Here is a 72089-nt window from a genome sequence, read left to right as displayed (position 1 = left end):
AAGAAGCATGGACAGCTCTGGGAGTATTCGAGAGAAAGGTTCTTCGAAAGATTAACGGACTTCTACGCGTTGGATCGCCGTACCGAAGAGGATTTAATGATGACCTTTGCGAGCTTTACGCAGACATCAACATAGTCCAGTGAAATAAAACGGAGCGGCTACCCCGGCTAGGTCATGTTATACGAATGAAGGATGATGCACCGACTAAGAAAGTATTTTTATCGGAACTATCTTATGGAAGAAGAAGAAGAGGGCGGCCCGTACTCCACTGGAAGGACCAGGTAGAAAACGGTGTAAAGCCCCTTGGTATGACCAATTGGCTCCAGTTAATCGAGCGAAGAAGCGACTGGCGCGCCTTGTTGTACGGCCATAGCCGTTTAAACGGTTAAGCGACAATTAAGTGTATAAAATATCCTTGCAAAATAAATCAAAAATTGATCAAATAAACTAAGACTTATTAAATAAGTGCAAATTTTTTGTTGGGAGCTAAATAAGTAAGTAAATATGAAAGGTTGAGTAATTTAAACGAGTACCTTCATTGGAACAATTTTGCGCTCCACTGGAGGTATACTCAAAGTGTGCTGAAATTCCAATGGGAACGTACTCAATTCGAAGGCATTTCCATTCTCTCAGCAAATATTATAATTGGAAATACTGAAGGATTTATTCTTTCTTCATCTGAAACGTCTCGAAATTCACTGGAATAGGGAACGAGACGAAAGTTTAAATCGCCGCCATATTGGATGTGTTGTAAGAGCGAATGCAAAAGAGTTCAGAGTGAAAATGGAAGTGTTGTGCTGTAACGGAACATAGCGTTTGAAATGATTGTGTGTGAGTGAGGATATGTGCGCAAGCAAGGCGGAGTCTACGAAACACTTTCAAATAGGTTAAAAGTTTGTATGTCAAATTAAATAGAATAAAATGAATTAATGTAAAATAAATTAGTCATAATAAAACAAAATTAATTGAAATACAATAAAGAAGAATTTAGATTAAATATAAAACCAATACAAGTCGCGACATACTTCCGAGAAGATTTGGGCCAACATTCTCTCCGGCTCGCATCATGATACTTTTTAATTTTTTCCACAATCCGGCGGGACGACACCTACGTGTTTTCTGTTGAGTTCAAATGGCCGCTGCAAATAGATAAATTTTCACTGAGAAGCTTTTCATAGCAGAAATACACTCGGAGTGTTTGCCGAGCCATTACCGAGGGGGGAACACGCTAAGAAAGTTCTAACTGGAAACCCTTTTTTCTAAGATTTTGATTTTGATTTTCTGGGGGTTGAAGGGTAGGCGAATTGAGATAAAAAAGATGAGAACGGGAACTCAATTAAAATAAAATAGAAGAGCTGAGTACAAAGCGGTCTTCAACTATGTCGAAGATTTTCAGTCCTACCCCTTTTATGAAATGGAAAGCGTTCGTCTAAAAATCAGTTAATTACAGGCTTTGTCAACTTTTTTGGACAGTGTCAATAGAAGATGAGATGTCCCCTGGAGTGTTTTAGAGAAAAGATCTCCGAAAGAATTACCTGCAAAAACTGCGATTAGTCTAGTATGAATCCGGGATGAGTGGATGAGTCGCAAAGCAATATGCGACTATAGCCAGTTTTGATCTCTTTATATGGATTCGAGTGATCCATTTCATTTGCGTATGCCTTATGCAGAGACGAATTGTACATGCTTATGTCTGAACGGTTAGTGTAGAACTAGTCCCTTATTGGTATTGTCGGACAAAACGTCTTTATACCCGTACGGGCAATTTTCACCGATTTTACAATTTTAATAAACTCTAATACAATATTTTAAATCTTTTTTCGTAGGTACTGCTTTTGTACAAAAATTAAACAAAAATAAATTCGTCCTATTGATTTGCAAAATCATGGGTTCGAGTCCAGCTGTTGAAGGAGTTTAGCAACTACAGAAAGGGATCTCTACAACGAGCTATGACAGTTGTCTTAAACATTTGTGTTTCTTCTAAGCTCGATTCGAACCCATGATCTCAAACACAAATTCGACAAGAATGGAACATAGCGTACTAATTTTTTAGGCTCGGCATGTGGCACCGCATTTTTCTTAAATAATTCATTTCAATTTCATTTAATTGTTATTTTACTATAACCATTTCGTTGCCTATTTTTTATTGTTTCTTAAAATTGCGTAAACAAATTTTTCGGATTGACTAATTTCAACTCTACCAAAAAGGGGCTAGAGGGGATCGATTATACCTCACTGTAGACAAAAAAAAGCTAAGCGAACAAGATCTCAAACGCTTCGTTGGCCAAGACAAGTTATAAGTTTGTATAAAAGAGTTCCGGCCCAAATACTAAGGTAAAGGACCTTCGTTTCGGTTTGAGGGGGACGTAGGGGCGATCGCCCCCCTCCAGACTAAATTTTTTTTTTCCAAAATTTATTCGGAACAAAATTTTTTTGACGAAGTCCCAGAAACCCACTATTTTTATGCAGTATTTGTATGAATATAATGATGGATATTTAAATTTAATTTAATTGAGTATCAATTTTCAAATAATATTAGCGCTCAACAGTAAGAATGTTCATGCAAATCAGTCCAATGCTCAGAAATATTTGCGCTGTTGATAACATACTGAATCTAACCTTACTTTATTGAATAAAGTTTATTTAGAATCTTATATGATGGCAATATAAGAGAAGATTTTGTAACTTTCCTTGATGCGTACTATTCGATCCGAGAAGAGGATGGTATAAAGGAGAAAAAAATTGACAGGTGTAGCCTTGGCACACATAGTGATTTAATAATTTAGGACTACCCTTCAAAGATTGCGTTGGAATTGGAACGGATGGATGTTCTGTAATGACATCAAAAGTTAAGGGAGCTGTGCAGGAACTTCTTAAAATATGTACCAATGCTAATCATTGTTCGTGTTTCAACCATTGTTTTAATAACTCGCTTGCGAAAACGTCGAAATTTCTCCAAATTGATGAAAAAAATTATCAGTTTTCCAAATCAGTCTCCGAAACGTGCCATAGTTTTCAAAAAACATCTGCAGGAATCATTAAGTGGACTATGTGAAACGCGCTGGTCTGAAAAACATGATGGTATAATACAGTTTGAAGAAAGCATCACAAAAATTGTTGCTTCGTTTCAAGAAATTTCTACTAGGCAAGATTCAGCAACAAGTTCTGAGGCCCGTTCTATGTTGAAATATATTTGCGAGACAGAGTTCGTGATTTCAATGATTGGTTTGAGCAATGTACTTTCTGTTACACGACCACTAAGCTTACTTTTGCACCATCAATAGATTTGAATCAATCTTCTGAAGCATTGAGTGACACTTTGCGAACATTAAAAAACCATAGACTTGAAGCAGGAAGTCGTTTTTCGGGACTTTACAAAAAAATAGTCGCTTTAGCAGATGGGTTGAAGTTTGTCCTCCCACGAATTGCTAAAAAACAAATACATCGAGCGAATTACACTTCATCAGACGCTGAAGAGTATTATCGAAAAGCAATTTATATACCTCTTCTTGACCATATTATTATTGGTTTACAAGGTAGATTACCTGAAGATACATTGCAAGTTTTTAATCTTAATTTGCTACTCCCATCGCGAATCATCAAAGATAATACACTGCAAAAAAAATATTTGCCTAAAGAGCTTGTCCAAGATCTTGGTAAACGATACGCATCTCTTATTGGAGGAAATAAAATTAATATAGATGGAGAGTACGAAGTGTGGTCAGAACGTTGGTCTGATAAGCACACAAAAAATCAATTCCACTATTAGCTGAAAAAGTTTCAAATGATTGCAATGAATATGCGTTTCCATCAATAAATGCTTTTATCAAAATTCTGGCCACGCTTCCAGCTAGCAATGCTTGTGCTGAAAGGAGTTTTTCGACACTTCGCCGGTTGAAAACGTGGTTACGATCCACAATGGCCGAGAACAGACTCACTGGTCTTTCACTTTTAAATACCCATTTCGATATTGAGATTGATATTGATCATATAATTGAAAGATATTTAAAAAAAGGGAAGCATCGAATTAAATTTACTGTGTGAATATGAATTATGCAGAAGATAAAAATGATGTCAAAAAATTGGATGTACTATTGTTAAATTGAATAACTAAATGAAACCAAATATGTGTATGAAATTATTAAACGGTTCAAAAAAATACTAATAAATTTACCCCTAAAAAATAACGGTCTGGATCCGCCACTGTCTACAAGTAAGTTAATCACCAGTCCTGACAACATAAGATGATGAGGTTCTAAGGATAGTCAAAAGAAAAGTTCCATGAAAAATTAATGGATCGAAGCGCGATGGCGAAAAAGACTTAAGTGTGACCTTTACGCAGATATCAACATAGTCCCGGCGACCTTTGATGTAGTATTTTCTAAATAACGCGACCGCTACAACCGAAATATTCAGTCCCCACGATTTAATACCTCCCAAATCAAGGAGGTTAGTTGCCTTTATTGCACCTCTAACTATTTGCATAAGTAATTTCAGGTACCAGTTAAAAAAAACACCAACCTATTTCTTTATCTTCTCACCAAAAAGCCCGGTACCAAATTTATGACTGTGTGAACAATCTATGAGTACATGACCGATGTCAGGGATAACTGCAGAGACTCAAGCAGTTCCAAATAAAGACTGGGACCATCATCTTAACCATCAAGAACTCAAAAACAACTTTTCGCAAATGGGACTGATTTTTGACCTTAGACAAGCATGGTTTTTCTTCGAAACAGACAGCTGGGATCCAGTTGCTCCATACAATTGTTCTCTGAGAGAAATTTTCGTTAGAAATTTTCTTCCGCCTCAGAAAGAAGGAAAAGCATAGAAGAGAGAGAGTAAGGAGCTTGATTTAGAGGCTTAGCGGAATTATTTTCCCGAAAAATAATTTTTCCCAAAATATTTAATAAAGAAAACATAAACGTTGACTCTAATTATTATTATAAAATATTTGTATTTTCGATTGTTAAATATTATGACAATTATTTTCAGGAAGTGAAAACCGGCGGCAGAAAGGCGTGAGTTCGACGAACTTGAAATGAAAGCCACCAGGAATAAAGCCCGATGATGAACCCGAGCCCGCAAACGATGATGATGATAAATGGTCCACAGATTAAAAAAAAAAAACGAGGAAGCGTTCACTGATGGATTGCCTGCGTAGCTATTCAAACAAGGCGTCGAGGAGTTGGTAAAGCGCATCTACGACGAACGGGGAATAAGTGGTCCTTCCCAGTCCATAAGATGAGGAATCCTGCAATCAGCCTTCTTAGCATCTGATATATGTTCATAGGATCGCCAATCAGTCATTTTAGTATCGCATATAAGGTCCTGTTAAGCGTATTGTATGCAGCCTGAAGCCCACCGTTAATCGGCTGATTGGATCTTATAGGTGAAGTTTCAGAACTGATAAACCTAACGTCAACCAGATTTTTAGTATTCACAAATCTTGCAAAATCTTCGTGAATTTTAAGGCCGCCTTCGTCATTAGGAAGAGGAGTTGCCTATATGACTTAATTTATTTTCCCAGCAAAACTTATACGGCTGATCAAAACTACGTTGAGTAACACCATCAGCTTACTCAGAATAGGGAAAGACAAAGATTTGGAGAAATCTATACTAGCTGTAGAACTTAACTGCTCTGATGGCTTTAGCATCATCGGCCTGAACACCCGGCGAAAACGAAGCGGAAAAGATGGAGTTCACGGTAAATGAGGCCAAAAAGATGTAACTGCTGCCGTCTAGCAAAGTGTCAGCGCACTTGCATGTTGACAACCATGCCTCTATTGGCAGCCATAGTTTCGAAATAATTAAGGACTTCGTTTATTTGGGAACCTGTAATAATATAAACAACGATATTAGCCTTGTAATCCAGCGAAGAGTCATTCGTGTCAATAAATTCTACTTTGAACTGAGTAGGCGACAAAAAGTGAAGTCCTCTTTAAACAAACGAAAATCATGCTCAAAAGTCACTTATCGTACCCGTCCTGATGTATGGTGCAACCGCTGACAACATCTGATAAAGCGGGTCTGGAAGTGTTCGAGAGAAAAGTTTTTCGAAAGGTTTACGGGCCTTTACGCTATGAAGACGGCGAGTACCGAACATATTTAATGATGAAATGTACGAGCTTTATGCAGACATCAACATAGTCCAGCAAATTAAAACGCGGCGGCTACGCTGGCTATGCCATGTTATGCAAATGAAAGATGATGCTCTGACCAAGAAAGTATTTTTATCCGAACCCGCCTATGGAAGCAGGGAAAGGGCCGGCCTCCACTTCGATGGAAGGAACAGGTAAAAAAAGATTTGTCTCGTAACAACAGTGAAATGCTCTATTATAGGTTTATCTGTATTCGTTAAAGCATTATCCCCCCGCCGCCGTGGTCCGCCTACCACACCGAAGATCCTGGGCTCACTTCCCGGGCAAAGCAACATCAAAATTTTGGAAACAAGTTTTTTCAATTAGAAGAAAATGTCTCTAAGCGGGGTCGCCCCTCGGCAGTGTTTGGCACAGGCATGCTTAACCAACGAACCGATATCATTTCGTTACGATAATTAACGTTAATAAACGAAACAAAGTCATATCGTCTCGTTTATTAACGTTAAGAACGTCAAATTAACGAAATGATTTTGTTTCATTTTCTGCCATATAAAAACGAAATCAAATCGTTTATGTTGATTATTAATTTCAAACTATGCTGGCAAAGCTGATTGATGGCGGAGTCATTAAAGGTGAAAGCATTAGTCAAGCTGATTGCAACTTTTCTCATGAATTTTGACAGTACGAACATTTCTCAGAGTATTTTTGACATTACCATCAACGAATTACAAAAACAAATTACATGGAGTTTGTGTGTATGTCCGCTCGCTGTTACCACCTTACGGCTTCACCATGGCTATAGCATTGCCAGCACAATTCAAACATAAAGTATCACGTTTTTGTTAACGTTTTTAACGTTAACGAAAGATATTCCCCGTCCCGCCTATTTGTAGGGAAAAATTAAAGGGAGCACAACGCAAATTGGAAGAGAAGCTCGGCCTAAAATATCTTAGGATGTTATCGCGCCTTACATTTATTTATTTTTTTTTATTATCCCCCTTTTTTCACTTTTCGAGATCAAAAAATGGGTGTGGTTCTTATCCCGGTTTTCGCATTTTCAATACCAAACTATTCTAGGAGCAAACAAACCCATCTATAAAATTTGATATAATACCGAAATTTTTGCTCAAGTTATTGTGTTAGCGGACGGACAGACGCCAGACTATATCTTTCTCGATTCCTTTAGAACATTACAAATTGCAGCTATGTGCACATAACTACAGCTGGGTATAATTAACAATGTGCTAATAATTTCGGGTTTTAAATAGCATTTTGTATTTGATTCGGTTGTTTATGTACTTCTAATTAGCTGAATTTCTTAATTGCTTACTTGTGTAACATATGTAAGTATGTAATTATGTATGTATGTACTAAGAAAATTATATTTAATACGTAGGTGCTTTGCTTTGTGAGTAACCGGAGCGGGACAAAGTTTCTCAGATTTTGAGGGTCGTTTAAGAAAAAACTTCGGCAAGGGCATACCGAATTTTAGTGTGGGAACCGTTAATGTGAAGTATGAAATTTTTTAATTAATGGGAGTTTTTGTTTCTACACTTTTACTTATATAAATTATTTTTCAAAATTGAGCTATTAAAACGCTTAAGCATTTTTGTTGAAATTGAATGCCGACTTAAAAAAATGTTTTTATAATAAAACTTTATGACAAAATCACTTCTGGGTCTGCGTATTGGACGAAACCAAAAAGAAGTTTCCACCTTTATCGCAGTTAACCTTCAAAATAGAGACAGAGCCCTTCAAAGTCAGAAATGGGACGCATCCCAATATATATTATATTTTGTAAAAGCCTGAAAAGAAATAAATATATAAATTTTTTAAAACTCAAATAAGATAATTAACAAATAAACAGAATATATACTTTGTAGCGAAATATGTTCTTCCTGAGAGGTATGTGCCGAGTTTCTGTTCTAACTTTTGGTGTGCTAATTTTAAAATGTTTCCTTGCAAGGTGAGAAATCTTAGGAAAAGATGAGGTAGCCAACCGTTAAAACGCCATCCAATAAGCAATCGCTCCCACTAAGGATAAGCAGGAAGAAAACGAAGAGATAGTGTTAGATTTCTGGTGGGAAAGCGACTGTCACGTCTAATACTGCCTTCAGGAATAAGGACTGACATCTCACCGGAATAGACATTAAAGCGAGTATCTTCAACATTTACCAAGGCTTAAGCTTAAAAAATTGGGACGGACGACGTGGAATAAAATTCCTGCCATTATGGCTTAGAATAGACCAAGATTCGTTACAACCGCTATGTCGTCGATAATTGCCATAAAGAGACTGCTGTCCCACAGTCACAAAAATTTCAATTGCAACAGCTCCCTATTTAAATTAAATTCATATACTCAAAATGTGCAGTAGCATGTTACAGCACATTATACGATGTCCTAACCAGTGCACGGACTTTACGACTTTATTGGTAGATCTACCAACTTTTTAGCCCATTTTCATTTTCTACCACTTCTACCACCAAAGCCCAAAAATCAATCAACATTTCAATATATTCGCATTGTCAAATAACATTAAGAGATGGCACTAACCAAACCAACCAGTTTTGAAAAATTTGTTTGTTTATGAAATAAATGTAGTAAATGAGCTCGCAAATATTTTCCTCGCCTTCTCGCGAGATTCTCGAATCTCGAGTTACTCGTAAGGCTCGCGAGCTTCTTGACATTCAACTTAACCGATTCGAGAATCTCACGAGCCTTACGAGTAATTCGACATTCGAGAACCTCGCGAGAAGCGATGTCTCGTTGAAAAATAAAATATTGTGAACAAAATTATATGTATAATAAATATGCTTTGTGTTAAAAAGCAATATAATCAACAAAAAAGTCACAAGTAAAAAAAACCAAGTGTATAAATACTGTCCATACAGCGATTAAGAATGTCTAAAAGCTCGCGAGATTTACGAGTACTTCGAGACACGAGAATCGCACGGGAAGCCGAGTTCTCGATTTCTCGGGTCTCGAAAATATCGCTTGTGTTCGAGAAGAAATCGTAAGCTCTACTCGAAATACAGGAAAAAAAGCAAGTATCATATAGGATGAGCTATGTATATACAAATTTACATTTGTTTTCTTATTTTGTTTACATGTTTTTTTAAATTGTTATTTCCATGAAATGTACTTTATTTGTTTTATAATAAATTATGAATTGTTTTGTACAAATATAAACTCTAGCTATTGTTTTCTTGGAAAGAAATCTACCAACTCCTACCACTATTTTAATTTTTCGTCTACCAACATTCTCTTTTTAAAAGTCCGTGCAATGGTCCTAACAGCAAAATGATTCAAGATGGGAACGACCTCCTTCAGACCCCAGCAGATTAGGAGACTTAGAATATATTCGCGGCAGGTATGCCTGTTGTAAGAAACGACTTAAAAGCCCAAGAGATTCAAGGGGTTGCCAGCGCAATTTATAGCTTCTCAAACTCAATTGTCAACCTCACCTACCAGTGGCGTATTCTGTTTCTTTAGCAGCCGGGGCTCTGGCGACCCCAACTTCTTCATGGAAGTAGGGAGTTGGGATGGCCTAGAAGGTTCAATGTGGTCACATTAAATCGTTCTCCAGATGATCGGGCTTGTACACTATTGGTGCATGTTACCAGAACGTACTGGATCTATATCCGGCAAGGCACCATCAACATCGACAACACTCCCCAAAATCTTCGAAGAGTGCTTTTATCACTACAACAACAACAAATAGGATGTTGTTCAGAAAAAATAATGGCAACTTGGTGACCCCGTCAAAGAGACTGCATTTAAATTATTATGTAGACCTATTGTTAGCTAGCGGGGCACATCACGTACCGATGACGAAATGTACCCGCCAAGCTGTTCAAAGGTGAAGAGTAAGTTATATACTGACCTAGAGTTAAGATCTTAATTGTGTTCTGCCGAGTCCATGAGAAACGCTACGATTACCACAAAAACTGTCTTCATAACACGATAATCCGAATCTTAATAACGTTTGGTGCAAAAATCTGAAGCCCAGAGTCGACGAACTCCTTACACGTAAATATAGGGGCTTCTTCCTGAAACTTAAAAATCCTGAATACGACCCATGCCATATTAATTGAGTTCCACCACCTCTTTGCCAGTTTCAAATCAGCTTTTGTCAGCGCTAAAATGTTAACCAACATGCTGCTACGTCTGAATTTCCTTTACTTTACTGATATGTAAAATGATGTTGAGAAACAACAGCGGCTCCGTCAGTATTGGAAAAGTCCTTGCCGAGCCATTCAAAACCAATAGAAGGTTGAGACAATACGACACCGCGTCTTGAGAGATCTATAAGTCTTTCTTCCATGGCAGTCGAAGTAATGGAAGAAGGTAGATCCTACAAGCTGCCAGACCACTGTAGGATTTTTTATGCGGAAGAAGTTGCCGTGACCGAAGCAGTAGAAACAATGGAGGAAAATAGCTTAAACTGCAGCACATACATACCTCGAAATCTCTACCGCAGACGTCCCAATCAGGATGGGCGAGATTAATAGAAGGCGGGAGATGCGCATAATCGACCATGATCGAAAGGAGCGCAGCCAAGCGTTATGCTGCAAAGTACCGAAGATCATGTACAGGTGTTACAACCATAGACTAAAAAAGTTACTCTTATCATTGAAACCGCACATGATGGGTATTCTGAATGGACACTGCCTTCTGGCGTAACTTTTAAATTAGGCTTAAATTGTGATAGTAGATGTAGGAAGTTCGGGTTGGAGGAGGAAACGATCGAGCACGTTTTGTGCTCGTGGCTGCGCTCAGGCTAAGACTTAAGCTATAAAAAGTGCCCAGCTATCAAATCTAGAAGCAGCAAGTAGCATAGGTCATACAATGCTTCTACATAGTATTTTCGAAGAGAACGGAATTATTTTATAACATAGGTCCTAGCTTTTGATAGCAGCTCTCGATTTTGTCGTTGACATTATGGGCTCATTATAATTTATATGACATCCTAACGAACTGGCCACGTCAACCTAACCTAAGTCTCTTATAATATTTGTACTGACGTACGGCTCGTATTTACGGACGCTGCCAATAAAAGATCCGATGACCCCTGGAGTTTTCGAAAGAAAAGTTCTGCAGAAAGGTTTATGGTTTTTCACGTGCTGCCAACAGCGTATATTTAAGGATGTTTATGAATAAGGTGTATGTCCTTTATGCAGACGTGAACATAGTGCAACAAATCAAAGCCCAATGGCATCGCTGGCTTGCTTGATCATGTTATGCGAACGGATGACGACGTTCCGGTCTCGACAATATTCCTATCGACACCCGTATATGAAAGCAGAGGAAAGAGAAGACCTCTACTAAGTTGGAATCGCGAGTGAAACTTTCATTCTCTTGGTCTGACTACCTATTACCTTTTTGGATTAAATATTCTTGATTTTCCAGTAACTGTTCGATTGTAAATAATGCCGTTTGATGTGGAGCTCTTCAAATATCGTTTCACGCCAAGTTATGATGCTTAAAAGCTTCGGAAAAGATTTAAGCCGAAGTTGTATAAGCTTTAATTGAACATCAATTCAATTTCTAATGTGACTAATTTTGAAAGCAAACCAAAAAGTTTCAAAAGTTCAATAAGTTTACAAGCAAAGGTCAAGTTCTCTAGCCAATGCACAAGCGTTGATATTTGACGAACGATTTAAGGAAAATAATAACAATAAAATTATACATGATAAACTTTACAGCATCGCCTCAATGGAGCCACAATTTTCAATGTCAAAATAAACAAAAAAATGTTTATATAAAATAAGTTATATAATAGCGCAGAGACCCGATGAACGGAAAATGACGGAAACAACAACTAACAATTGACAATTTACGACAACAATACTACCGGCAAATGCATTTGCAATTGTTGTAATATTCGTACTCTGTGTTTGTTTTTGTTTTTTTTTTTGTAGTTATGCTTTTATTGCATATTACTATAATAAGCTATTGTCAAAATTGCAGTTTATTGCGTTAACCTTCACATAGAAAATCTCTCATCGGGAAAATTACAAGTTTTGTTGTAACTGTGGAAGTCTCAGTAAACGGAAAATTTATATATTTAACATTTGAAGGGTATTTAGAGGTATTTACTTCAATTATTTATTGACAGTATGCATCTGATTGTCAAGCTGCATCCATTTTAAGTGTAGACGTGCTTATTAGTGTTGGGAACTATCGAATGAATTCTACTATGGATATTTAGTTACTGAATGATATTAACTATCGAATGAATTTTTTCATTCATTCATTCATTCATTTGATTTGCTCTTTAGATAGCCCGAGGCCAGTACCGCTGTTTTTATACTCAGCTGAGCAGAGCTCACAGAGTATATTAACTTTGTTCGCATAACGGTAATCCTTAACGGCATAAACTAATCGAGAAAGATATAGACTTCTATATATCAAAATGATCTGGGTGAAAAAAAAAAATTCATTTAGCCATGTCCGTCTGTCCGTCCGTCTGTAAACACGATAACTTGAGTAAATTTTGAGGTATATTGATGAAATTTGGTATGTATGTTCCTGGGCGCTTATCTCAGATTGCTATTTAAAATGAACGAAATCGGACTACAACCACGCGCACTTTTTCGATATCGAAAATTTCGAAAAACGGAAAAAGTGGGATAATTCATTACCAAAGACGGATAAAGCGATGAAACTTGGTAGGTGCGTTGACCTTATGACGCAAAATAGAAAATTAGAAAAATTTTGGACAATGGGCGTGGCACCGCCCACTTTTAAAAGAAGGTAATTTAAAAGTTTTGCAAGCTGTAATTTGGCAGTCGTTGAAGATATCATGATGAAATTTGGCAGAAACGTTACTCATATTACTACTTATGTGCTAAATAAAAATTAGCAAAATCGGAGAAGGACCACACCCACTTTTAGAAAAAAAAAATGTTTTTAAAGTCAAATTTTAACAAAAAATTTAATATCTTTAAAGTATATAAGTAAATTATGTCAACATTCAGCAACAAAATACAAAAATAAAAGAAAATTTCAAAATGGGCGTGGCTCCGCCCTTTTTCATTTAATTTGTCTAGAATACTTTTAATGCCATAAGTCGAACAAAAATTTGCCAATCCTTGTGAAATTTGGTAAGGATATAGATTCTATGACGATAACTGTTTTCTGTGAAAACGGGTGAAATCGGTTGAAGCCACGCCCAGTTTTTATACACAGTCGACCGTCTGTCCTTCCGCTCGGCCCTTAACACGATAACTTGAACAAAAACCGATATATCTTAACTAAACTTAGTTCACGTACTTATCTGAACTCACTTTGTATTGGTGTAAAAAATGGCCGAAATCCGACTATGGCCACGCCCACTTTTCCGATATCGAAAATTACGAAAAATGAAAAAAATGCCATAATTCTGTACCAAATATGAAAAAAGAGATGAAAAATGGTAATTGGATTGGTTTATTAACGCAAAATATAACTTTAGAAACAACTTTGTAAAATGGGTGTGACACCTACCATATTGCCAAAGTCACGAATGTGCCATTTTTGTTTTAACGAAATATTATATATGTCAAATTTTGAAAAGCCAAAACAACAAATGTGCATTTTTTTTTTTTTTTAAATTTTAAATTAACATATTTCAATTAACATTACGGTAAAAGTCTAGGTAGGGGTCGACTGCTAATACGCGTCAAAAAATAGCGAGAGAAGTGTCAAAAGACGCGTATTAATCTCGAGAACAATAATCTGAAGGCGGAAAAGAAAAATTGTATCTCTGTTCGGAGATATTTGCAGTTGAAGTTGGCGATTTCCATGTGGTTGTTGTTGTGTTTTACCCCCAAAAAAAATTGTGCACCGTGGCGTCAGCCACGGTTATACCACACACCCAGACTTGGCATGGCGTAGCCCAGGGTAATTTTTAATAAGCGCGGCCGAAGGCCGCCAACGCAGAAACGTGTTCTGCGCAAAAATACTATGGATCCCACCCCCGGTTTCGGAGGTACCCGCTGGTCTTTTTTCGGTTTTTCGTTAATATCTTTTGAACGAGTTAAAATTTTTATTTTCCGCCTTCGGATTATTAATACTGATGTCACCTCTCTCGATATTTTTGGTAGCGTATTAGCAGTCGACTCAACTTGACTATTACCAACATTACTTAGTGGTTTACAAAAGTAAACCTTCCAATAGTGATTGAAAATACCAAATTAAATCTCTATTAATTAAATCTCTATTTTTACCAATGCGTTCAAGGTTTGAAACGCGTTTTTCTCAAAACATCAAATATGCACATTCGTGACTTTGGCATTGGACCGACGATATGCAAAAGGGTTTGGTTCGCAACCCGCTGAGTTTTTTGGTCTTGCCAATTCATATGGCCAATATGTCAGTACTCCTACAAACCTTTGGGGAGATTTTTATCGCTACAACAACAACAGGACAGAAGATTAGTGCAAATGAATTTGTATCTGTATTGTTCAACAACATATTTTGTTTTGAACAGTCCTTCTCAAACATCCACTATTGGAAATGTCTTCGACAAGTGCTGTTAAGAAACGGCTCGCCGTACTTGCTAAGGTAAGAGAAGAAGAACTACGTTCCTCTTTAGAAATTACAGGCGCTATTACTCCTGAAGCTATATTCGTTTGTTCTGAGGAAGCGGATGCTTACGGCGTAGACGGTCATTCAAATTTAATGTGTTTCCAGAAAATTTTATTTTTTTTTTGTATATAGGTATGGCATTTAACTTCATTGCCATTTTTGGTGAAAAACTCACAAACGGAAGATCTCCTCAATCCAGGCCGATTATAAATATCTCTACACAATTTAAATAGTTAAAAGTACTTCCTCAGATAAAAATTTGAAATAATTACCACAATTTAAATTTTATTTTAATGCCTTTTTAATTGAGATCACTGATATATGCAAAGTAAAAATTTAAATAGAACGAATGATTCGAAAAAATAGTAATTAACGAATCTTTCGTACAAAAAACTAGTAATTCGAAAAATTAGTAATGTACGAATTTCAAATGACTATCGAATGTATCGAATACTCGATAGTTTTCATTCGATAGTTCCCAAGACTAGTGCTTATGTACTTAATCATATTGACATAGAAACCCGATGCGAAATTCTACAAAATAAAATTGCAGAACGATATCATAGAAAAATATAATTTCAAAACCCAATTTTGTAAATAGTAAGAAAACGAATAGATGCCTTGTATCACAATTTTCCAAAACCGCTTATGTGATCCATAGAATTTTTTTGCAGAACACTTCTCATTGGCTGACTTCGGCCGCGCTTTGAAACAATTACTCTGGGTGGGATCAACGCCGATTTGAAGGTCAAGTCATATACGCGCAAAACACATTTCGACATAATATTTTTCGGTGTACAACAAATTCATCAAAATTACAACAACCATATGTTAATTTTAAACTTTTCTTGCTAATATCTCTTGATAGTTTTAACATTTATCTTTTCCGCCTTCGTGTTATTGTTACCGAGGGGAAGACGCGTCTATTGACACCCCTCCCGATCTGAGCTGTGATGTAACATGAAGAGTTATTTACTTTGTATCTGCAGTATTTACCGCCAGAAAATGATTACCGGAAAGAAACGGAAGCCTCAACCGAAAAAAATTTTAACTAACACTACTCTTCCTTTCGTCCGTCTATCCGTCAGCCGTTGCCTTCGAACGCTCATCGTCATATTTTTTTGCAATGACTTTCATTTAAACAGTGGTGTTCCTTTACCAGGTAGTAGATCCCACAACTAAAGTTTCAGAACGCATATTACTGCTTGAACGTTTGAAATATCCGTGGACTCATTTTATTCATTTAAAAACCATTGAGCAATTCACAAGAGTCGTATTTATGTAAACCTTTAAAATTTGAGTTGTTTCCATGGTTTCCAATATAAAATCTGATTCCAGCATAACACATACGACGAAAAGGATACCTTGTGAATTGTCTGCATTTGTTACATGTAATTTTGTTGATTTTTAAAGAATTCTGCGCCAAACGGTCGGCGGTCGTAATTGGTCCGCGAGTTTATTGCTCAAACTTTCCTAATCTCTCAACAATTATTCATATCCCGGAGTTCTTTTCGATTAGAGAACTGCTTCGAGTATATACATTTCATACATACGAATAAATTTTTGTTTTAATTACATACGTTCATTCAGAAAAGTGTATTTTTACAAACATTCGATCATTGATACAGCATGCATATTTCATGCATGCATATAACTTTTTCCACATGAGTATGGATTGTTCGCACTTTTTCACTTATACAGCACGCATGCTTTTTGTATGAATTAATATTTTTTCAATTCAAAAAATATGAATCTCACATTCTTTTTCATTTTTAAATCAATAAACATTTCTATAATAAAGTGCGGCTGCAGGTATTACATATTTTTCCTTAGAATGAAATACCCTTTTTTCTAGCACCTGTAAGGCTTTTACTTAAAATGGACGGAAGCGGAATATTCCCTATAAATAAAATTTTTCAATGCTTAATTCACTATTATTATTTTCACGATGTTTGCGCAAAAATTTAAATAAAAATGGGAGTGGCAACGCCTACTTATTAAAAGAGGTAGCGATACCTTCAGAAATGTTTAAGGTAAAGTAGCGTAATTGGGCGTGCATCTTCTCTTATCAAAGAGGACCTGCTCCAGTAAAATAATAAAATTCAGTAGATAACCACGCATACATTTTATGTAACAACTAGAAGACCCGGCAGACGTTGTTCTGCCCTAAATGTGGCCTATCTGCATACATTTTAATAAGCTTTTTCCGTCTGACTCTGCCCTCCCCCCTTCACTTTTTCCTAATCCTTTTATTCACTCCTCCCTTCGTCTTTTTCGCTTCATCTATCTCCATCTTCGTCTCATCCTATCTCTTTCTCAATCTCCTTCTCCTTATCTCTTTTCTCTTCTCTCAATTTCTTCTCATTCTTCTGCATCCCTTATTGCCTGTCCCAGAGGGTGGTATGTATTTTATGCCAGTCCCAGTCCCACTCCGAGTCTCAGTCCCAGTCCTAGTCCTAATCCCAGTCCCAGTCCGTCTCTGGATAATATATTACTCTGTACTAAAGCACTCATCAACAGCTTTAGTTTGTTATCCATATTCTATGAACACATTCTAGGGGTACTCGGGTCCACGATTTGGCCTATATCTCGAGACCATGTACCTGTAGTAACCAACGCGTGAGGCTTACGCAATTGTGTGAAAGTTTGAACAAAATCGACCGACGCATCTCTTCAAACACCGGCGACCAACTAACACACATTTTAGCCTTTCCTTTTATATATATAGATTTTTATTTTTCACACTTCACTATAATATTAAAACGAAATGCAGATTTTCGTTGCTTTTGAAGTTCGGCTTAAAAATTGCACATGGAACAACTAAAGACTCTCCAGAATTAAAAAACATGTTATAGTACCTCTAAATCGCGGACCCCCTCAGAAACCCCGTGCCGGGGCTAATCCCCGCCCCCACACCTTCTCGGCGGGCCCGGTGATGTGCTATACTGGATATCATTCGCTTTAATATTTTTTTTTTGATAAGCACGTTGTTTAATTAAACCCAATTACACGGAAGTATATCCGCACCACCTGAAAATGTGAGTGCCGGTGCGTATACGTAACATTTTATTATTACGTATAAACAAATAAAAAAATTTGCAATAAAATAATATATATATACTATAAACTGAGATATAACCTATTCTATATTTCAAGTTAGATCCAACTACATACGGGATGCAAAACAAATTCAAAATCGGTTCAGTAGTTTAGGAGTCCATCGGGAACAAACATAGTGACACTTGATTTTATATATTAAGATTGTAACTTATGAAGGTATCATGCTTATAAGTGTTCAAGCGGAACAATCTCAATTCACAAAAATGGGCTTGGCAAACCCTTACTTAGGCCTCTCATACATTTCGTAAAAGCATTGAACCGACTTTTGGTATTGATGTATCGATAAAAGAACCCCCCTAGCATGTGAGGGCGATGATTCTGTCGGATAGGCTGACGGATGGATGGATGAGCATAACTAACTTTTAATGTTCTTTCTTTAATGGGTGTCGATTTTAAAATTGTTAAGTCAACACTTTACTTTGAGAGAAAAAAGGTATTAAATATATATTTAAAGATCAAATTAAATATTTTTAGGTTGATTTAAGGTTTTTGACAATATAAGTATTCACAATGTCTCCAGTTTTATAAGAAAAATTATCTGCGCACCAAGGTTCACTTTCGCGTGGAACCTTCCATATTTACATTCATATACAATACACTTTTTTCAGTGCATATTTTCTTATTAAATTCTATTTTAAGGCCATTCAATATTTTGATTGACACCTTAATTTAAGGTTTGCTTACAATAATTTCTTCTTTAGATTTACCGCTGACCGGATGTGAAGATCAACTGAAAGCCAAAATCAGCCTCAAATTTTTAAATACACAATAAATACGAACAAATTAATTGGTTTTATTTAACGGTTATTAATATAAACAGCTTTGATAATTTGTCGATGTTGTAGTTTGTGAATATTACGAAAAATGAATACCCTGCAGAAATCAGAAAAAAGAATTGTATTTAAAAATATATATTTACACTGGAACATTGTTTCAGCAAAGAGATTTTCCGTCTAACCAGCTTATGATGGCCATTGTTACAATTTGACCAAAAGTGTTGTTGTGAAGTTTTCCGCATCATCTGAAAAAAGTTTCCCTTGAAATATATTCATTTCTAATTTTTTTCTAACAATGTTAATGAAGTAATAGTATATTGAATCACTCTACCCACTTAATCAAAGTTTGTTAAGGTAAACAGTGGTAATTTTAGAAATTAAATAATTACATATGAGTAGAAAAGTACGTTTTTGCCTACATACAAATGTACATATGCATCTAAATATATACTACGCATACTAAATATTACATTGAGGTAAAACTACATTCATACTTACATATGTAAATATCAATTCAACATTATTCATCACAAATTGTCCTCAATTTATTTTGTATTGTTTAAGTAAAAATTAAATTATGGTGTTCATGTGAAGATCCCACACTTTTTTTGTTTTGTACTTTGTGTTTATTTATTTTTTTTTTTATTTTGATTATAAGTACACATATACAATTTACATACATATGTGTGTGTCAATGTTCTTGCCCTGTCGGAAAAAGCAGATTGTGTCAAACATTTACTTACTTAATTGGCGCCTAACCGTTTAAACGGTTATCCAACAAAGCGCGCCAGTCGCTTATTCGTTTGGCTTACTGGCGCCAATTGGTCACACCAAGGGAATTTTAATCATTTTCTACCTGGTCCTTCCAGCGGAGTGCGGGCCGCCCTCTTCATTTGCTTCCATAGGCAGCTTCCGATTAATATACTGGTGTCAAACATTTACCTATTGTAAAGTAGCTGAATATCAACCAGCGAAATAAAACACAGCGACTACGCTGCCTGGGTCTTGTTATACGAATGAAAGATGATACTTCGGCCAAAAAAGTATTCTTATCGGAACCCCCATATAGAAGCAGAAGAGGGCCCAACACAATAGATTTTAAATTTATAAGAAGAAAAAAAACTAGTAATCTTTAAAAGACAACCTGTCAAGTTCAACGCGAGCCAGTCGAAAGATAAAAAAGAGCTTTGAAGCGAAATGACGTTTTCTTCATAGTTTTTGGCGCTTCCAGGTATGAAAGTCGCGAAAATCAGAACCAAATCATAAAATCTTACTTTATATTTAAATTCTACGTACCGAGATTCTTCGAAAAAGAATAAAATTTTCAGAAAAAGATGTTTTCGCACGTTTAAGCAGCAATATCTTTAGAATTAGAACTAAGATTCAGACTCACCACAAGCACTCTTTCACTTAACTCCAGATTGACAAACAGATTGTTTCGAGCATAGAACTTTGTAGGAGTTTTCCCATAGGGTGTGAGTTTTATCTCCAAAGTTTTTGATTGGACCTACTTCTGAAACTTCCCAGTCATCCAGCATCTATAATTCGAAAAGTTGATGCAATGTGTGTGTTTGTGTTTGGTAATACGAAAGTCGTGAAAATTTGGTTTCAACTTTAAGCCAGGTAAAAATATATGAAATATTTTATTTCTGATTTTCAGAAATAAGTTTAAACTTTTTGCTGTTGTTTTGAAACCAGAAGTGTCCACAAGTGCTATTTTTTAAACCTCTTGTTTTAGATCTAAAACCATTTTGAGGTTTAGGCTTACTTTACTGTTCAACCTTGAAATTTAAACAGAAAGTTGTGGAGAAATTTGTAAAATTGCATGTTTGTTTAAAAATGGAAGTTCGAACGGGTAACATCCAAGTTCAAAAAATGACTGAAACAGGTTCGACTATAAATACCTAATTTGCGCAGATATTATCTATGTGAATATCCATTTTTGTTTGGTTTTGCATACAAAATATACAATTTTGTTATAATTTGTAATTCACATGCGGCTATGGCATCGCCACACAAAGTTCCTCAAAATTATTTGCTTTCTAAGAAATTATATTTCCTTCAGGGACAAAATGCTTTGTTTTCTCACCAGGTTATGTAAATATAATAAAAACCTATTTCATGTTTACAGGCCTATTTATGAACGTACATATGTACTGAATAAATAAATAAATATGTATATAGGTCTTATTTATTTACGGAAATTAAATAAGTATAAGAAAATTATCAGACCCGGCAGATATTATCCATAAAATTGTGGTACTTGCAAGTAAAAGAAAACACTCCTTCGAGGATTTGATATTTGTACCTTTCCGTCGATTTCTTCCTTCATCTCCCTCCCCCCTTCCTTACGTCCTCTCCTATCTTTTCGCTCTTTTCCTCTTAGCCACCTATTTATCCTCTACTAATATAGCCCGCAGTAGAAAACCCGACCAAGAAGGTAACTGATTATAATTATAAAAAACGAAAGCTATCCTACCTGAGTAGAAGAGGAAGAATATCTATTGAAATTTATCGATTTGATAATCGTCCCATATACCGATTTGTGTGCGCTTGGGAACATAGCAATAATGTACGTGTCCCTAGCTCAAAGAAAAGGAATTTCAAAATTAAAGCTTGAATAGAGAGTTCTATCATGGATCCCACAAATTTCTCTTTATTTAAGATGGGCCACCACCCCTTTCCCATAAATTCGAATCTTCTGTACAACAAGGTTTTTATGATGTGTAGCCCCATTCAAGTTTGACTTGCTTTTTGCGCCGTATCGTTTTTAATATTTCAGCCAAAAATATTCCGCAGTATGCAAAGATTAGCAAACCCGCATGTGTGGCAGGGCTGCGACTCTGAAAAATTCGGAAGCGAACAAAGGGGAAAAATCCAGCAAAGAATCACTCTTGCCAATAAATGCTGCGTTGGGCTCGATAGGCAATTGAAAAGTAAAGTCCTCTCTTGTCAAACGAAAATCATGTTCTATAAGTCACTTATCGTACCCGTTCTGCTATATGGTGCAGAAGCAATCATCAGATGAAGCAGCTCTGGTAGTGTTAGAGAGAAAAGTTCTTAGAAAGATTTTCGAACCTCTACGCATTGGCAATGGCAAGTACCGAAGAAGATTTAATGATAAGCTGTACGAATTTTAGGCAGACATCAACATAGTCCAGTCAACTAAAACGCAGCGGATACACTGGCTAGGCCATTTTATGCGAATGACGATCCTCCGACTAAGAAAGTACTTTTATCGGAACCCGCCTATGGAAGCAGAGGGAGAGGGCGGTCCCCAATCCGCTGGAAGGACAAGGTGGAAAAAGATTTAAACTTCCTTGGTGTGACCAATTGGCAGAGCAAAGAAACGACTGGCGTGCCATAACCGTTTTAACGGTTTAGCGAGGTTAGTAAGTAAACAAAGGGGGAAGAAAGCTCTCGGCGCTCTCGAGCAAAGTTAGTAAGGAAATGGATCGAAGCCCTGGAGACAGGGATACAGAATAGCAATATATAAGTTCCGAGGACAAAATAAGAAATATTTTTTAATTTATATTACCCACCCAAGCACCCAGGAAGGATGGGCACATTAAGCAAGAACCCTTCCAGGAAGAATAGCGTACTATGCAACCAGGAAACCAGACGGAATACATACAGAAGTATTTACACTAGCCTAAAATTACTTTTTAGAACGTATTGTTACGAATATTAGCAAAACTAAGGGCAGCTGCTATCTCTAAGCCGATGCTAAACAGTGATATCATGCACATCCATAGATCAATCATTATGTATCTACATAAACGAAACAATAATTGCGTCTACACATATGTACCATGTACGTATACGAGCAGCGGAGAATCAATGCACAAACCCATGCATATATCTGAGATACTCCTATAAGTATGCAATGAGAGAAGCTATAAAATCGTGCAATTGTAGTTACAGCTGAGAAGTTTGAGAGCTGATGGCAACTAGTAGATTCTGGAAATGGAAGCGCCTAGAAGATGCGAACGTTGAAATCAGAGAGTATAAAAGGCAGCAAATGTAGAGACGCTGGAATTCAGTTTGATTTGAGCTATCAAGCAGTTTCGATTAAGACGCTATCTAGCGAGCCATAGCAGTATTATTTTGAAAGTCAGTTTGATTTAAGCTATCAGTTTGGTTATTAAGCCAGCTAGTTGCAAAGTATAAGTGTTATTGTGAAGTACTTTAATAAAGGCCATTTTTCCATTATTCAATATTGGAGTTATTTATTCAACAGTTTAGTGATACGAACTTAGCAAAAGGGCAAATAAGAGGATTGGCAAGTAAATTCGTTACAGTATGTTGCAATATACAACATAATTCGCAAAGAAAGAGCTTTCCCCACGAAAAGGAAGACAGAAGCTGCTGTTTTTTCACTCACCCCTCAACTGTTAGAGAAGGCTGGCACTACCTTAAACTCCTTTGTAAAATATTTGAAAACAAATCTTGTTTCACGTTTAGCGAGAGATTATAGCAAGCACTGTACCCTGAGCCTAAGAAAGGCCCTTATGCATAAGAATCGCGCATTTACTCTGACTCGTGTTTCTACATAAAGAAAATACATACATACTGTGGCGAATATAAGCAGTTTCGATACGTCACTGTACAGGTAGTAAATAAATGCTGCACAACCACAACAGAAATGTATGCAGATGAGTCAAAAAATCGCTACGCACACATGAACTCAGTGACAAGGAGTGCAGATGATATTACTCACATATATACATAGAAGGCAACAGCGAATATGAGATGCAGCAGATGTAAGAAGTAAATAAGCAACTACCCGAAAAGGCTGTTCGCGAAAATTCTAAACCCTGGGAGAAATAGGTGAATGAGGCAACTGAGAGTATATAAGCGGCACCGTCCAAGTGATGGTCAATCAGTTCTAGGGTAGTTCTGCAAATAAAGAGCATTTTATATGCAGAACATTTGAGTGTATTTATTCGACAGTTCAGTGATTCGAACGATAACAGAAGGCGCATATTTATCGAGAATTCTCTTAAGATTCGCAACTCGAATCTTACCAAATGCTCAGTGTATTATGTATTATGTGTTAAACTAGAAATAAAATAAAAAATTTCGAAATTGAAATGTCACATGGTGGGGCAGTATTGTCGCACGCTCAATTGACAATTATCGTACGTAAGACATTTATTGCTATTATAAACAGTTTTTAATTTTTGCTATGATATTGCTGTTGTAACAACCGCTAAATACATATGTATGTCTGCATGTCTCGAGGGTATTCCTCAATTGGCATGCAATGTAATTGGTATATTTAACATAATAACACAAATATGGGCAGTTATGTGACGACGACGACGATGATGATTTGAAAAAAAAGGGGATCCAAAACGCAAACCTCGCTGCACGCTTTTGTAGCTCAATGCTTAACGGCACAGTTTAATAGAAAGCGTGATGTACTAGACATTCAATGCACTGGGTCTTACATTCATAGATATGTCTACAGGTAGTAGGAGTTGAATTGGCGTGCGGCAATTGTCGCTCGAAGGTAGCGTGTCTTAGCAGCAACAGCAGCCGGAACGCGTTAGTGCGTGTTTATTAAGGTTATTGCTATTGCCGATTGCTGTTTTTGTTGTTATTGCTCATGAACTTTCAATTTCGATAGCATTGAAGCGGAAATAAACGAATATGGGTTAGATAAGCTTCAAGCGACAAGTTGACTCTAACCTCTCTTGCACGTCCGCACGATAACAACAAATATGTAAGAAGGTAAATGATTATAATTATAAAAAACGAAAGCTATTCTACCTGAGTAGAAGAGGAAGACAATATCGATTGAAATTTATCGATTTGATAATCGTGCCATATACCGATTTATGTGCGCTTGGGAACAGCAAATGATGCACGTGTCCCTAGCTCAAATATGTTTCAGCCTCAATTAATTTTGCGAAAAATGTTACGTTTTTTCCCGTCTGATTACTTTCTGAACTTTGACTTCTGAAATTTATACTTCTAAATTTTGACTTCTGAATTTTGATATCTGAGTTTTGACGTCTGAATTTTTTCTGGAAAAAGAGATCTGCCTAATGTCACTGAAAAATGGGTTTCTGAATTTATGGAGGAACCCTCCAGCTTACAGAAGCTTCAGATTTGTGAACCAGATAGATTTAGCTTACTTGTTGAAATCGTAGACTACAGTGTCCCGTATAGTACGCTCCTCTCGTTGCTGGCATTGGCTAATCTTTGCCTTGGGCAATCTTTAGAGTATTGTCTGAACTGCTTTCTTTCCCAGTTACTTTTAATTTCCCTAGTGTGCGCTTTTGTGGGTCCACAGACCACGAGACCATAGAAAGCTGATAAGTAATCTGCCTGATCATTACCTTTATGTCCCTGATGCCCAAAAACACACCATAAAAACCCTGCTTTAAAATTCGAATACATTCATCCACAAGCTTAGAAGTAGTTGTGTCAGACCGCAAGACACGCAAGGCCTGCCATAATGAGGATACTCCTCGAGGATAAGCCTCTCCGTAGACGTTCTCAAACGGAAACTGCTATTGCATGGCTTCCTGTCTAGGGGCGTATCATCGAATTGGTATCGATTTGAAATGTCGTGATCTAGATCTGTGAACCAGACCTCTTAGTCAGGGTCAATAAATGTATTCACTGTTTCCCAAAGAGTTGTGTCTATTATGGGCACCTCGAAATTCCGTAGGATTCTCAACGTAGGGGTAATTGCATCATGTATTTGCAGGACGGGATTTCTTATGCACTTCTTATTAATTTCATATGCCCTGTCATGTATTTTGAAGACCTAGTGCAGCAAGTGGTGCCTCTTTCTCTATTAAAATCGGGAAGGGAGGTATTCCCACTAATGCATAAAGACCTATTTTACATATAACGAATTTATCTTCATTTTCATACTTAACTCCTCATCGGTAATTAAAAAAATATGTATATCTGTTCTCTATATATTAAATTGTTTATGAAACGAAATGAAATGAAATGGAAAGTTGTGAAGCCTTCGGCACAGCCGAATACAGTCCCGTTCTTATTTGTTTTATTTTATTTTTGTATTTCATATAACCTTGAAAAGTAAGAGGAAGTCTCAAAAAATAAATGCAAATAAAACATATGTAAATAAAAATCAATTGATTCAATTTGTAAAAAATTCGAATGAAATGTAACCAAAAATAATCGTGAAAATGGCTAAAGTTTAAATATGTACCTCAGCAACAGAAGCGGTACAATTCCTATGTCCAGCAATTCAACTACTGTGCCACCCTATCGACGCAAGTATGATTCTATAATTTCAACAAATTTAGCCGCATTTGCCATTGTTCTCGGTATTTTGTGCATTCTGTTTTGGTTCTAATGGCGCAAAAGACGAGCACCACATAGAAGAGGGGAAAGACGACAACTGCGTCGTACACGTGGCGAGCGGCAGCGGACTCATGAGCTCGGTTGAAATCCAAAGAGGCATTACCAACACGCGTACCACACAAACTGCCCAAAGATCAGGTATCCCTACACAAGACTAGGAAAAGAGAAGAAAGTGATTCAGCATCATCAACACCGTGATGTTCTTGAGCCTGAGTATTCAAAGTAAGTATTCTAAACGAGCAATTTTAGGAGCCGCTAAGGAAAGCGATGAATAGCAACGTGTTGGTTAATTCACGAATACAGAGTTCACCCAGGGGTTAAAATACAACCACTGCATGCGGCATTATACCTTTGCTTTCCTCTGCTTTCTTCCCCTACCTTTCATATCATTTTTATACTCAGTTGAGCAGAGCTCACAGAGTATAATAACTTTGATTGGATAACGGTTGGTTGTACAGGTATAAAGGAATCGAGATAGATATAGACTTCCATATATCAAAATCATCAGTATCGAAAAAAAATTTGATTGAGCCATGTCCGTCCGTCCGTCCGTCTGTCCGTCCGTTAACACGATAACTTGAGTAAATTTTGAGGTGTCTTGATGAAATTTGGTATATAGGTTCTTGGGCACTCATCTCAGATCGCTATTTAAAATGAAAGAAATCGGACTATAACCACGCCCACTTTTTCGATATCGAAAATTTCGAAAAACACAAAAAGTGCGATAATTCATTACCAAAGACGGATAAAGCGATGAAACTTGGTAGGTGAGTTGAACTTATGACGCAGAATAGAAAATTAGTAAAATTTTGGACAATGGGCGTGGCACCGCCCACTTTTAAAAGAAGGTAATTTATGGCGGCCACCGCGGTGTGATGGTCACAGTACCCTAACCCCCAATTATTGATGAGCCTTGTTAATAATTATTCGGTAATATTTTAGTTTCCTTTTTATTTTAGTTTATAGACACCAGCTATCAACTTTCCTCCGTACGGATTTCATTACCCTGCAAGACGTACTGTTTTTCCAGTAGTTTCTAAGCTTAATTGAGAGCTGTGTATACAGCAGCAGACTATAGGTGGCTATAGAACTCTAAATTCACTACAGCCCTCTATAACTGGTTCGGCTGTACACATGCGTTCTAAACGGTCCATGTGATATATGATCCCACCTTAAAATGGTTTGAGGTAATCGCAAGCGTATCAGGCTTTCGTAAGCCATTATTGCTCGTACCACAGTTCCGGACAACGCATTATTACGCGCCAGAAAGCGGGGATCTTATACATATATCCACGTACACTGAAAGAAATGGTGCTAGTAAAATCAACAAATTGGTTCTGTTATTCTTCACTTAACGGAGATTCGGTGAAATTGATCGAATTACGGTTAATTCGACCGAGTTCTTTGTCAAACGAACAAATTAGTTTAGCCATTTCAACAGAAGAGTAATCGTCGCTCTTAACTAAACAAAATTCTGTAAAATTGACAGATTCTTGGTCAATCTAACTGATTTTTCTGTTAACACAACTGATCTCACTGGTCATTTCAGCAGCGACCGACATTCAATACATGAGCAATTTTCAAAGAGAATCTTACGCTCAATGAGCTCTCTACTTTGCACTTATGACGATGGTGCCACTTGTTAAAAAAAAAAACCAAAATAAGAAAACCACCAAATCGAAAAAAAACACAAAATGGGAAAACAACAAAAAACTAGTTTTTCAGTTATCAATACAAAACGAAAAACATTTTATTTGAATGTACTGTGCATAAAATTATGAGATCCCGGGACACCTATTTATCGGGTACAATTTTGTAACTTCTTCTCCAAGCGAAATTGAAAATTGCGCCCTCTGGTTGCAAAAGTTTTGTTTGAATGAACAGGATTTTTCCAAAGTTAGTAACATTTTGTTCAAGTTTTTACGAATTTTCACTCACGCGAACGAATTTAATAAGATAATAAAAAACATCCTTTTTAATGTTGCTGTTTCCGACAACATAAAAGTTTGAGTTGTTTTGGAATCGTTTCAACTTAAAGTGTTACAAAAATTAATCTTGCCGAATTACATGTAAAGTTACTCCAGTGGTGGATTACCTTCTAGCGATTTGATTCTATACTTTTCTATAACTTACAAGTTCTCTATTTAAAATGTTATGTCAAACATTTATACAAGTTTTGTTCGAAACAATCAAGCGTGGCAACTACATGCGAGATAAGAAATTGAGAATAAGCTGTGCTGCAACCGAAAGAATTGAGAATCAGTTTTGTGACTACTATTTTCATGTCTATTTGCAAAGCGAAGTTCAAAACTATAAATTAAATAAATTATAAAATATAAAATTTTGTGAAAGTGCGTTTAATAAAACAAAATAGTAAAGTGTATAATGTTTAATGTGTGCCAGCATATTTGATGTAAGCCCAATTGACGTTCGGTTAGTAAGTGCCACCGTGGTGTCATGGTAGCGTGCTCCGCCTGCCACACCGTATGCCCTGGGTTCGCACCCCGGGCAAAGCAACATCAAAATTTTAAAAATAAGGTTTTACAATTAAAAGAAATTTTTTCTAAGCGGGGTCGCCCCCGGTAGTGTTTAGCAAGCGGTCCGAGTGTATTTCTGCCATGAAAAGCTCTTAGTGAAAATTCACCTGCCTTGCAGATGCCGTTCGGAGTCGACATAATACATGTAGGTCCCATCCGGCCAATTTGTGTAGGGAAAATCAAGAGGAGCACGGCGCAAATTGGAAGAGAGATCTCTTCGGGGGTTATCGCGCCTTACATTTATTTATTTATATGGCAACATAGGTACTTTTATACAAAACTGTCGCAACAACTTTTTTGTTCATTTGACTACTAAAACGGTCAATTACGAATCAACGATTTGTGCGCAGTTGATTCAACATCTTGTTCCGATGGATAAAAATTAACAGAAATTTCGGTTGAATTGACCCGTATTTCGGCTGATTTTACCAGTCTTTTTTTTTTTCAGTGTAAAAAGAGCAAATTCCATTTTATCAAAATGTAATAGATACCTAATCACTCTTTTTAGATTCCAGTGAAAGTCCAGCAATGTACCTTTGGTCAGGAATGACGTGCCATTTACGTAGGCAATAATTCAGCAGCTAGTGACTTCCCCGACATATTTGCTGGCCCCAAACCGTTTTGCTGCGAAATTTATGTTACACAGAAGTTTCTTAATGAGTTCAAGCACAGCACCTGGACTCTTGCACCAGTCAAAGCTCTTAAATAACCTGTCAATGTCGCATCCTGAGAAAAATTTATCTACGCTCTGAGCATATGTATAGAACCATGAGGCGTTCTAGCGTTTTTTGAGAGAAACAACGGCATTGGTCTTAGGTCATACGCGAGAGCTTTCAACGTCGTATGCAGTGTATCGAATTCCTAATGGCTATTGTTATTACCGACCTATGAATCTCCAAATCCTTTCCCCTTGTGGAGGTCCCAAGCCAAGAGCTTCTTTCTTTCGTGGCTCTTTTATTGAAGGACTTCCTCAGAACGGCGCTATGCAATGAGAAACAGTTCAACTATTCAGAGATCGTTGACCACAGAATCGCTTTCTCATTGAACACATACAAGTAAATGTGCGAAAATGATTTGAATCTGCACTCTATCACAATCATATTCACGTACAAACTCAAATATCTCAGCTCAGAGTTATGTTATCACCAACATCGAACACACATTCCTTTGCATAGTTCACATACCGTCTGCTTGTACTGCACATCTTGTTAGCCGTATACGCGTGCCCTTCAGCTTGCTGATGGTGTATGGGGCATCTTTTTGCCCTAATGACAAGCCCCAGCTGTGCATATTTGGTACACGATAGCAGTCGAAATTGGGTTTGGCGCTGGCGCTGAGCTATCCTTTCGGCGCATTGAACCTTCGTCAACGGCAACATGCGTCCATTTGGCTGCAGTCAGACGAACTCCCTTAACACAACTGCGGTTGTGAGTCAATTGTCATTTTATTTTTATTGTGTTGCCTTTTGATTGTTGCTGTTATTTTTGCTACTACTCTTCCACATTTTGTTGCCGCTATTGAGTAACAATAGTTACATAGGCACTTTTCTGTTGATTGTTGTTGTCATTCACTACTTACCGTTCTGTTCTGTTGTACGCTTACAAATGTTGTTACTTTTCGATTTCGCCCCTCTAACCAACATTTGTATGTCTTTTGTTGCTGGCCCCCCATTGTGTTAGTTATTCGATCGGTTATTAATTTTTCTGGCTACTCCACAAACATTAATACAACAAAACACATTGCAGTTGCTACCTAAAGAGTATGAGTTGTTATTGTTTTTGTGATGCTGAGTGCTTCACGGCTGCTGTTGTCCGTTTGGTGTCTGCTCAAATTGCTGCTATTTATGTCGTCGACTACCGAATAACTTTGTTTGAGTGTCATCCGTTCCCTTAGCTGCCCGCACACTGCAACAAGCCAACAAAAACAAATATCGAATCTACTCATTGTATACAGTTGCAAGAAAAAGTATTTGCACCTCACCCAGTAACAGCAAACGGTCAATAAAAACCGCACAAAGTTTGAATGTGTCTATAGTTATACAGAATTAGCTTGACGACAAAACGAATGCCCCTCAAAAGGTAACATATGTTATAAAATAACTCCGTCCCCTTGGCAAATGCTAGAAGTTTTATATGACCTAGATTAATAGCTGTTTCGAGACCGCCCCTAGTAGCTGAGGCCTTAACCACGCGATCGTAGGACACGAACACAACAATTGCTCAGCCGTTTCATCATGTAGCCCGCACTTCCGAAATCTGGTGTCACTGAAAAATCCTAATTTATAGGTACGTAACGACGAGTCAGTGTTGCATCATGCGCCCTACGTCTTCTCTCTTTAGAGATATGAGCAACTTTATAAATCTGATATTGTAGGATTTGCACATGATCTTACGAAATTTGGCTACGTCGCGCTTTTTTCCAGGCCTTTCCTGCTTAACGGATCATATACAACTCCTGTCTGGTTTTTATTTCTTCCAAGCTGGAGTGGAAAATCTACCGTCGATTCATCCAGTGCTGCACCCTCATTTACCAACTCATCGGCCTTTTCGTTACCTTCTATCTCTTATGACCGGAAACCCAGTATAGCTGTATGGTCTGGCCCGAGTGACGTCTCCAATGCTTGTTTGTCTTGCAGAACACTTCTTGGTGAAGTACTTCGTGAGACTATTGCTGCTTTCTTTACAAATTCCTTTTCACTCTGCTCATCAGTGCACTTCTTCGAACATACTCCATACCCAAATAGATATAAGTGGTGATTGCTCCTGATCTTACAGCGAACGACAAATAAATCAAAATAATAGCATTGTTTATGTTGTAGTCGTGGGTATCTCCACCACCAAGCCACCAAAGTGCTGAAACGGTAAAATATATATACTTAGCACATTGGCAACCACAAACGCTAGGGCTGAAATTTGTTTGCCTTCCTGTAACGAATAAAAGCCTTGGTTAGACATTTGATGTCTCGGGGGCTTTCCTGTTCCTCGTTGATAATATCTTTCTGGCGGAAGCATCTTCTTTCATTAGCAACACTTAGGGTAGCCAGCGTAATTTGCTGGACTATGTTGACGTCTTCAAAAGGCTTTAACATCTTATTCTTTGTCGCAAACACGCAAGTATCCACAAATATCCCGCAGAACTTGTTTCTCGAATAGTCTCAGGGCCACCGCATAATATAGCGGAACGGTAACGAAAGGTAATTTGGTGAGTAAGACTTTTGTTTTTGGAGACATTTCTTTATTTCTAAATTGCCCACTTTGTCTTAAGTAGCATTTGTTCCCAAGAATAGTTCTCCGTTTTTTCTAATATTCTTCCTCTTTAGTTTCGAACGACTCGGAGGATCCTTCCAATTCTGACTAAGCTGTTGGTGTTGCTCAACGCCCTTTTGCACAGCCGTTTAAGTTTTGCGTGGAAACCAAGTTCAGAATAAGCGGTATGTGTCACTTTTTCAGGGTCTTTTTCCAATTTGTTGCATACCTGCTCCGTGGTAGATTTACTAGGTCTGAAACAGTCTAAACACTATTTAGACATGGATAACCAACTCACCGTTTTATGAGAATTCACCCCAGGGTTGAAACCTTGGATGCTTTCTGTTGAACAAACTCTTTATACTCACGTTTTTTGCGTCTTTTTTAGCAAGTAATTCTTATCAAGTAACACAACTCACAGCTGATCCCTCAAAATCAGCACACACACACAAACATTACTCGACTCCATATTACGAAAATTTTTAAAAAATTCAAGTTAGATATTAAAAAGACATACAGGCCTGTTCTGGATTCCGATTCCGATCAATTTTTTCGGAATCGAAATGGATTGGTGTTCTCAATTTCGATTCCGACCAAAAATTATCTGTTTGAAAAGTATTGCCTCTGAGCAGTCGGAATGAAAATTAATTGGCAGATTATACACAAATGTTGCGATATTTGTCTTTCAAATAATTTTTTTTAAATTCTTCATTTTATTTGGAAGAGTTGTGTGTATTTTTGGTTTAAATTTGAGTTAAATTGGCATAATAAATCTTTCTTTAAAAAATTCTATCAAGAAATCTATTAGGCAAACAAATCGATGCTGATCGAAATGAAGTCGACCTGTTCTGAATTCCGATCCAGCGCATTTTTATGATTCGCACGCACAAAAGCACGTCTTCTTGCGTCTGCGCATCCAAAAACCATATCTGCAGGCATTTTTTAATTAAAATAATATTTTATGATACTTAAAACAAAACACATAAACAAAAACAGCTGATTAAACTGGTTACCGAATCGGAATGAAAACGATTCGAAATCGACTTCGAATCGATTTTTTATAATCGGAATTGAGAACACCAAATAGAAACCGAGTCGAAATCAATGTCGTTTTACTTTTCATTCCGAGTCGGAATTCAGAACAGGCCTGATAAACTTTGCCAATTTCGGTATATTTATATATTTATAACACCTTATTAGCAGTAAGAAAGATGACGTTTTAGTTTATATTCGAGTATTTAACTTTAAATTTATCTTTAATATTTACACATTGTATATTGATGCAATGCAACTCTGTTCATGCTACTGTTCTTCCTTCCACTCCATTCGACTGCCTTCACTTAATTCGCTACATAACCTCAATTCAAGCTGCCAAACTATATAGTAATCAGTTCCTCACACCAAAAAGGATAAATATAATAAGAGCCACCAGTCTGCTACGAGTGGCGAGGAACTCGCTGGAAATAAAAAAAATAGATGCCCAATGTTTTCTAAGAGGGACATTTTTAATTGTCTCGCATTTATCCATGCCTTGTAGGCACCTTGTGCAACTGTGAATTTTGGAAAGAGAATTAATTAATTAATTAAATGCAGTCGGAAAAATAACACAAATACCCCACGAAAATGTATAAAAGACATTTTAAGCACATTTCGCCAAAAAAAAAACAGCGACTACCTCGAAGAAAACATTTAGCAAATGGCTACAAGTAACGAGTGACGTCTCTTTTTATATTTATCCTCTTTGCTCACACACTTCTCTCGTTGCATTCGATTCTTCTCGGCATCTGCTAGAAGTGCTCTCGTGTTTTCGACCGGGTGATGGCTATGTAGTTTGATGGATCTTCTTATGATTCCACCTGGATCTAAATAAAAAAAAAAACAGAAGATGTACGTTATCTGAAACGGTTGGGATGTAGTATTTTTCGTCAGTCAGAAGAGGGTAAAATGTTTACCCGCTTTGAAAAAATAGGAGTGGAAAACTAAATACCTTGCTACGAAAGCCATTACAGAAACTGTTTTTTTTTTTTTTTTTGGATTATTAGTGCCACCTAACGCCAATGCAAAGGAAATGCACAGGATTAGTGCGAGTTTAGATTACATTTAGCATCAAATAAAAATTAAAAATTCAGTTTGGCCAAAGAGAATAAATATAATAAGAGCCGTCACTCGTTATTTTTTAGGCATTTACTCGATGTAAACTATGAGGTAGTCGCTACTTTTGTTTTATGAGGGATATTTTTGAATTGTCTTCCATTTATTCATGCGGTGTTGTCACTTTATGCAAACGTGTTTTTTAGAAAGAGAATTAATTAAATTAATTAATTAAATACAGTCGGAAAAATAAACACAAATACCCCATGAAAATGTATAGAAGACATTTATAAACATCTCGCCCAAAAAAAAGTGGCGACTACCTCATAGTTAACATCGAGTAAATGCCTAAAAAATAACGAGTGACGGCTCTTATTATATTTATCCTCTTTGGTTTGGCCACTTAACTAATAAAGGTCTACAAGTAGGATATGTAGCAGCGCGCACACACACAGCCACGCTCACCTAATAAAATGCTTGTTCTTGTTCGTTTTTGTTTGTGGATGCTATTTGGCACTTTTGTACTTCTTAAGGCCGCGGTACAATGACATTTTTCATATAGATGCACTAACACAAGCTTATGCATTCCAATAACATCGCCACAATCAACCAAGATGTTGCGTTTGTAAATATGAAGGAACTTCAGACTTGGCAATTGAAGTTATTACGCCTTGCCCATTCACATACAAAATTTCGCGAAGCACTGTTGTAAACAATCTTCCTATACAACAAAAATCCTTGCTACCATATTTTGTGTAGTATTCGATTGTTATATTGCAGTTTTTAATTGTGAAAAATGTTAGAAAATTTATCAACAAGTGGGAAAAATAATTTTACTTGCAAAGTATGCCAACACCCTTAGCCAAAGCAAATGTCAAATTCTTCCTCTTGTGATTTGCCTGGAACAAAATTGGGGAGTTGGCTACTTTTCAATATCAGATGGCGCCAGTGTCGCTCATTCTACCATTCTCCATAAAAATGGGTGCAATCTACTCATAATGCATAAGCATGTGTTAAACTCATCTATATGAAAAACTGCTTATGTGTCGGAGCTATTAGGTCCAAGAAAAGTGTAGTAGCTGCTAACGAAAACTGCGTAAAATTTTTATTGAAAATTACAAAGAAATATCCTAATTTACTCTTAAACGAGCACTTAATTACATCTCTTTTTAAAATCCATATGTTTTGAACAATTTTAATTAACAAATTGTGATTCTTTATTACGGGGACAATTGCTAAAACACGACCAAAACCGTCGGGGGAGGTATTAATAGACCCGTTTTTGCCTCGCTTCCAATAATTCGAATACTTTTTCGCCTTTGGACTATTGATAACAGGACAAAACGCGTCTTTTCATTTCTTTTTCCACATTTTTGGATGGGTTATTGCAGTCGACCTCGGTTTCAAACTGTTTTTCGCGGAGAACTTTTGAACGGGTAGAAAAACTTAGCACCCGTGTTTGTATTCTTAATACTGGAATAACTACGCGTCCTCAGATGCCCCAATTCAAGATTTTTGTATAATTTTCTGTAGGACCCATATAGGTGCACTACATTTTCATACTATATTCGTTCAAAAAAATTTACCATCACAGCAACCCATATCTGATATTCCGCTCCTTTTTTTGTTTCTCTGCGTCGCTTTCCACGACAGCAACCCCGGTAATTTCGACACTTCGTTCAGTGTCAAACGCAGTGTGTTAGAAAGAGAAAGGAATTGTTTCCTTCTCATACATATCATACTTGTAAACCTGAATAATATGACTTAATAAAGGCCTCCTGCGATTTACAACGAGATTTACTGAATTTTTGTATGTGTGCGTGTCGGGTATTTGACGCTTGCCCCGCGACTATCAAATAAAAAACCATCAATCAAAATTTGCATTGAGAAACCGTAGCGTTCGGACGTGAATATGTCGTCATCGGACGATGATTTTTTTACTTGCAACTACAGCAGTTTTATTAAATAATAAAAAAATTTATAAAAATTTTATTAAATAATAATAAAAGCTTTACATTCCATAAGGCTGGCAAACATTGATAAATTTTAATATGAATTGCTGTTCTCCCGCGCACTTGTTCATTTTGAATGTCGACACAAACTAAATACAACACTGCTGTTTTGTCAATCATACCCCGCGACTATCAAATAAGCAAGCGTCAAATGAAAAAATCTAACATTTTTGATTTTCATCAACGTGTAGCCGACAACAAATACGTGTGTCACGAAGCCACCCGACTGCACTAACACGCACAAAATTCAGTCAATCTCGTTGTAAATCGCAGGAGGCCTTAAACTGTGATGAGCAATAAAATTTAATTGATGCGGCTTAAGTCAACTGACCTCAACTTCAACTGCAGTTGAAACTTTCATCGAAAAACCGAACATAAAAGGGAGAGGTGTTATCCATTATGTGTTATCCACAAGTGCCTTTTGCGGCACTTGAATAGGTTTCGGCTCGATGAAAATTTTTATTTTTAAATGTGTTTTCATCTCTAAAAATCCATTGTAATTTCCATCTGCTCTGATGATTTGTCGTTGAGAGCCGAAAGTAAATCATATGACCTTCTAATATATTATACAAACTTGATCAGAAGATGCCCCAAAAATTCTTGACAGTTGAATTCATGATGTATTACTAATGTTATCAAGTTATTATTTACTAAAGTATGTCACTGTATAAACTTGCCCCGCGGCAGTCTGCCTAGAACCAGAATATGCCAATCCGAAGCCAGGCGTATTCATATATTCTAAATTACAATCCATAACTGTAACCTTGCTCTTATCTTGGTGGTCTGATTTTTAGGGCAAAACAAAAACAGCGAGTAACCATTTTTTGTAACTATCTTTAGAATACCATTGTTTTAGCGAATATTTTACATAAATAAGGTATAAAATGACAGTTTTGGTTTTCTTGTTGTAGGAATGACAAAAACATTACTCGAAAGTTTTTAGCAGCGCTGCACAGGGGAAAATCCTTGACGGATATGACGTGAGTACAAATAGTTTGTTTTAACAAAAACCTGTTTAATTTTTTTGGGAACAAATTAAACATACATATTTAATGGAAACATCAACAATATGGACGTAATAGTTAAGCACGGCCTTACTTATGCCAACACCAAAGATACCCAAATGATGAAACTTTGTAATTAAATCCAGTAATGGTCTATCAATATTCACTAATTGTTTATGTGAAAAAAGTTGTAAAAACGGCATATTTTACTCCTGAAAATGCAAAAACTACAGCTTTTCGGGGACAACATTGGTAAAAAATTTTCAGATAGAACAAAGAAGAATTTAGAGCAAGAGAACTGGCTGCTTACTTCAACTGGTTATTCTACCACGGACTTAAAAATTCACAAATAATCAAAATAAACTTTGAAAGAGCGTTCGTTCCAAATGGTAAAAAAAACCAAAATAAAATTTAGAACTAACATATTCTTAACATTTTTTTAATGTTCATTCATGTTTGCTGGTGGTGAATAGTTGTCTACCTAAAGTGGACTACTTTAAACGGTTTGCTAAAAGACGCAAAACACAATTTTGTAAGCAACATATCTACTCTGCTAACGTAAATCCTATACTGAATTTTATGTCAAGAGTGCATAGTTTTCAATGCCACTGTATGCAAGAAAACCAGCCGCGTATGACAGCACTCCTGGGTATTCAGAGGGAAGCTATTCGGAATGTTCTACAACAAGCAGCACAGCTTACAAGCATCAAAAACAGAATAAACAGCAATAACTAACAACAACAATATGGCTGAAAAAAAGAATTATTCTGTTAAATGCCGAAATCAATATGTACTTCAATAAATATTTCAAAGATGTTCATTAAGCTCAAAAAAGTTGGCCACTAGTCTGGGGTCCGATCTAACAACAATTTTTTTTAGTATGCGCTGGAAGTATTTTGCGTTTTTCAACTTTTTTTTGATGATATTGTAACGAATATTTGTAACACTAAGTGATACTCACATCACTAATCTGATACTAAGTAAATAAAGCCACAACAACAATAAAGCAAGCTGCCACACTTGTATATACGTAAACAAATTAATCATCATGTACACATATACATAGAAGCAGCAGAGAGATACTCACAAACGCATGCCATCATCAGCTACTACTTCGCTCACATATACACACGCATATGGTTACACACTACAAACACACACGCGTATGGCTGCTGACGAGGTAGAGGATTCTAAAAGAAGAAACTTCTAAATATTTGAGCAGAGAGTATAAAAGCAGCAGAAGCTGAGTAGTCCGTATTGAGTTTGATTTAAGCACGCTATCAGTTGCGAAGTGAAGTGTTATTGTGAAGTACTTTTTAAGTGGTCTAATAAAGACCATTTTGCACTATTGAATATTGGAGTTATTTATTCAACAATTTAGCGATACGAACTTTAGTAGAAGGTGTAAGATAAGTGGAGTTTTCCTAAATTCGTTACAATATAGGACAATAATAATTACACTGTTGTAGTTCACATTCACCGGCTACTACTGGGAGAAAGTCTTTCAAATAACTTTTTTAATGCAAGTATACAATGAAAGCCCATTTTCCGGGTTTTTTTTTGTAGTGAAGGGACTCAAGTCGCTAAGGCTAACCCTTAGAATTCATAGTTGCACGGAGAGAATTTGTTGTTTAAACCAAAGCAGAAACAAGTAATACTTGGAAAATAATTTCTTGTTATTAAGAAAATATGGGATTTTTGAATTTTTCAATTAACAAGAAAATATTTACTTATTTCTGTCTTGATAACCACTTAAATAGTTAAGAATTTTTTCCTTAAGTGAAGTACATATTTTCTTGCGTAAGCTGCAAAAATAAAAAAATGTATACTCAAGTTAACCAATTTTTTGCTTAGTAAAATATCAATAACTAAGAAAGACCTTTCTTGACGTAAGAAAACTTTTTCACCTAAAATTTAGTAAATATTTCCTTAATGTTGACTGAAATAATCAAGGAAATTTTTTCCTAAACCCAGTAAACCCTTTTCCTAATAAAACGCAGAAATATATTTATACCCAATTGGGCTGGCAGAGATTTTATTGAAATTTTTTAGTTTACAAGTGAATTCGTTTTTAAAGTAATATCAGTTACATGAACATATGTATGTACAGAAATGCTTAAAAATTAATGTATACTTAAGTAAATTTAATGAATCATTTTACCTATTTCACAAAATATGTGAGTTGAATGCCAATTTACCATTTGCTAAACGAAATTTTTGTAGTGGCTTACATTTTAATATTTATTCTTCTAAACAAGGTAGTATGTTTGTTATTTTTATTTTATTTTATTTTTATATTATTATTTTTTTTATTTATTTATGTTTGTTTATATAATAGCACATATAATGGTCATCCCTAGTAGATATTTCGATTGTCTCTAGTATAAGGTATACACTGTCACTTATTCTAACAATATCGGATATGTTATAAAGATTATCTTCGAAGTACAAATTATCATTTAGTTTATACAAAGTGTTTTTAAATATAATACTGTCTCCATTCTAAGGACATATTACAATCATTTCATCAAACATTTCATCGAAATTGCAATTAAATTAAATTGTAATTAAATGTAAATATAGGTTCAGAAGTATAGTTAAAATAATATTTGTGAATATTAAGCAACATTTTTTTGCTAGAGAATACGATAAATTTATTCTCGAACAAGTTACATGCCCATTGTTAACAACTTTTTTATTTTTGGATTCAAACCGCATAAACCATAGATTTTTCAATGGGCCACATTTTCTAACAATCAAGGGATAATACAGCAATAAATGGTGTTTCGGTTTTAAAGAATCATTCAATACATTAATATATTGAGTATGATGCAGCCTTATCTGTGGTACGTCTTCTAATTTTCTTATGTTTTCAAAAGTGAATTTATTTGATAAAATCAGACGTACCATTTCTTCAAGTGAGCAGACATATTTCCATATCTCATTCCCTGGTCTTAGAAGATAAATAACTTTCCAAATCCTTAAATATTAAGTGACAAAAATTCATTTAAAAATATAATTTCACGTATTCAAATTGTATACTTACAAAATCAGCAGACCCTAATTTAAATTCCCTTGGAGCAGGCAAAGTAGCAGCAGCCTCTAAAACTTCCGAAGCTAGATTTCTATACGTACAATTATATCCTTCTAAAAATGTTAATTATGTATAAAACAATTTGCTATAAAGTCGCCATGCTTCCAAATATCACGTTTTGTTTCTGCAACTGTTTCAATTTCGATTGAAATTATAATTTTGTGCTTGTCGTCTCTAAAGATTTTCTCAATGTCGCTTTCTGTCAAATATAACAGCGTTTCTTGATCACTAATTCCAAAAGCTTTGTAAAAACATTAAATTATTGGAATATGTGCATGGCGATTAGTATAAAAAAGCATACATGTAAGTTTTATTTTCCAAAACTTGAAACACAAACGAAATGCAAATTTCTTTCAGCAGTGCATAAAATATTTGTTTCTTGAAATAACTTGCTAAAACTATTTACATTTATGCATTTTTTGTTTAGGCTTTGTTTTAAATATATTTACTTACAATTTGGATGGTCAAATAACGTTTCCAATTTCCACTCGCTAAGTGTTTTCAACAAAATATCCGCCATTACTTGTCTTGTTTTATTTTTTGGTATGAAAAACGTCTTTTTACTTTAAAATGCAACCACTAACTGAAGATTTTAGTATGCTTGTGGTGCCAATAATATTTTATTTTTAAAAGATCCCGGTAATTTGTCTGGTTTCGTTTATCTTAATAGCCAAAGAGAGGCCAAGAAACTTGGTTGGCGATGCGAAAAAACCAAGAAACGTTTTTCTTGATTATAGAAAACATTTCTTATTTATTTGCAAGCTTCTGCTACAATCTGTTGTATCCAGATTCAAACTAAGCAATATTAAATAAATGTTTTCTTGAGAATTTTCACAGTTTTGAACCGTTTTTCTGCATACAAATTTGTTGTTGTTTCGCAGAAAGAAAATCGTTTGCCTAATTTTTTCTTAGTATAAGTAAACCCCTTCTCTCAAATTAAGTAAATATTAAGAAATATTCTTCTTTTTTAATTATTTTTTATTTACATTTTTATTCCTGTATTTTGTTTTTTTTTTTTTTAATAAGAAACAAAATTTCTTATTTCAAGAATAGTCGTTTTGTTAATTCAAGTAAAAACCAAGTCAATATTATTATATCTTAAATTTTTGGAATAAGAAAATATTTTTCTAGATTTAAGTAAAACATTTTTCTCCGTGTGGGGCCGGGTAATTTCTTGAAATTTATGATAGGACAATTGGAGATGATGTGCCAAGGAGATATGCCGTGGTAGTTCTGAACGCGATGTTTTGACAGGTCTGCAGCTTTCTGCAGTGTATTTCTTTTAAGCAACATTTCTTTGTCTTTGCCCAAAACCCTGTCAGCAGGAAGCAAGGGGATTTTGTTACGGCTCTGTATCTTTGGTGCGATATCGGCTGCATGTTCATGGAGCTGTAGGTTATTATGGAACGTCACGGCCAATAGTTGTGGCTATCTGTCATCGTGATACCATCGACGTGGATGTCTAATAGCACTGGCATTTGCTTCGTTCACGTAATGAATAAAGTCGATATGGAGAAGGTCCAGGGCCCGTTACGTTTATCGTGATGCCACCAGCTGGTGGGAAAGGGAGCTTCGAGATTAATAAATTAAACATAAGTTGGAAATCATCCTCACCCTGAAATTCTCCTTCTTCTTAGTTTAAATGTTTCATTCATAAACTGTACCGATGCCTGCGGACCACACAAACCATTCGCGATACACATTTTAGAACTGACTGGAAGGGCTTGGTCTTACAATAACATGTCAAAGGCTTAACTCGAGTGCTGTTCTGTGGCAGGCGTTTTTGATTCAGACGAGGTGGTAATGCTACAGGAGAGATACCGGACAGTTTGAATCTCCTCGGTTTGCTGTTTTCCCAGGCTTTACCAATTTTAGTACTTTGTGACAAAGGTCAAAAATTAATTGAAAGCATGCGCCAGGTACCTGAATTCCTCATTTATCATCGGCATGTCTATTCCGTCCGGGTTCACTGCTTTGGATGGCATTCTGAATCTCTTCGGTAATGATGGTATTGGAAGACGCACGGTGTGTATGCTAATGTGCGTTGCAGATTCAATGACGTTCCCAACAAAAAGAAAAACAAGTTATATATGCTTTATAGCCGTCCCATTTTGCTTTTTAAAAGTTAATAAAAATGCGTGGGAACGTGGTCGGATGATAGAATTAGCATCAGCAGCCTATTAACGCAGTTTATAATAAAATGACAATTTTCTATTTATTAACAGTGCAGATAGACGTGTCGTCTGTTTGTTTCGCTAGTATATCTCTCTTGCTTTCTGCTTCCAAGTTTAATACCAAAGTTCATAATGGGCATTGAAAACGCCCAGAATTATATGATTATCGCCTATGAGTAATTCATTGATATCAGGGCAGTAGCAGCAGCAGCAGGTAAAAGGGTGGATGCAGATATTTATAATGAATTTGCATTGCCTGACCGAACAGGTATATATATTAAATGACAGTCCTTGCTTCGGAAATAAGACCAGACACCTTGCTGATTTTGCACCGAACCCTCCCTGTACGTCAAGAGCATTGAGGGCCCAGCTTGGTCGCCGCAGCATAATTGCTTCTGGCAGCGGCCGCTTTGGTGTAGTATATAGTGCGCTCTTCCGCCTAGCCCAAGTTTGAAGGTTTTATATCCTGTGGCAAGTTATATGGAAAACAAGGTTTTTTTTTTCAAAACAGGGGTCGACCTTCGACAGTGGCACCAAACATTACTAAGCCCATTGAGAAGCTTTGAAGTTCGACCCGGAAATTTTAAATTGCAGGCATATTTTACATACCTACATGTGTACTTTTATATACATACAAAAATATATCTTAAAATTATTCCAGGATTTGCTTTGTAGAGATCGACATGTCACTTAACAACATTTATCTTAATTTACAATGAAATAGCAAGCAACAACAATAACAGTTCACTGCTGGAAGCCAAAACCCAGAATTCGAATGGTTAATAAAAACAACTAAACGAATGATTGATCTACAAATATAATTGTTAAAGTTTAATTAGCACACCCTGCAATTATTATGGAATAATTTTGGCTTTAGAGTACAAAAATAAATTTAAATGGGTTCATAAAATATTTGACTGTCTATCGGACGTTGCACAATTGAACATTAACATGTATGTACATACATAAAATTGTAGATCCCAAGCAGCATTTTATGTTTTTGCAGCTTATCATACAAGGAGCCCTTTTTGGCATCAACAGAAGTTGCCGGCGTAGTTTTTTTCCATCCTATCCATTATAATTTTGCTGTTGTTATTGTTTTTGTAACTTGTAATAGGTCTTTTCCGCGGTAAGTAATACCTCCATCGCTCATGAATTTTTCTCAAAGTCCCTAATCAGAATTAGAAGGAATAGATGCTTGGTGTCAGTGAAGACACGCCACATATGGAACATGCATACATCATGAGGGGAATCATTCTGAATAATTAAGAGTTTATCCTGCAACACCAGATCGAAGATCTCGCGTTCTTCCGCGATGTCTAAAAAATTTAGGTTTATAATGCTTTTAATTGAGCCCGGATGTCATAAGGAGACATTGCTTGGTAGCTCTCAGTGCAGAGTTTCGATAAATATGTAACTTCAGTGGATGCAAGGTAGATCGGACCCATATTGGCGACGTGTGTCACAAGATCAGTAATCAAACTGCATCTGTTTTCTTTGAAAGCAATCGCGTATGATTGAAGGAAAAGCTATAATAGAACGTTACAATATTCTTGTCCCTTAACTCGCCGGGGCACAAAAAAAAATATGTTTTTTTGTAACATTTTTTTGTCATGAAAACAAAACCAAAATAAGAAGTTAAAAATTCAGAGTTTTAAAATTTTTTTAAACGTCATTTGCCTCACCGGTTTTACCTTGTAATATTTGTATCATAGATTAAATCTAATTCTATTATTGGGTAGCGACAGTGAGTGGCATCTTTTTTTTCGATAACAAATAATAAAATCACTTTTGGGCGTTTTTAAACATTTTTTTTTTTTTGAATATATATATTTGCAATCTATTCATAGAACAATAAGCAAATTATTTAACAATGGGAGTTTGACTTGTATTATTGATCTCCAGTGAGGTCAATAATAAAACAGTGACAAGTGTACAACGTACATATACATATTTAGATGTAGAGAAAGAAAGAATCAATTAATTAGTAGTTTGATTATTATTATGTTTTACTTTTTTTTTTTTTTGTTTTTTAGTTAGTTTCTAAACGGTAGGTCTAGAACATGATGTCTTTTAAGCCTTATGATTTCGTTGGTTTCATCTAATAACGTAATAGCCAGCAGGTTGTCATGTTAGCTGATTCTGCGTAGGTATGCTGCACTGAATCTATTCATTTCATTTTTTATAAACGGAATATTTAGATCTGAATGGATGGCTTTATTTGTGATGAACCAGGGGGCATTTGTGATCAATCTTAAGGTTTTAGACTTATATCTTTGTAATATTTCTATATTTGAATTTGATGTTGTACCCCAAAGCTGTATGGCATAAGTCCATACTGGTTTTAATATAGCTTTATATAATAAGAGTTTAGTCTCGAGATATAGAGGTGAATTAGGTCCAAGTAACCAATATAGTTTTTTAGTTTTAGTTTTTAGCTGCGTTCTTTTGGCTTGAATATGACATTTCCATGTTAGCCGCTTGTCTAAATGCAAGCCTAAATATTTGACGCTGTCACGTTTTGGAATGGTATTACCATAAATACGACAAGGGGGGCAGTCATTTCGCCTTAATGTGAATAACACATGCACAGATTTATTTGAGTTGACCTTCATTTTCCAACGGTCTAACCAGGACTGGATCTCATTTAGTTCCTTCTGGACTAGGTTGGAAGCTTCGAACAGTATTCTTTTCGTTGAAAAGAGTCAACAATGAAATTTACAACTCGGTGGAATTGCTCAGGTGTACCATGATATCGCCGAAAACCAAATTGATGGTCAGGTATTATATTATTTTCTTTAAGTATTGGCGAGATTCTACGTAAAAATATTCTCTCAAATATTTTTGAGAACAGTGTCAATAAACTGATGGGCCTATATGAGGTTATTTTGTTTTCTGGTTTGTTAGGCTTGGGGACCATCACAATTTCTGCACATTTCCACTGCGTAGGGAAATGACTTAACCTTAATATAGAATTGTATATTAGTGTCAAAAACATTATACCTTTTTTTGGTAAGCACTTGGCTACTTTAGCATCAATTTTGTCGTATCCTGGAGACTTATTTTTTACCAAGCTTTTCGATTTCAATACGAATTTCTTTAGGTGTTATATGTTTGATAGGCAACGATAATTGACATGGAGCATCAAGAAACTGAAGAATAAATAAATAATATATTTTTTTTAATTTTTTTTCGCTTTTGTTTGCATTGGCTCGATTAGGAAAATCTTTCTGATTAGCAGTCATCGTGCTGAGAAAGACGGTCACTGCTTCCGTTCGCCTGTTAGAGAAATTGGCAAGGCCCCGCCAACATAATCGGCTAAAGGTTTGAAGGTTCCTACTGGTCTTCCTGGAGGTCCGAGCTCCGATTCCTCGGAAAACTGACATCAAAAAAGAAAGACCTATGGATATATTGGCATGACATTTACCCATCAAATTGTCGTACAGGCGACATAACTGCCTTTGTTCGCCTCCGCATAGGACATACAACTGTCACACATTCTCACCTACTTAACGGAGGGAGGCCAATGCCCTGCCCATACTGTAAAACAGCACCTCTAACAACGAAACATCTTCTAGACAACTGCGAATACTTCAAAGAAACTAGAGAATCGTTATTTAACAGCGGAAACCCGTCAGAGTTGCTAAAATCTGTCTGCAAGGACAACATCGAAAAAATTGCAGAGTTTTTGATCAGAGCTGACATAAGGAAAACTATTTAAATTAATTATAAGTTTAGAATTACACTATCACCCCAATGCCAAATAATCTCTTCCGGGGAATTTCCCCCATCTCCATTCCTTCTATGTGGGAATGAGTGGGTACCCCTGAAGGGTTTAGTTGGTATTGACCTGTCTAATTATCTTACTTCCTTTTTTCACACAATTAAATTATTCTCATTATTAATATCAATTATTAATATATGCTGTAATATTATTTAAGGCTATAAGATCTCTTTTAATTTAAATCTAGCTTATTAAACCATATTTTGTTAGAGAGCGAGCCGAAAGCCCTGGCAGCTAGCGCTCCTTTTTGTATGTAGAATAGTAATTTTATTGCTATTGTTCATTTAATAAATAAATAAATAAATAAATATTGGCATGAAATTCTCAAAACTATAGATCTCGAAAACTGAATATGAATACAGTAATGCAAATAAATATTTTTTCAAGATTTTGTAAACTTTGAACATTTTCGGGATCCCCTAGGGCCTTGAAACTCATAATTGGAAAGTCCTACCGTAATAACAATCCAATTATTTTGGCAACTATTTCATAGAACCTGCAAACGACTTGAGCACCACAAAACAATCTTCCATGTGCTCAAGATTTAGTGCTGCCTGGCATATCTACTAATTATCTACTATCGCAAGTCGAAACCAGTGTGAACTCGCTATAGAAATGCATTGCTGACCATCTGATCATTTCTCTATTTATTGTTCTTGGTATTTATTCGCGGAATTACGGCTACCCAGCAAAAAATCGGCGCGCCAATCGCTTCTACGCTCTGCCAACTAGCGCCAATTGGTTACACCAAGGGAGTTTAAATCGTTTTCCACCTGGCCCTTCCAACGGAGTGGGGGCCGCCCTCTCCCTCTGCTTCTATAGGCGGGTTCCGATAGAAACACTTTCTTGGCCAGAGCGTCATCATTCGCATAATATGGCTTAGCCAGCGCAGCCGCTGCGTTTTAATTGCTGGACTATGTTGATGTCTGCGTATAGCTCGTACAGCTCATTGTTAAATCATCTTCGGTACTCGCCATCGCGAACGCGTAAAGGTCCATAAATCTTTCGAAGAACTTTTCTCTCGAACACCCCCGGAGCCGTTTCATCTGATGGTGTCATGGTCCATGCTTCTGCACGATATAGCAGGACGGGAACGATAAGAGACTTGCAGAGTATGATTTTTGTTTGCCGAGAGAGGACTTTACTTTTCAATTGCCTACCTAGTCCAAAGTAGCATTTATTGGCAAGAGTGATTCTTCGCTGGATTTAAGAGCTGATGTTGTTGCTAGTGTTGATGCTGGTTCCCAAATAAACGAAGTCTTTTACTATTTCGATAAACGAAGTTTTTTACTATTACGGCTAAACGTAGCGGCTACGTTGGCAAGGCCATGTTATGCGAATGAAAGATGACGCTCCGGCTAAAAAAGCGTTTGTATCGAAACCCGCCTATGGAAGCAGAGGAAGAGCGTGGCCCCCACTTCGCTGGAAGAGCTAGGTGGAAAACGATTTAAACTCCTGTGGTGTGGCCAATTGGCGCCAGTTGGTAGATCGTAGAAGCGATTGGTGCGCCTTGTTGGATGGCCATAGCCGTTTAAACGGTTAAGCGCTAATCAAGTAAGTAATTTACGTTTTCCAAAATCTAATGGACAGTTCTAAAATCCAACTAAGGCTTTCGAAAATCAAACTTCCAGTTTTCTAAAACTCAATGGACGCTTTCTTTTCTGTAGATTCTAGAACCCAATTGACGTTTTCTTAATTCTAATTGACAATTCTAAAATCAAACTTTCGCTTTCTAAAAGCCAACTGACATTTTCTAATTTCCAATTGTCATTTCTAAAAGCCCCATATACAGCTGACAGTTCTTAAAGTATCGTGAATGTTTGAGTTTTTGAAGAGCACTAACATAGTTACCATCCGAGTAACTCGCAACCTTATTATTATGAATTAAGCGTGCTGGATGAGCTGAGCTATTTTTTGTTGATGGGTATGTATGTATATGTAAGTACTAGTAAGTGTATTACATGTAACGCATTTTCGTTGTCGGAAATTCACTGGCGGCGCTAAGTGCACTGATCTTTCATAAGTTGTAGAGTACATTCACCACCAGACATAAAATTAAAAGCTCTCGATTGATACAGCTGGTGGTCATTGCGACCGGTATGAGTTTAGATAAAAGTAGATATATGCGTGTGTTAGCATGCGCTTCTGCTGTCAATCAAAATGATTTATGTCACTTCCCACCGTATATCATCGCCGCAATTTATCTTTCTTACTTCATCTGCATTTTATAAATACTCTGGTCCTGCAGATATAGAGATTCGGTTTAGTCACGTTCGGCCCAAACATTCTTGATCGATATTTATAACCGTGATCATTGATTGTTTTAATTGTTACACTCAGTTGAGCAGAGCTCACAGAGTATATTAAGTTTGATTGGATAACGGTTGGTTGTACAGGTATAAAGGAATCGAGATAGATATAGACTTCCATATATTAAAATCATCAGGATCGAAAAAAAATTTGATTGAGCCATGTCCGTCCATCCGTCCGTCCGCCCGTTAACACGATAACTTGAGTAAATTTTAGATATCTTGACGAAATTTGGTATGTAGGTTCCTGAGCACTCATCTCAGATCGCTATTAAAAATGAACGATATCGGACTTTAACCACGCCCACTTTTTCGATATCGAAAATTTCGAAAAACCGAAAAAGTGCAATAATTCATTACCAAAGACGGCTAAAGCGATGAAATTTGGTAGGTGAGTTGAACTTATGACGCAGAATAGAAAATTAGCAAAATCGGAGAAGGACCACGCCCACTTTTAGAAAAAAAAAATTTTTTAAGTAAAATTGTAACAAAAAATTTAATATCTTTACAGTATATAAGTAAATTATGTCAACATTCAACTCCAGTAATGATATGGTGCAACAAAATACAAAAATAAAAGAAACCTTCAAAATGGGCGTGGCTCCGCCCTTTTTTATTTAATTTGTCTAGGATACTTTTAATGCCATAAGTCGAACAAAAATTTACCAATCCTTGTGAAATTTGGTAGGGGCTTAGATTCTGGGACGATAACTTATTTCTGTGAAAAAGGGCGAAATCGGTTGAAGCCACGCCCAGTTTTTATACACAGTCGATCGTCTGTCCTTCCGCTCGGCCGTTAACACGATAACTTTAACAAAAATCGATATATCTTCACTAAACTTAGTTCACGTACTTATCTGAACTCACTTTGTATTGGTATAAAAAATGGCCGAAATCGAACTATGACCACGCATACTTTTTAGATATCGAAAATTACGAAAAATGAAAAAAATGCCATAATTCTATACCAAATACGAAAAAAGGGATGAAACATGGTAATTGGATTGGTTTATTGACGCGAAATATAACTTTAGAAAAACTTTGTAAAATGGTTGTAACACCTACCATATTAAGTAGAAGAAAATGAAAAAGTTCTGCAAAGTTCTTCTTGATAACAATTTATGGCTTAATGCGTCTAAGTCATATGTGTTGCCAATATGTAATAGAGTAGTGCATGTTGAGGATATTCCAGAGCTGTTTGTTGGTAATAGTGCTCTACAGTTTACAAACAAAACTAAAAACTTAGGCTCTGTCGTCAACTCTAGGCTGACCTGCTGTGATCACATTAATGGTACTGTCAGTAAGGTGTATTGTATCTTACGTAGATTGAGAATGTCTCCGTCGTTCACGCCTTTGGAAACTAGGCGAAAACTAGCTAAAGAGCTTATCATTCCCCACATAACGTATGCTGAACTTGTCTACAGCAAGCTTGATTCAATTTCCGCTCACAAAATTAATGTCCTATTTAATAATGTTACCCGTTATATTTATGATCTAAAGAAATTCGATCACATATCCCAATGGAGGAACGATATTCTGGGTTGTAGTATTCATGACTACTTTGCTGCTAGAAACTGTATGTTCATATTCAAATTTCTAGAATGGAAATCCCCAAACTATTTTTATGAAAAGTTAAATCCAACAAAATCCGTTAGGCTTCATAATCTGGTTATACTGAAATACAACTATTTGACATCATCCAGACTATTCTTCATCAACGCTGTGAGGCTCTGAACAACATCCCAGAGTCTGTTAAATCCGTGCTGAACAGGAATAACTACAAGGAAATTTATACTTAACTACTTTAAATCGAGTTAATGAGTGCGATTGTATATAACTGCTTCCTACTATCGGTCTACACTCTCTGTCTTTTTCGTCTTTTTGTGTTTTTTTCTCTTCTCTTTTCCCATTTTTTTTTTTTTTGCTTAGATATATGTTCAATTAAATTTAAGTTTAATTCATTTTATTTAATTTTACTATGTAAATTAATGTTAGTTGATGTACTTTTAAAAGACTGTTGTCTTACATGTACAACCGCTGTTTGTTGTTAAATAAATAAATAAATTAATTAAAAAAAAAAAAACAAAAAAAAAAAATGTCACGCCTCTTTGATGTTTACGTCGAAATGATTCTAAGTCCAATTAATTAACACCCGCGATCCTTGCACTACTCGAAAGCATCCGGTCTTGAAAGTACTCGGTACTGTGCATCACTAGTAATTACACATACATAGTTACATATAATATTCTGCTTACATATGCCCATAGATATATACATATTCCCTCCATTAAAGTTCTTTGCAAATTTGTGATCTTCTTGTTAATCGCCGCAATACTGCATTTATGCCAGACCCACCCCCTTTTGTACTGGCGGCTTCTTTTAACGACTTGCGCGCTACAAATTGGGGCACACAATCACACTCTTGTAAATTTGTTTCCACAAACTCGACTTTTCTTTAGTTTGCGCGATATTCTATTTGCTTTAAATTTTTAATTGCCTCATTTCTACAGAGGAGGTTATCATTTCAGAAATTTAGTCTAAAAAAATGAAAATGAAAATGAAAATTGGAAAGTAAAGTCCTCTATCGGGAAACGAAGGTCGTGCTCTACAAGTCACTTATCGTACCCGCTCGGCTATATAGACCATGACAACATGAGATGAGGCGGCTCTGAAATCTTTCGCAAAAAAAGACGCCTCGTTGGACTGCCATAACCGTTTAAGCCGTTAAGCGTAAATTAAAGTAATAAGCAAAGGTTATCAATTCATTTTGTAAAGCTGTTATCTGTCATAACTCTTTTTGTTTTATTTCAATTAGCAGGACAACTTACACATTATAAACACGGCGAGGGATATAAGGTTTGTAGCCGTGTTAGAGGAGTTGATATAATAGCCCCAAACATTTATTCGAACTGGCTTTGAAGTTATGATAATCTAGTGTCATCTAGCATGAGTATTGATAGAACTTTTGAAAAAGTATCGATCCCGGTACTCATACTCAGTTAGAGGTATCGAGTATTCTCGATCCAAGTGATACTTCGAAATTTTTATCAAAAGTGAAGAAACTTTCTTCTTAAACGAGATGGTATGTTTTGAATTTAGTAGAAAGCAAGTAAGGAAGTTGAAGGTTGGAAAAAATCACACATTATTCCCCCAGGATACGTTTAAAGAGAAACGTCACGAACGAAATGATTTAAAAAAACTATTTATAAATATTCAAATATCGTAGCAGCTTTTCATAATTTTGTTAGAGTATTGAGGTAAAGCATCGATACTTTACCCAGTACTTGGAAAAAAGCATCGAGTACAAAATACTCGAGTATTTTTCGGAAAAGTATCGATACTACTCACTCAGTACTCATATCGTTCGATCACTAAGCATGAGCTAGTAGCTTTATGTCAAAATATATTCAGGGAGCGTTATCGATAATAATGGTTTTTTACAGGATATAGATCCAAGCACCATTAAGATACACGCCCGACCATTTCGTGAACGAACGTTGAACCTTCTATGCCATACCGCCCCCCACACCCTAGTTCCACTTGCGGTCGCCAGGACTTCGCCTACTAAATAATTATGTTATGATACATTCTTATTTGTAACAAGCTTCCCCTCGTGTATTTGAGGTTGACAATTGGGTTGCGGAAGCTGTAAAGCTATACACATAGCTTTTGGTTGCGCTTAACCCCTCGAGTCCCGCCGGTACAAGCGGAACTTCGATCCGTAACTTGACAATTTTGATGAAGAAAAGTGTTATGCTGAAATACATTTTTTTATCTCGGAGGGTAAATTTACTTTTTTACAACTTACATATGTATAAGAAATTTCGGCTGCCAGCGGTTTGCAGCAACGTTTTATTGTGTCGGCTTTTTTAGCTATCAAAGAAGTGGGTGGCAAGGTTAAGGTGGTGGGGGTGGTTTGGGATGCGGTGATCATTAATTGTCGTTTGGTATTCATCTCTAGAAATTCCTTGTTCGTTTCTTGAAGATTTTTATTTTGACTTTTGTTGCTATAAATGATGTTTAAGTGTTTATAAAGTCTTCATTGCGGAACTATTTTTTTGTAAAGTGCAATTCACAAAAGTGTCGTATTCATGTAAAATTATAGGTTTGAATTGTTTCCATGGTTTTCAATATAAAATTTGGACTGCGCTAAATGTATATATAAAATTTAAATCATAATCAGTTTTTTAAGACGTAGACAAATTTCAGGTCTATAGCAGCTAGAACACGGAAAAATCGGTATCGTAGATTTCACCGATTGCCACTCGGTTGCCGAAACAATGGATAACGTCTAATGATTTTGGTGAAAGAGAGTTTTTTTTCTTTAATTCCGATTCCATGGAAACTGATTTCACAAAATACTTGGTGCAATTATATAGACAGTAGAAAAATATTTTTAAATTAGGCATGGTGATGAGTTTAGGTTACGATTTCGATACGTCGAAACTTCCGACTTTTGGAATTGGAGTTATAATGAAAATCGATCAGTGGCCTGTGTTAACTGATATAAAAGTACCTTGGACCTTTTTTGACAGTAATCAGGGGAATATGATTTTACGTTTGTCTACTCTAAAAATAAAGTGCGAAATTGGCTGCAAGCACGCGTCTATCTTGGATCAAGCGTTTCCCTATACAAACGTGTATCGTAATACCTCGTCCCCGCTAAGCCTCGGATATTGAGAAAATCCTTTTTATACTCAGTTGAGCAGAGCTCACAGAGTATATTAACTTTGATTGGATAACGGTTGGTTGTACAGGTATACAGGAATCGAGATGGATATAGACTTCCATATATCAAAATCATCAGTATCGAAAAAAAATTTGATTGAGCCATGTCCGTCCGTCCGTCTGTCCGTTAACACGATAACTTGAGTAAATTTTGAGGTATCTTGATGAAATTTGGTATGTAGATTCCTGGGCACTCATCTCAGATCGCTATTTAAAATAACCACGCCCACTTTTTCGATATCGAAAATTTCGAAAAACCAAAAAAATGCGATAATTCATTGCCAAAGGCGGTTAAAGCGATGAAACTTGGTACATGGGTTGACGTTATGACGCAGAATAGAAAATTAGTAAGATTTTGGACAATGGGCGTGGCACCGCCCACTTTTACAAGAAGGTAATTTAAAAGTTTTGCAAGCTGTAATTTGGCAGTCGTTGAAGATATCATGATGAAATTTGGCAGGAGCGTTACTACTATTACTATATATGTGCCAAATAAAAATTAGAAAAATTGGATGAAGAACACGCCGACTTTTTAAAAAAAAATTTTTTTTAATTCAAATTTTAACAAAAAATTTAATATCTTTACTGTATATAAGTAAATTAAGTCAAAATTCAACTCCAGTAATGATATGATGCAACAAAATACAAAAATAAAAGAAAATTTCAAAATGGGCCTGGCTCCGCCCATTTTAATTTAGTTCGTATAGAATACTTTTAATGCCATAAGTCGAACAAAAATTTACCAATCCTTCTCAAATTTGGTAGGGGCATAGATTCTATGACTGTAACTGTTCTCTGTGAAAATGGGCAAAATCGGTGGAAGCCACGCCCAGTTTTTATACACAGTCCACCGTCTGTCCTTCCGCTCGGCCGTTGACACAATAACTTGAGCACAAACCGATATATCTTTACTAAACTTAGCCCACGTACTTATCTGAACTCACTTTATCTTGGTATAAAAAATGGCCGAAATCCGACCATAACCACGCCCACTTTATCGATATCGAAAATTACGAAAAATGAAAAAAATACCATAATTCTATACCAAATACGAAAAAAGGGATGAAACATGGTAACTGGATTGGTTTATTGACGCAAAATATAACTTTGGAAAAAACTTTGTAAAATGAGTGTGACACCTACCATATTAAGTAGAAGAAAATGAAAAAGTTCTACCATCCGAAATCAACAGCCCTTGGAATCTTGGCAGGAATACTGTTCGTGGTATGGCATATATAAATAAATTAGCAGTACCCGACAGATGATTTTCTGGATCACCTGGTCCACATTTTGGTCGATATCGCGAGAACGCCTTCACATATGTATCTAAGGGACACCCGCTTTTAAAACCCTCATTAATACCTTTAATTTGATATCCATATCGTACAAACACATTCTAGAGTCACCCCTGGCCCACCCTAATGGCGATATCTCGAAAAGGCGTCCACCTATAGACCTAATGCCCACTCCCTCTTAAAATGCTCAGTAACACCTTTCATTTGATACCCATATCGTACAAACAAATTCTAGAGTCAGCCCTGGTCCACCTTTATGGCGATATCCCTAAATGGCGTCCATCCATAGAACTATGGCCTACTCTCTCTTAAAATACTCTTTAATACCTTCCATTTGATACACATGTCATACAACCACATTCCAGGGTTACCCTAGGTCCATTTTCCTACATGGTGATTTCCCTTATTTTGTCTCCATAGCTCTCAACTGAGTATGTAATGTTCGGTTACACCCGAACTTAGCCTTCCTTACTTGTTTATAATAAAATCCTTTTTATATTTTATATTTTTTAAAGGCTTACGATTTAAGGGCATGCATGGCTGTCCGTTCCCCTAATGGGTTTGGTGCCGATGTCCGGCAGGTTGATAACCTCGTGAAAGCAAAAGCTGCCATCACCGCCATCCAACAGATTTGGGGAGGGAGAAAGACTTCGTCATCAAGTACTGACGTTCACGCATATGAACTAACGTCTCCCCACTGTCCGCATAAAATTAAAATTTTTTAATATATTATGGTAATAGCCAGCACCAGGCTTAAGTATAAAAATATACGTCAAGCTACGCTCGGAAAAAACACCTGAAATGAATGAAAACAGTTCCCAAAAGATTGTCTTTAAATTGAGGAGAATTACATCCGGTCGCTTGTGGTCAAGTATCCTCTGGGTAGCCACTGAACATCCGTTTAGTGGTGAGCTAATGAGAGAAGGCGACAACCTGGCTAGGCCACTCTGACATACTCGGTTTAAGGGCTAGCTGGGTGATCTTTCATCGGCAGTGTCTGTCCACCACGAGGTGCGGCTGCAAGCGGGCCTCTGTCTCGGATGAAGCGGCTCGCTATATAAACGTTCAAATAATATTTCCATCCCCGCTGAGTGGTTTGTGCGCTAGGCTTGAGATCCGCCACGTCAAACCGCACTCAAATGAAAGGAAAAAACAAGCCTCGGATAAAACAAAAACCCTTTACTGATTACAATCATGGCAAACGTTTGCACGGTCTATTTTACAAAATAAAATTTGTCTTTGTTTAGCTTAATATTTGAGAAAACATTCTTTTCGTAACAAGTGACCGACCCATTTGAAAAAATACCGACCCATTTGAAAAAATCTTATTTATTGTGCGATTTGCTTGAAATTTAGTACAGGGGCTCTTCTGCGATAAGCGCAATATTTGAAAAACTTTCTTTGCGGCCTGCGGGCCTTAGGCCTACTATTACAAAAATCTTTCATGTGTTGCGATCTGTTTGAAATGTATTGTTAGGCAGCCTTTCGAAAAAGGAAACTATGAGATAGGCGTGGGAAAGGGGAGAGGGGAAGAAAGAGGAAGGGGAGAAGAAAAAAATGGGGAGGGTTAAAAAGTCGAAAGAAAGCGTAAGCATGAAATGGGGTTAAAGACGAAGAAAGGCGAGAGGAAAATTCGAACAAGAGGAACCAAGTGAGTGTAAGGAAATGAAGACAAATAGAAGGAGGCTGAGGAAGAGGAAAAAAAGTGGGAGAAGAAGAGGGAAAAAACGAGTATGTGAAAGGGGGAAAATACTGAGAAGATACGGTGATCCAACATGGAGAGGAGAAGGGCGAGGCAGAAAAATAAAAATTGGTTTTTAAGAAGCTACGCTATGAAAAATGCCACTGTATACTGGGAGAGTAGTAACATAGCAGGGAGCAATATTATCAGACAGGAGAACGGGTATATTGTCTATCTACATCTTATATATGTTTAGGAAAAAACTATGACCATGAATCTCTTATTTCAACAATATATGACGTAAGCGTAAGTATTTGATGAAATTTGAAGCTTCTAGCCGTTAAAAAGGGGGCAGAAATGACAGTTTATATGGGATATATACTATATATACCACCGATCTCTATGATCTTTCCAAATTGCAAAAAGTTTCTTATCTGAACAGTCGGTTGTAGGGGACATATGCTATATATACCACCGATCTATAAAATTTTTCGGACAACAATGACTGCCCTATACGTAAAAATTCGGTGCAATTTGGAGCCTCTAGCTGTTAAAATGGGGCAGTAATTACGAAGAGCTTCTTATCTGAACAATCGGTTGTGTGGGATATGTGCTATATATGCGACCGATCTCTCATTAAGTTTTTCAGACAACAATATGTACATAATATGAAAGCATATGATGAAGTTTGAAGCTTCAATCTGATAAATTGAGGAAGATACGAGAAAAATCCTCTTTTCTGAAAAATCGGTTATATGGGAGATTTAAGCTAAAGCTCACCAAATGTCATCAATATATCTCAAAAATTGAGGGACTAGTTTGCATACAAGCAGACAGACGGACATGGCTAAATCAACTCGGCTCTTCATCCTGATCATTTCCGTATGCTTATTGGCGGGTCTATCTCTTTTCTTTTAAGGACTGACAATTTTGAGATACGTGAAAAAATTAATATACCATTTCATTTTGATGAAAGGTATAAAAATGATTTTGATGAAAGGTATAAAAGTGGAAGATCGATTAGAAGAAATCGGGATAGATGAGGAGAAGAGAGGCTCAGTTTTTAAAAGTGCAAACTAAGAAAAAAATCTGCCAGGCTCTTGAGTCTCTGTATAACACTTCCATAATTTGAGGGAACATGTTCCTTAAATTTTTTAATCAAAAATACATGATTAATTATTTTTTCACAAAATCACAGGGACGAGTTAGCTCAGTGGTAAGAGCACTCAACATCCACTGCTAAGACAGTTCCACATTTAATTAAATTTTTTGTTTAAAAATTTACCTATTCTTAAGAAAACTCTTCCTAGAGCACAAAAAAAATTTGAATTATTAAGAAAATTACTTGTCTAGATACAGGGCAGGATTTCTATGACTCAAAATCAATCCCATGTTTTCTCATTTTAATATCTAATTTCCTCATTTCTAGATTTTTTAGTGTTACCGATGTCCAGAGTAGGACTAGATTATGGAGGGAACACTTCTATGTTGTTGGACGGTCATATCTGCTTAAACGGTTAAGCGCCAATTAAGTACATAAGTACAGGTACGTACATGGGGAGTTTAATTTTAGCAATCGACCTTTATGAATTTCCACAAAAAAAAATTCTTTTTAAACACTCTAATGTGCATATGCGCTTATGTTATTATTCATTATTATCACAATTTACCAGTCAAAAAACAAATGCCGCTACCACCAAAGTTGCAGCCAGGAAAACGTTGAAACCGCTTATTATGTCCGCCATGTTCATATAAACCCAACTACATATATATACAAAACAACCGCAAATAACAACAAAATGTGAAAAGAATGCAGCGCAAGCAGCAATCATAATAATGTGAACATTATTAAAAGAATTAAAATAAAAACAAGTAAGGAAGGCTAAGTTCGGGTGTAACCGAACATTCCATACTCAGCTGAGAGCTTTGGAGACAAAATAAAGGAAAATCACCATTTAGGAAAATGAAACTAGATAAAAACAAAATCAACCGTTTTCGCCCATTTTCGCATAAAACAGTTATCGTCATAGAATCTATACCCTTATCAAATTTCACAAGGATTGGTAAATTTTTGTTCGACTTATGACATTAAAAGTATTCTAAACGAATTAAATGAAAAAGAGCGGAGCCACGCCCATTTTGAAATTTTCTTTTATTTTTGTATTTTGTTGCACCATATCATTACTGGAGTTGAATGTTGACATAATTTACTTATATACCGTAAAGATATCAAATTTTTTGTTAAAATTTGATTAAAAAAAAAATTTTTTTTAAAGTGGGCGTGTTTGCTATCCGATTTTGCTAATTTTTATTTAGCACATAAGTAGTAATATGAGTAACGTTTCTGCCAAATTTCATCATGATATCTTCAACGACTGCCAAAATCAGCTTGCAAAACTTTAAATTACCTTATTTTAAAAGTAGGCGGTGCCACGCCCATTGTCCAAAATTTTAGTAATTTTCTATTCTGCGTCATAAGGTCAACCCACCTACCAAGTTTCATCGCTTTATCCGTCTTTGGTAATGATTATCGCACTTTTTCTGTTTTTCGAAATTTTCGATATCGAAAAAGTGGACGTGGTTGCAGTCCGATTTCGTTCATTTTAAATAGAGACCTGAGATGAGCGCCCTGGAACCCACGTACTAAATTTCATCAAGATACCTCAAAATTTACTCAAGTTATCGTGTTTACGGACGGGCGGACGGACGGACATGGCTAAATGAATTTCTTTTTTCGCCCAGATCATTTTGATATATAGAAATCTATATCTATCTCGATTAGTTTATGCCGTTACGGATTTTCGTTATGCGAACAAAGTTAATATACTCTGTGAGCTCTGCTCAGCTGAGTATAAAAAGAACCTTCAGCGCTTAAATTTCCACGAATTACGGCACAGAAACGGTCTCACTTAGCGGCAGTTACAATTACAATTTTTTGGGTTCTCAAGCATACATACAACAGAATAAGCAAAGGCCGCAGGTAAGAACAAAAAACAAAAAATGCCCGCCAACCACTGATAGCCGCCTGGCGAAGAGGGAATCGATAATAATTGATATGATTGATGGTATGGCGGTTGATGCCACAATCGTTTTCCTTTGTTGTTGGTCTGTTTTTGGAGATGTCGGAGCTACGGCTGATGCCGCTTTTTGGATTGGATGCAACAGCTTCCATGAACCTTGACATACATACATAATACATAGATAGATACGTATGTATGTGCATGCCAAACTTCGCTTTGGACAGGTATTGAATACCTTGAATCATTCAATAGCAATTTCAGCCAATTATGGGATTTGATAGCTGTAGGTATACGGTGTCTGTTCGTTTGTTATTGCTATTACTACATACGTACATATGTGCCATTTGCTATGGCAATAGCGAACGATTTCACTCCTCTTCCGCTGACGAATTTACAGTGTTCGGATGTAAACATTTTAGGGGGACTCATGAAAGCATATAAACTTATAAGGTGTAAAATTATATCCATTTACACACGCTGTTATATGAACGCACCTAGTAATACTCTTGATAAACTTGATTGTTTATCAGCGGTATTATTGCCAAATTAAATTTTTCTGATTGTTATGCAAATTAAAAAATGCCAAGATTAAGTGAAATATCAAAACTAAAACGCTTTTACTTGCTGATGTTGGAGATTTCTGATGAAAATGCCTGCTGTAATGTCTGCAAGGTTGCATTCCTTTGAGTTTACCGTGTTTACACAATGAAATGTGCGCGTAAATTTATCCAAATTGTGTAAATGATTTTTCATACAAAATTTGACAGCTCGTTTACGCACTAGATAAATTTATACGTTTACACACTTTATAAGGCATTTATACGGTTACATGAGTCCCCCTTTTATTTAGGGTTTGGCGTGTGAATCTGGCATCCCGAAATTCGTAAATGTGTTTCCACTGAAATAGTCCAAATATGGTACACCAAAGAACTGAAATCTTAAAAAAAAAACAAAAAATCATATTCCTTCAAGCTGTACAAGAAGACTCGTCCACACTCCGACCACTTGACGTACTGTATATTGCGGCATAAATATTTTGAATTAAATAAAAAGTGTTACAATACCTATCTCTGTAGGATTAAAAAGAAAATAACTTGCAATCCGAAAGCTTTGTATGATTTTGTGAACTCTAAAAGTAGTGTTAAAGGGTTTCCTTCTGGTATGAAATACCCTGATGATTTTTCCAGCGACGATCAAGATATTGCTAACTTCTTTGCACAATTTTCCAAATCTAACTATTCCGCTAAATTAATTTCTTTGTCTAATGAATACCCGTATCAACTTAACTCACTTAACGCAATTAATTTTCCAGCAATATCTCCAGAAGAGGTTTTTGCATATTTAACATCTTTGAAGGAATCTTATAAATACGGTCCTGACCTAATTCCCACATGTTTTCTTAAAATATGCGCTGAACACATTTATCAGCCCCTAACTGATTTATTCAACATGTCCCTAAAACATGGCGTTTTCCTGCTGCTTGGAAGGAGTATTTCCTAATACCCCTCCACAAAAACAGCAGTAGGCAATGTATAGAAAATTATCGAGGAATTGCAAAATTATCTGCCATCCGAAAGGTATTTGAAGCCATTGTTACCAATCAGCTAACATTTTCCATTTCTACCAACCAACTGTAAATCACAACTCATGTTTCTAATGGATTTAGAGAAAATCTTCAGACCGATGCTACTTACACTGATTTCAGTAAATCAATTGATGAAGTTTCCCACTTCTTGCTTATCCACAAGCTGGATCGACTTGGCTTCCAGCCTGGTCTCACCCAGTGGATATCTTCGTATCTCTGCGGTAGAACGCAACAAGTAATTTTTAAAAAATACTCTTTCAAATGTCATTAATGTTCCCTCTAGCGTCCCACAGGGCAGTCATCTCGGTCCAATTCTGTTCTTGCTATTTATATGATATCTGTGCCAAAATAAAATATTCCAAAATTTTAGTATATGCTGATGATATTAAACTTTTTAGGTCCTATACGTCTATTGAAGAACGTCCCTTGCTTCAAGCGGATTTAACCTGCTTAGTTGCTTTGTGCAACGTGAATTCAAAGCCGCTGAACCTCAATAAACGTAAATTCATGTGCCTCTCTCGGAGATATTTGCCAGCAGCCTCTTACGTAGTTAATAATTTTTGTCTTGTATCATTAAATTATTTTTTTGACTTGGGAGTCACGATGGATGCTAAACTTAGTTTCAACCTTCAAGTTATGACTACTGTCAATAAGGCTAGAGGTGTTCTATCATTCGTGAAGCGATGGTCTAAAGAATTTAGTGACCCGTATGTAACCAAAGCCCTTTTTACCATATTAGTTTTACCGATACTAGAATACGGATCAATAGTCTGGAATCCGCGATATCAAGTTCATGCAAATAGGCTTGAGTTAATACAGAAGCAATTTTTACTTTTCTCTTTAAAAAGTTTTCATGGGGACTCCGCGTACAATCTTCCACCTTATACTAGTCGGTTAAAGCTAATCAATCTTCCAACTCTAGCAAGTCGTAGAGAAATGCTAGGTATATTATTTATGGCTAAACTACTGAATGGACTAATTTCTAGCCCCTTTCTTTTGAACGAAGAACACTTCAATGTCCCATCACGAGCGTCAAGACATTACAAACCCCTTCCTTTGAAGCAGTGCAGAACTAATTTCCAATTAAATGAACCTTTTCGGTATTTTTGTCGTGATTTTAACTCTTATTCGAATTCATTTGATATAACGGATTCACTTTTTACTATAAAGAAAACTGTCCTATCCTATCTTAACTCGTACAAAATAAAAATAAATAAAAAAAAATCTTTATATGCTAAAAGCGTTAACTTATTTAACAATTTACTATATTGTAAAGAATTTGCTTGCAAATCCTCTTATTTGCCCTTTTGCTAGGTTCGTATCGCTAAACTGTTGAATAAATAACTCCAATATTGAATAATGGAAAAATGGCCTTTATTAAAATACTTCACAATAACACTCAAACTGTGCAACGAATAGCTTAATAACCAAACTAATAGCTTAAATGAAACTGACTTTCAAAATAATACTGCAATTGCTCGCTAGATATCGTCTTAGTCGTAAATGCTTGACAACTCAAATCAAACTGAATTCCAGCGCCTCTACATATGCGGCCTTTTATACTCTCTGGTTTCCTCGTTCGCATCTTCTAGAATCTACTAGCATTGTCCATGAGCTCTCAAACTTCTCAGCTATAACTAAAATTGCACGATTTTATAGCTTCTCTCATACCCATGCTTGTATGTGTGAGCGACACTTCCACAATTATAATTGCCTACATTTAGGAGCATCTCACATAAGATGTCTGCATATGGTTGTGTGTTGCTTCTCAGCTGCGTGTACCTACATATGTGTAGACATAATGATTGATTCGTTTATGTAGATACAAGTGACTGTCTGTTTTATTGTTGTTGTGACTTTATTTACTTAGCATCAGACTAGGGATGTGAGTATCACTTAGTGTCACTCAAGCCCCCATTACTGATACTTAGCATAGACTTGACTTGACTTGGCGTAAACTTGGCAACTTAGCCACGATTATACTCCACTTGGCGCATAAAATCTGGCATCATAATCAGCGTTGAAAATTATTTTTAAATAAATGTCAATTTGTATGACAAAATGTCAAAATGAAATGGAAACAAACAAATGGCATCTCAAAATGTAAACGTCACTTAGAACTTACATAGAAAATCAAAATTCAACAGACTTCTAAGTCAAGTTAAGTTTTGAGTAATCAGTAACATGCAATGTTAATTTAACGGAACTGTAAGTGACAGTTCGCAAGCCAAGTCAAGCCTATGCTAAGTATCAGTAATGGAGCCTTCATAGTCGTCACAATATGTATAGTTTCCAACTGTTATGTATAATACTCAGCTGATGATTTTTATTCTGTAGCTGAGCAGTTTTAGATCTCGACGCTTAACGAACCTTCGCCTATCAACAACTCGGCAAAAACAAAATCCGTACGTCATGCGGATGCGCCCCTCGTGTCGGTTGGGCGGGCTTTGGAGGGTATTAATCCGTTGGGTTTATTATTATTATTAAAATTGTTTCCTGTAACAGAGCTTATATTAATTTCAATCAGAGAGCTAATAACTATTGTAGTAAAAGTCCGAACACTGCTAGTAAAATGCATTAACAGTATATGCACGCGACGAAAATGGCGGCGATTACACTGGTCAACAACATTTTTGTACATGGGTCGTGCGTATATTTTTTTATTGCTTTTGCACCCAGAAATAAGAATATGAACATAAAAAAGTTTTTGATTTGGTGTTGTTCGAAAAAAATGAGAAAAACGAAAAACATGAAAATTCATCAAAATTTGACATAGATTTGATTTATTCTAGTATAGTAAAAATCAATTTAAGATTTATTCTTATAAGTTTAGTTTAAGAATACAGTTTAAATGTTTAAAACTGCTTTTTCCTGCTTTTCTTGCCATATTCGGTAAGATTTTATCTTATTAACGTCCAAACATAGTCCCCCATCATGATTTCCGTATACTGGCCTTGGTAGCGTTTCTCAAACTCCATTATATCTTGATGGAATCGCTCCCCGTGTTCTTGTGAATAAGCTCCCATATTACCTTTGAATTTATCCAGATGTGAATGTAACATGTGCATCTTTAGCGACATTCTACATCCGATGGCGGAAAAATTCGTAAGCATGCCAGTTATCAGCTCATCACAATTTTCATCCCTATGATTTCCAAGAAAGCCATGAACAACTTCCTTAAAACTGTTCCACGCTAGTTTCTCCTCATTGCTAAGTAGGTCAGGGAAAATATCGCAGTTCATAATTGTTTTTATTTGAGGGCCAACAAAGACTCCAGCTTTAATTTTCGCCTCTGACAGCTTTGGAAAAAAAGTCTGCAAATATTTGAAAGCTTTAGACTCAATATTAAGAGCCTTCACAAATTGTTTAATAAGGCCCAATTTAATATGCAACGGCGGCATGAATATATTTTTAGGATCGACAATTGCTTCATGTTTAATATTAAATCTTCCCACTCCATACTCAGTACGTTCAGGCCAATGTTTTTGGTGATAGTGGGCGGCATCATTTCTGCTATCCCATAGGCAAAGGTAACAGGAGTGTTTTGTATATCCACCTTACATTCCAGTAAAAAAAACAAACCATCTTGAAGTCTCCAATAACTTCCCACTTGTATTCCGTATATTTGATTGCTGTTAATAGCATTTTAATATTGTCATAATTTTCTTTGAGATGTATGAAATGTGCCAGTGGAATAGAGGGAAATTTCTTCCCATTGTGTAGATGAACTGCTTTTAGACTTTTTGTTGAGCTGTCGATAAAGAGGCGCCATTCATTTGTATTACAAGGAATACCAATTGCTTCAAATAAACCTTTCACGTCATAGCAAAAACAAAGTCCATCTTCCTTACTGTAGAAACAAGAAAATTCTTCATGACGCTTTCTTTGCCGAGATATTCGAACATCAGAAGTAAGTAAATTTCGTTGTTTAAGCCGCGATGCTAATAACTCTGCTTTGTCTTTTGATAGATTTAAGTCTCTTATTAAGTCATTGAGATCTTCAGAGTTGATGAGATGCGGTATTCCTGGTCCAGATTGAGGAACAAATTCAGAATGTACGGATGCAGATGAACTCGGTGTTTGAAAGCTGCCTTGAGGGAATAGTTGGTTTTCCAACACAGGTGGATCAAGTACAGGATTTTGTTCCGAATGTGGTACTGGAGCGGATGTCGATGGTAGTTCCAGATATATTGTTTTCCTTGAACGTTTCCCTTTCAGCGGTTTCACTACACAAAAATAGCAATCAGTGTCATGATTACTCGGTTCCCTCAAAATCCTCGGCACTGCGAACTTCGTGGCTCTTTTCTCACCCTGGTACCAAACTAAAATAAAACGTAAAGCATTTCATAACAATTTCAGTTATTATGCAATTATATATATATGTAGATATATGTATATATATATGAAACAGTTAGTACAATAAAAAAGAGAAAATAAACTTACGCTCCAGAATGCTTCTGCAGGAGTTACATGAAACAAGTGGAGGCCTTTTATCTCCTTTTTACTGTATCTCAGCCACATTTTTTTGGTTCTTTTTTTTTAGATGAGTATGTTGTGCTTTAAGTAGATCTTTTTTCGATGCATCGCTGCATCAAGTAGCTACCCGCCGCCCTCTATCGACCGAAATAGCGCGAAAGGACCTACATTAGCCTGGTGCAAAAATGCAAAATTTTCAAATCGCTATAACTTCTACAAAACCAAATATTTTTGATTCGTAATTGCATTTTTTTTATAGAATTGAACATAGAATCGGAATGTATAGGGCAAAACCCATGTACAAAAAAAAAAAAATAAATAAGTAGCATATGTATGTATGTACCTTAGAGCCCAATTTCAAGTTTTATACCCACTGAGCCGAATGCGCTTAAGTTATACGAAGGTTGCTTAGATTCATAGGCTCATGGTTTCTTCCCATAAGTACTAATGCTACGAGCCCTACAATACCATATAAAATCATAAATTCATGTCCTGGTTTTAACCGTAGAATTTGTGAATAGAGACTTAATCTGACTGTGATAACTGGGCTTATTTTTGTGCCATAGAAATCCTTTCCCTAATCTTGATTAACTGAATTGGCAGTAGATTTCGAGTTTACGTGATTCAACTTCTCAAATGAGAAACATTAGAACAAATAGTTTTGAAATGCTTTAGTTGGTAAAACTTTTTAAAACTGATAAACTGAACGTTCGGAACAACCCAGCTGGAAAAAATGTTTATTGCTTGAATTTCGAGGGAGTATCTATCGCGAGTGTGGGATTATTCTATTTCTGTAAGTATGGTTGTAATTTTGTTTAGTCGCATTTAGCGTTGTACATGGCTTTCCATGCCAACAAATTCTACTGATAGGTTTGTTATAAGTTTACTAGAGCAACCGGCAGATATTTGAAAGTCTTGTTTCCCCTCTACTCTTTCTATACTATCACGCACGAAAAACAGTTCATTAACCCTAGAAAGATAACGTTATTTTTTACCCTAGAAAGATAACGTACGTCTAAGAGACGTGTTCAAGTTTAAGGACCCTAAAGATATAAAAAAACTAAAATTTTTTTTTGGTTTTTTTTTTTTTTAATAATTTATTTGATATATATTCACTTGTTTTGAATGCTTTTAAAGAAAAATAGTGTTTTAATTTTTTATTGTTTAAGTTTGACTTGTCTTGGACTTGTCCTTACAAATATCAGTCTTTTTCGAAGTTCATAGCAAAAAAATTTAAATAAAATACATTTTTTTGTACTTCAATTGGATGAATTAACTGTTTTAAACTATACTTAAAAAAATATTAGCTTAAATTACTACTTTAGGCAAAAATCTTAATATATAAAAATGTCGCTATGTTTAACCGCGATGGACTCCTAAACTACTAAAACGATTTTGAATTCGTTTTGCACCCCGTATGTAGTTCGATCTAACTTGAAATATAGGATAGGACGTGCTTTATCTCACTAGGTTTAAAAGCTTAAATGTTTTTTTTTTTTTTAATCTTAAAATAAATTGCATATGTACGTATGTAGGTATATCCCATATACTATATTAACTTTTTTTCGTTTCTCAAAAATTTTATGTGGTTGGAATGAAGAGAGGTAATATCTTGCTCGGAAGGCAGTACTCCAGAACTACTCAAGTTATACTCGCAAATTCTACTGGGATTAAATGAAAAGAAATCAAAAAACTTCAAGAAAAGTTTTTCCTCCAGATTATGAAAAGCTCTATACTAGAACAGAAAATTTTTTTCCGATTCCATAGAAATGCTCCCTAATTCAAAGAAATTGTTTAGCAAGGGTTTTGTTGTTTTTTTTCTTTTTTTTGAGTGTGTAGCAAGGTCACGCTATCCATTGCTATTTAGCAATGAGGAACAAAATTCTCTCAATAATTCAAGTATTCTGTGCACATTAGCTATTATTATGTCGCCATTATTATCCCTGAAGGTGCCGACCCAATCTTTAAAACTTCAGTCATCGGCCAAAATTTCCGGTACAATTTTCAGACATTATTCTCATCAGCCAGCGCCGTATGTTTCTCGAAATAGCGTCTTTTGCACTCCCATTTTTTTCGTAACTAGACATCTCCCTTAAAAAAGGCAATCGTGCAAAAAACGCCAATTACTGCGGAATTAGCCTACATAGCAAAGCGTTTTAGGCCAAAATCTGAAGCTCAAAGCAAAGAAGCTGATGTCAAACCAGGTTTAGACAGACTTGACAGCAGTACCTCCTTTTTATGTTACAAATATTTCCAATAAATATAATACTGAATATTTTAGTACCAAATAGAGCTATTCTCTTTAAATTTTGTACAGCGGGTCCCCGTATGTAGAGCTGACTTGTTCTACATAACAAATGTTATTAAAGAAGGCTTTTATCGGCTTTCGGGAACGATATCTCGAAAAGGGTTTAAACTATAGTGATGAAATTTGGTATGTATCTTCCCTCTTGAAAGGAGAACTGGTTCGGCATATAAATATGTGTCCCATATGCGTATATTTTAATATTATGGAGTAAGTGAACGTGATTATAATTTTCTAGATTTTTCGTAGAGCGATTCTCCTTTCAGGAGGGAAGATGAATACCAAATGTCATCACTATAGCTTTAGCAGTTATCAAGACATCATTACTGAAAGTCGAGGCTAGGTTAGGTTAGGTTGAACTGGCCGGTCAATAAAGACCTCACATAAACTGAATATGTCCCTAGTGTTACCAGAATTTGTTTGACGACCAAACGGAAGAACCCCAATCAGGTGCCAGGACATATGTTGTAGAATAACTCCGTCCTCTTGGCAAATACTAGCAGTTTTCTAAACCCAGCTTAATTGCTGCCTCAAGATCTGGCAACTCTTTGCACTGCATAAGTAGGTGTTGTCACGCCCATTTTTTTATTTTCTAAATACATATTTTTAATCGTTCTTACGTCCTCTAAAATTTTAGCATTGTGACTTCATAATTTACAGAGATTTTGTAATTTTATTTAAAAGAAGTTATTTTTGAATTTCAAATTTCATCACTCTAACCGTTTTCAAGATATCGCAACCGTAAGCCGATTTAAACTTCTTTTAATAAAGGGGGCGTACCCACGCCCATTGCAAACATTTTTTATGTAGATCAAGTCAGCTCTACACAGGGAACCAAATTTGAAAAGAAGAGTTGAAATATCGAAGAACTACATTTATATGAAATATTTGATTCAAAATGGGGTGTGGTTATATTTTTAGTAGGAACGTTACTCGTGGTAAGAAAAATCCGTACATTGTATGTATGTCCAATTTCGGTACGATATCTTTATTACCATCCATGTTATTGGAAACTTATTTGGGCCGATGACTCTTAGGAAATATCGGCTGACGGATGAAAACTTTACTTTTTATTTCGGACGCCGCCCAAGAACTTAGCTTCAAACACATTCACACGGGCAATGGGGTACCCAGGTCATGCCCGGGTCCTTTACTATGCGGCTTCCCGCCAACCGGCTTCTCCCAAAGGGCTAACCGGGTACCTCATCACTTCAACAACCTTGCATCTGACTTCTGTCATCAGATTACGTTTATGCTTAATATAACTAATGTTAAATGTTCCGAGTTAGCTAGACTTATTTCCAAGATCTTATTAACTAGAAGAACTATTTTATTATTTTGTTTAAACATATTCAACATACAAATATAACGTTGCTCCTATGTATGTATGTTAGTAAAATGTTCGTAAGCACATTGGCAATCAACACAATTCGCACGAATAAAATTCCGCCAACACCCTGAAATCAATATTCCCTTAATCGAGTCCGCCCCAGAAATTGCCGCCAAACGGACAATCATGCAGAAAACCAATCGCGCCAAGATTAAAGTAATGGCCCAGTGCTGATGGGTATTGAAAGTTTGATACCGTTAAGTGGCTTTGAATAAATTAAGGTGTCAAACATTGACAAAGCCATTAAGGCGATAAAATTCACACAACAACAAACAGGTAGTCAAAACGCTTATATACGAATATCAATAGCAATTTCGCTACCGAGCCAATGCCGCATTTGATTGTCAACGACATTGCAATTTTCGACCACAACAACAGCAAACAATTTTGCCATTCTTGCAAATGTAAGCGTTTTCTGTCATTATCATTATGGCTGCAAGCATAGCCAACCATACGGAGAAGCAAAAAGGTAAAGCAAAAGGCGAGCACTGTGGGCCAGACGATTTGCATTTGAGGCCAAATATTAATATTGGTTATTATTAATTAATTACGTAGCGCTCGCTGATAATGGACGGCAGATCTGCCCGAAATGCATTTTTTTACGTTAAAATAAAGAATAAAGTTTGTTGTTTTACGGTTTAACCATAAACGCACCATTGTTTTTATTTGACAAAATAATTTTGTAGTCAATAAGGAAAATAATTAATAATTAATTAATTTAATTAATAATTAATAGACTACTAACTTAAGGTTCTACTATTTGATAAGTGAATAGTGTTTATTTTGTTTAGAAAAATTTGTTATTATAATCCTGACATTTTAAGTTACGCAAAGTTTTGAAAGAGGAATCACGCTATACAAATAAATCATAATGAAAGCTTAACATTTTCCTTTAATAGTTAATGCTGAAAAACTATGGTCCGTTCACCAGGAACAATAAAAAACGTCGACGCTAGTTTCTTATCCTTAAAAGAGTCGCTGCTTAGCAACGATACACTTCGGGATAGGGCAAACATCAACCCTTGATAATTCCTACGGGGATTTGTATACATCGATACCGATAGGTACAAGCTTTTCCCCTGCAAATGCTGTTCGGTTAGGCCAAAATGACCGCTTCCCTTCATTATCCATGCAACTAACACAGCTGGGGTTGTCAAGAATACCGCGCCGCACCGTATGGATTCCAATCGGGCAGTGCGCTGTCAACACCCAAACCATCATTGAAAGATGGCTTTAGTGAATCTGAATAAATCTGCCGAACGCTTGGCATCAACAAGTCGTCACAAGGGTTTTAACAAGTGGTAGGAGGTGGTGTCAGTCTCCAGAAGTAGACTAAAAATAGACAGCGGTCATACATACATACGGCACAGTTTTGGAGCTCAGCGCTTAAATAGCGGCCTGACTTTCCGAGTAGAAGTTAAACTTCCTACCACATGTTTCCTTGAACAGAATTTCTACCACTGCATGCTTAATAGCGGCCTACCGCGCTTGTAGAACGCTGATAGCACCCCGAGCTGTGGCCACCATCCCGAAAATTTCTACCGGATATATTGCGACATTGAGAGCCAAAGTTCATGTTATACTAGGCATTACGCTAGCTCTAATTAGAGCTATTCGTGGCACAGTTTCCACTGTCTTGACATTACATTCAGTGTCTTGTGAGTGCCACTAGGCAAGCAGTCTATAGAAAAAGATAGGCGTGACCACTATATAAAACAGCCTGGTAGCTGCTCTGGTAGTGTGTTTTTCATTGGGTCTCGGCAGCAAAACAAGGCGACCGATGATTTCCTAGCTCTGTCCTCTATAATGAGCTTTCATGACAGTTTGTTTTTCAAGTAAAATTCGAAGGTACTTAACTCCGCTGGCCGCTGTCCATAGATGCTTCGCCAATAATGGGTGGTCTGAATACGAGATTATGGTAACTCTTCGTGAAAAGAACGAGCTCAGTTTGATTGGACGGGCAACCCACCGTACTCAGGTATTCCTGCAAACATTCCCATAGGGTGTCTGGAAATTATTCCCCGACGAAGATTACCGGATCGTCTGGAAAGGTTACAACTTGGCAGCACTTGCAATCGAATTGATAGAGTTTATAAATTGATAAGCCGCATAAAATAGATTCCAGAAATACTTGTAGAGAATGTTATGTGGTACAGCCTTTGTGCATGATTACCTAAAAGCGGCACCTCGGCCCAAGCTAGCGGATATTCATAGTAAATAAAATAAAATAAATCGATACATACATACATACATAGGTGTGTTATCGATTTATTATCGAAGTGTTATAAATCTGCTATCATTAACAAAGGTTATCACCGAGTTACATATTTTTTCAACGAGTTATCGGTTTGTTATGGAAGTTTTATACATTTATCTTACAAAATTTATCGATTATTGATCGAGATCTATTACAAAAAACGTTATCGAAAGTCATCGATTTGTTATATAAAAACAAATCACTCGGAAAGTTATCGATTTGCTATCGAAAAGCTATCGACTTTTGATCGAAGTGTTACTAATTTGTTACATTTACGCTCACACTTCACGATTACTTGATAGTCACAGAGTGTAATTTTAACTCGCCCTCCTGCATTGATATTGCTGTTGATGCGCCGTGGTATGTTCGCCTGCAATATGAGTTTGCTGCAAACTTTTCGCCGAAAATTTAGGGCTGCTTGACCCATAGTACACTGCTGTCGAGCGTAAGTGTCGCAAATTGCTTAGACAAGGAACGTCGTGGTATTTGACAGTTAGTAGCACACTGTAAAGGACTTAACTAATGGGCGGGAAAGTATGTTTGTTTGTCGGTCCGTCTATGTAAACATATTTTCCTGCTCGGCTAATTCAAAATATCATATGAACGTCCGTCTATCTGTCAGTTCATATGCCAGTGAGCATATTTGCAATCATTACTTTTTGTTGTACAATATTTACTGTTGCCATTATTGCTTACAACGAATGTTGCCATTGTGGCAGTTTATTATTAATTTGTAAGCGATTCCAATGTAAACGAAAGCACTAGCATTAAATCGCAACTGACATTTTAGACCAACTCGATGACACGGGCACGCATAAAACGCAAAACAAATAAACAGCGTAGACGATGACGGTTCAAAAAAAAACAACAACAACATAACGCAGAGAGTATGTATTAATATTACTTGGTCTCCGCCTCCTTTGCTCTACTTCACCCCAGATATCTAAATTTCCCAAACAAAGTATTTTCATAAATGATATGCCAGACGCCATGAAGTGGGAACTTTGGCTGCTCTTACTGCCACCCGCTGGCACTGCCGCTTAGACGTCCGCAGTGTCAGGAGTTACGGCCACGCACTAGCGACGTCACATAAGTTTTGTTGCTGTGACACAACGGTCGGGGGTGTGTGATGTCAGCTGACGTTGTTGCTTCCACACGGACTACTAGCCGTTACTTATAGCTC

Source organism: Eurosta solidaginis, chromosome 1, assembly GCF_040869045.1.
Source record: "Eurosta solidaginis isolate ZX-2024a chromosome 1, ASM4086904v1, whole genome shotgun sequence".
In the NCBI taxonomy this organism is placed as follows: Eukaryota; Metazoa; Arthropoda; class Insecta; order Diptera; family Tephritidae; genus Eurosta; species Eurosta solidaginis.
This window is presented reverse-complemented; position numbering follows the sequence as displayed.